The sequence below is a fragment of the Ambystoma mexicanum genome, chromosome 4p (assembly GCF_040938575.1).
Source record: "Ambystoma mexicanum isolate Mex_15411 chromosome 4p, UKY_AmexF1_1, whole genome shotgun sequence".
NCBI lineage: Eukaryota > Metazoa > Chordata > Amphibia > Caudata > Ambystomatidae > Ambystoma > Ambystoma mexicanum.
Genome location: NC_090927.1, coordinates 108,370,110 through 108,442,198, shown reverse-complemented (window position 1 = coordinate 108,442,198; position 72,089 = coordinate 108,370,110).

Below are 72,089 nucleotides of genomic sequence, written 5' to 3'. Positions count from 1 at the left end.
TGATACCCGTCCTGCTCAGCAGGCTCAGGCTTTCCTACAGGGTTATAAGCTCCAGACAAAGGATGCATTTCCGTAGGCGGTCGTACTGAGCATTGCGGAAGCACATCTGAGCTCCAGCTGGATGCATTTCCATTTTGATTTGAACTTCCCCAGCACTGCATTTTATAGGAAGGCTGTGAATTCTGAATGGGATTAGAGGTCTCTAGTTTGTTTTCTCTTGTTTTCACTATATCGGGCTCGACGGAGGCTTGGCTCGTGAACTGCTCGTCGATGCCCACCTCTGAGTTGTTTTCTGAGGATACCTCGCTGAGAATGGAGGAGAAGGAAGGTCGACGAGAGACCAGGCCACTGAGGGACGCTTCATGACCTGAGGTGCTAGTAAGAAACCTAAATACATGGGGTCGCTTCAGCCTACGGATACGCAGCCTTCCCTTTTTAGGACGCGCAACAGAGCAAGGGAGTCTTCTAGGCGGTGGAGCCAAAGAGAATACCTTGCCAGAAGGAGCAGAGTATGAATTGTGGATTGGTGTGGTGGATACTTCGCTAGATGCAGAGCTTGTTGGCTGATATTCTGGAACGTCACACTTCTGAGCAAAGGTGGGTATCTGGCATGCATTCTGTGCTTTTGACCCCTCATCGTTAATGCCTGAAAAATGTGCTCCCTTGGTAGCAGCCCTGAAGCGTTCGATTTTGATGGCATAGTGGTTGCATATACTGCAGTGTTCATCTCTGCACAGCAGTTGCCGGACGGTACTTCTCCTCAGTACTTCACTGGTGGTTTCCTGAATGCGGCGGCTCGAACCCCTGTTCCAAAGAGAATAGACGGATTAGCAGGCAACAGCAATACCCAAAAGAGCGCCAGAAACTAGGATTCCGATCCTTTCACATACTCGCTACCATTTAAGTGGGGAATACAGTTATTGGACTTCCACTTAAAACACTGGGTCTCATTACAAGTTAGACAGTAACAGTAAAAAAGGCTGTATTTACGAATATGGCCTGTTTTACTACTGTGCCTTGCACGCAGACAATATGCCACGTCATGCATTTAAATACTACAGATAACATCTACTATAGTTAGCATTCCCCAAGTGGCAGAGGTACACATTTAAAAATCTCTCAAAAGTGTTTTAATAATCTTTTCCCCCTGCTAGCGCTTCCCTTTATTGCAGTAAAGAAATGTCCTGTATGAGATGGGGCGGTGGGAAGGTGGGCGTCTATGATGTACACATTCGAGTTTTGAGAATGGGGGCGTGTATCTCAGGACCTTTGTCAAGCAATGCACAGAATGTCCAGGACTGACGCCTTTTGTGCATTTACATGACATGTTTTATTTAACAGCATGAACTGCTACTGTAAATAATCAATTTCTGTCCTCAAAAGGAGGGAGAAAAGGAATTAAAAAAAAAACAGAAAATTAAAGCTTGGGAAATGGATTTCAAAAACAGACAATTTAAGCATGTACATTTTTAGAAATATTGTATGCAGCATTTCAAGGAAACCTCATCTGTTGCTACCGACCTGGTGCTTTTGAATAATTTGATGGTTTCAAAAAATACCACATGGTCATGGTAATCACTGCATACCCACATTTCATTTGGTAATTATCCTTACTTGTAATGAGGGCCACTGTCATGTGTATCTACTTAAACAGATGCTAATGAAATCTGCTTAATCAGATTAATACTGAAAGGGCCATGCCAGGGCATCAGGGAGGGTGGTGCCAAATAGGGTTTCAGGACAAGCATGGTGCTGGGGGCATCAGAAACCACTGTGGCATTCAGGGGTAGTTGCAGACTGGCCATATCTACCATCTGTTAAAAAATACACTGCTTTTTAAGGTTGCCTGATTTTTACAGACAATTTATTTTGAACAAAATTGACAGTACGCGTCTGAGATTACTCACCTGCTAAAGAAGGGAACTTTGCTTAAGGGATTTTAGTGGGCTGATTACATGAAGGTGTTCTGGTGCAATTCTGAAACCTCAGGGACACATCGAGATGATGTATTGCTAATGAGTGGAAGGAGGGGGCATTGAAGCCCCCCTCCCCATATTCCTATGCTTCGCGGGTAGGCCCAGTCATGGCTGCTTTGGGTCCAGGGCCCTGGCCCCGAGGCACCCGTGAGGGAACACCTTCAGGAACCACAAACCTTTTCGTTGGGAACTATCTCTGGGTGCCACGAGATCCACGTAAGCACCCTGCCCATCAACACTGGGGGCAGCCAAGACTCCATTTTGCAAACTGCAGACTCCATTTTGTAACCTGCTATATTGAAAATATAATCAATGCCGACCTATAATTGTTGAAGTTCATGTAACACGGCTCATCATATGACACCAGTTAGCGAAATGTATGTCTTTATGTACTCACACACTGCTACCTTGCTCCTGACAAAATGAAATACAACCAAATGAACGCGAATTAGAAGTTAGCCTGTGAATAAATGGATTGTCCTTTTTGAAGAAAAGACACTTAGCCATATGAGAATAAAAGCCATATCTTTAATGTGTGTAAAGTAAGTGTGAAAACTGCCAGACACATGAAGAAGACTGAATGCCAATCGTACTCTTGAGAGAAACTAAGCTGTCGTGTAGTGCAAGACTAGATTTCAAAGGAGGCCCCAGTTCATCCTATCACCTTGACCCCCATGAAGAATGATTGATGATAGGACACCTAAACCTTGAACCCCATTATGTAACGCCCCTTCATCCTGATATGTGTTTTCCTGTAACTCGGTCATGTTAGCCATATGCTTTGAAGTTCCCCATGTTAATGAAGAATGGACACCCCTGCTCACCAATTGACCCCTTAACCTACACCCCTTGCCTAGTATATCTTCAATGTGTGTTGGCAAGAAAACAGTTCCTCTAGTGACAGGAAATAATTCACGATGAACAAGCTTGTCTCAGACCCATGTTTCCTCAAGTGTAATGATACATGCCTTACCACCGGACAAACAAAGTAAAGCTCTGAATGGATGGGAATGAATGGCCACAAGGGCAAATGTTACAGATAGGGTGTCTACACGTCACTTTCAGGATGCCAAGACACTGAGCCCAGCTGAACGTTTGACCCGAGCATCATGTCATCTCATCACGTGCCTGAGGACCAATCCACCGTCTCTGACACTACAGCACCTATAGGTGCCAACCCCGACTGATTTTGTGCCCCGTAGGCCTTCCCCCTTTTTGAATGACAAAACTTGTATAAAAGAGTATTGTAACATGTTTCCTGCAGAGCGCTCTCGGCATGAGCAGAGTAGATTCTGTTTGCCCTAATTTAGGTAAAACCTTTAACCGCACTCTCACTTGGTCTTAGTCTCATTCCCTTCTGGGCTTTGTTTTAATTGACTCTGTTGGGTAATTGCCGGCAGGGCTGGGGGCCTCTCACCTTCACTAGGATAGACCCCTCTCTGTCCATGGCACTATTGCCAAGGTTGGCAAAGACAATCTGGAAAAAATATGTTTAAAACCTCTTCTCAGACCTCCTAGAACAGGAATAGGGCACAGATCTGATGCTAGACTGCACTCGCTGGGATTTACTCTAAACTCTAGTAAGACAGGCAGTTCACCCCTGATGTCCTCAGTCAGATCCACCTGTTCCAAACTAAAGAACATATCGTTTCCAAGGTCAGTGGAAGCAAGCACACATTATCCAAAGGTGCCCACATCCAATTTCATAAAGACTTGGCCCACTCCATCATCCAAAAACATAAAGAAATGTGATTCATCACTGCCTGGGCATGGGGAAAACAAGTTACATTATAATTAATATTCATAAGATTAATAATAATGACTATAAAACACCAGTGATGAGGCTTTCCATTCCATTTTGTCTCCTGTTCACTTTCAAGGGTGAACAACAACAGCATCAACCCAAGATGAGGACCAGAGTGGAAACAATCCGGTCTCTCAAGCAGCCCACAAACAATGAAGTGGATTGTAAATACTAAACCAAAAACGAGGGATGGTCTGAGCGACACCCATGATCCCAATGACGCAGAAAGACTCTAAGACACTCTAACGACCGGAGGGAGAGGTTACAGGAGTCGTAGGTGGGTCAATGACAGCAAAGCTTGATTTCTTTTGAGGCGGTCCAGAATTCCGTGTTGCCTGGCACTCATTGGCGGGCCTGTGCTGTTGGGGTTCTAACTTCAGGGAGGGTTTCTGTCATAAATCCTTCTCAGAGAGCCATGTGTTCGTCAAGGACATCAATTCACCAAAACACCAGGGGTAGTGGAAGGACATCACACTCCTGATGACCTCGCAGGGAGTGACAATGAACTACCTTTGACACAGTTTGTCAAAGGAAGTAATGTCACATCACATAGGACCGTGAAGACATCACAAGCAGTGACATCACTAAATGTGAAGAACCCCTGTAATAAGTGTAAGATTAATACAATTTAAAAAATGTAAACAGATTAAAGTCTGCTTCAATTGCCAACCATACATTAACAGGGGTACCAGTAACGTATGCTATGGGGAACAGTCATGCACAACCATCGGCAGAGCCATCATAGACTAGGGACATTGCCTTCATATGCCAGTCCAGCCTCACATAAAGCAGTTATGGCCACCCTATACCAGCTATGATCTCACAGATGCAGCCAAACTTTAATATACAAAATATAGCATTGCATGTCCAGTTACAGCCCTAAAATAACAAGTGCGGTTTCATATACTCAGGTGCAGCCATTGTATGCTAGATTAAACCTCATATGCCAGGTATAGTCATCTTATGCAACCTGACATGTCCGATAAAGGTCATCATATGCCAGCTGCAGCCGCACAACTACTGCATCTAATGCCAAGTAAAGCTTCACATGACAGGTACATTCATCATGAGAAAGATGCAGGCTTGCATGTCCAGGCCTTTCCATTGCATGCCAAGTGCAGCCTAAAATGCTCATTTACCAGCATATCACGCCAGGTGAGGTCTCCTAGGTCCAGTGTAGTTCCCTCCTTTGCCCAGGTGCAATTATTTTCAGTGCATCTTCTTACAAGGTCAGTCCTGTACTAACCACAAGCATAGGATGACCATGTTAATTAAAAAAATGGCAGTAATTCATGGTCACCAAATTGTTTCCGTTTCCTCTCTCTCACAGTAGTAGGAGTGCTCATTAATGACACACATCTCCTTCAGTCAAATGGACCGTAATCATAATAGTTTCAATCAATTGAGTGCTGAACGAGGGTATAGTCACTATAACCTGACACGGAAAGGTCATTATTACAGGCCCGGCTCCAGGAATATTTATCTGGGTGGGCCAGGTTTGTGATCATGGGGACCAAACTTTTCTCAGATTTGTTATTCGACAAAAAATGTCTTCCTGGATCTGAAAAATCCATTTGCCATTAATTTGCCCTAAACTCTTTAGTCTGTTAGTCTGCCTTATAAGGGGAAGAAGCCTGGATTCAAAACCAGGTTGTTGGGGCCAGGGTTGACATATTTACCCACAAGACTACTTGAATGTCTGATAAAGATGGTTGTTGGGATTGCACTCCCTGGCATATTTAAGCCAAATGGATTCTTGGGCAAGGCTGACAGATGGTCCCGGGTAGGTGGGGCCTGGGTGTGGAGCTTATTGTGGGTTTAGTTAATAGCTGTCATGAGTGCAACAAATGTTACATGTTTTTTAAGTTGTTTTTTTCTGCTATTGAAGCTGTATGTTTACGGGTATGACTCTAGCTGGAAACAGCCTGTTCACCTCACCAGGGTTTGCTGGCATGAGGTGATTTGCCCACGTTCACTTAATTTATTCAAATGGTAAACCTGCTCTGGCCTTCCACCTGCTCATCCCTTCCTAAATCACAAGCTCCACAGAACCCCTTCCACAGTCTTCTGCTCTCTTCTTCCATTTGCTCTTTTGTTTCCTTGCATAAGCTCCCTCACTACTTTGACCTTCCATTGGCTACTCACTTCATGTTCCATATGCTCCCCTATCTCCATATGGAAAACATTTGCCAAAAATGAAAAAATGAAAGATGTATACTGCACTTAACAAGAGTCTGAGAGATGAATCCCAATTATTCATGCTCTAAGAAATATGTTTTGTACCTTTTTTCAACAGATAGAAAAAAACAGTACAGAGCAAAAGAGAAGCAGAGAGAATAGTGTGGCAATGTCACCCCCTGTCACCTTCCATCAGTTCCCCCTGACTGCCATTCCAATTTACAATCATTCCCACTTACCCCACCTTTCCCCCGTGATATCTTCTTGGCCTGGCTGGGGAGAATCGAGGATGATGCCACCTCCTCCTCTGCAGGGGCTAAGCAACGAGGACGCCAGTCCTTATTCCATCTAACATAGTGTGTGCTCAATAAAACCTCCCTCTATACTGTGGCTACTCCAGGAGGCCACGTAGGAGAAGCTTGTGGACCAGCATTTTTGTTGTGAAAGACAGCCTCCTCCTCCTCGATAAATATCAAAGCAAGGAATAGGATATTTAGTTTCTTACAAATTACATTTTGAAGCACAACATTGTATTTTTGTTGCAATTTTGCAGCTAATTTTAAATGAGTTGAGGGTGTGTGGGAGTGCTAGCATGCAGGTGAGAGTGGGATCAGGAGGTAGACAGTGGAGTTTGAAGGGTGTCCGGCCTCCTGGCATCAATCACGGTTGGATGCGGCAGGGAGGAAGGGCTGCCGCTCCCCTGCCACTCCCTATATATCATTGTCTGGTACATACTGTTTCCATACTGTTTATGATATGCAATTGAGTATTATTACTTCTTATTTGACATGTTTACTTTGCTATTTCGAATGTCACAATTTTGATCAATAAATGTGGCCTTATATTTTCCAAAGAAAGATATGTGTATGTCTCCTTGGCTGGCCCTGACCCCTGCCCTGCCCTTCTATTAACCTCTTAAGTGCCATTGAGGTTCCCCCCCAGTGCCAACGGGTTTTTTTTAAAATCGCGGTATTCACCGGCCAAACCCGCCAACATTTCCCCCCTCATTAACCCCTTAAGTGCCACCGACGAACCGGCTCGTCGGTGGCAACCTGGAGTGGTTTTTACCGACGAGCCGGCTCGTCGCTGGCATTTAAAGGGTTAAACCATACTGCAAACTGTATCACTTCTAGGGGCTCCTAATTTTTTCAGGAAACACACAGTGAGATTAAATGATTTTCCCAGGATTACACACTTTGGTAAAATGGTAAAGCCAGAATGTCAGCATAGCCTGAAATGTAGGTACTTGACCACACATCTTCCCAGCTAAAGTTGGTACAAATATGTATTGAAGTTTTGTTTTAAATACCTAAAATATCACAGTTCTGGGTCTTTGCACACAAGTCACCTTTTGTACAGACAGATTTTGAAATGGTACTTATACCCTGCTTAGCAGAGCTGTTACTCTGTGTATAAAAGAAACTTTAAGTGATGGGGATAATTTATAGGAAAACATTTGTTATTGTCATGAATTGCAAACTTTTATACCAATGATTGCAAGCCATGAAAATAAAAAGGTTGTTTATTTTGTAAGTTTCTGTGTTCGATTTTTCTCTTTACTTTTCTTTTTCCATTTATTTGGTTTCTTTTTCTTACTGTGCTAACGTTTTTGTAAAGGTTTGTAATAAGCCATAAACAATAACAAATAATACTCACTTTTATACAGATTACTTTCAAAATGCACAAGTCACATGATAAACCAAGCCGACAATGTGTTCATCATTGTAGAATCGGGTTGATGAAAAAGGGTATTGGGGCAATTTTGTTTTGAATCCTAAATTGCATAGAGGGGAATGCTACTGTTTGCACCTTCTTTGCAAAAGGGCCCCTACAGGCAATTTGAATTGTTTCCACAAAGTACTGGAAAAGTAAATAGCAAAACATAGGCAAAATCGCTTTTTCACCTCACTTTTGCACTATGTGTCTGGAAAAGTATAAATCTCTCCCACAATTAACGATTTGTAATCTGCTTGCTTTTACCAATAAAGTTACAATCATAAGTGGTAATTTTCCAAGTCCTGTGGGGTGGAAAAAGTGGCAGTAAAATGATTTTTGATTGTAAATTTATTTTCACTCTTCTGATTGGAAGCCTACAAGCTCCAGAATGCTAATTAATCAGAACTTCCCCATCAGAAGATCCCATACAGACACAAAGTAAAATGAAATGCATAACAAAGTCATAGTTTCACACAGCTTGTTCTGTACCCCCATCAATCCTAATCACCCAACAGCCGCACTTAAATAGCCTATTAAAAGCGTATATAATTTAAAGAAAAAAGTACCGTTTCCTATCACTAATCACTTCCTATTTTAAATAATCTGCGTCACTGGGAGGACCTGTGCAGCCCTGACTGACTTTGAGGGGCGAAAGGCAGAGCAAGGGTGCCCCACTGACATTTGTCCATTGTCCGACTTTCAAATCCACCTCTGATTGCACTCTGCAGGAAATATTTCAATACCCTTATTCTTTACATTTAACAGATGTGCACCTTATACGTTTCCAGAAACATATTAATAAATACTCTTTTCTTGTGTTATTTTCAAGATTTCATGGTCAATCTTCTGAGAGCCAAATGTGTATTGGGGGAAGTGGGAACAATCCACCCGTCCCGCACTCCCCCCCCCCACACCCCTCTGTCACTGGTGGGATCCCACAGTAAATAACTTCAATTTCTGGCACTGCCTAAACACCTAGCAGTCATATCATACTTTTCAAACAAGACCCACAATACACATGATGTATTCAGTTTGCATACAGACACTGTTAATTGTTACTCCAATAGTATGATGTTTTTAAGGCAGTACTCATCTGCCCATTTCATGAAAGGTTCTGGCCAGGCAGCCTAGGCTTCCACACAGACAAAGATGCATACTATTTAGGTCAGAACCCCACTGGTAAGTATGTATGAGAAGATGATCTGAAGTTGGTCCATACTTGCCATCATAGCCTTGATATGTTCAGGTAGGTTCTTGTTGGACCAACTCAGTGAGGTGCAGTTTGAGTCCCTAGGCATTGCAAACAAGGCTCCCACATCAGTGCATATATACTTTCACTTAGGGAGAGATAAACTGAAACCAACACACATTGCCAAAGCCAACAGTTAGGGCTTTTGAATACACATGGCAAAGGCATTTGCCAGGCACTGCCATAACGGTATCACCTGGCAATAAGGTGGGAACATCTAGAAAAAGGTGTGAGTACCTAGGCATATAATGTCATTGGGCCTCATTACACGGAAGGCGGTAAGGGTTAACGGTCACCGGTAAGGGTAGCGGTGACCGTTAACCCTTACCGCCTTACTACGAGGTCCCTTTGCGGGACCAGACCTTGACGGCTGGTGTAGACCAGCCGTTAAAGGTGGGACCCGCAAAGGGACCTTGGTGCTAGTTACGGTAGCGCAATCTGCGGTACCGTAATTAGCTCCTTCCCCATTCCCATTATGCCCTATGGGGCAAAAATGGGAATGGGGAAGGGTCATGGAGAAAGGGGGAATTACCGCCCCGCCAACCTTGGAATGGGGTGGTAATTCCCCTTTCCTCCATGCTGGTACCGGTATGGTACCGGCGGCAACCATGGTGCTAAAAGCACCATGGTTTACCGCCTACCGTGTAATGAGGCCCAATGTGTGGAAAATGCCTGTGTAATACTTATACACATGTCAAACCGGTTGACTTTGTGATTACTTGTTTTAGGATTCCAGTGCAAGGAACAGAAGTGAGGCGCCATGTTGCTTTTAAATCTACTGGCTGAAAACACACCATGTTAAGAGATGTTTTATTACAACAGGAGCTCATTTACAAAGGCATTTAAGTCATTGAACACTCAGAAGAATGTTTAGATATAACACAAGCAGGCCCAATACAGCACAAAGTTTGATGTTGCTTTGTGACACAGCTAGCTCAAAGAGAACCCAAGAGGGTATGTTTCCGCAGGGAGGGGGCAGGTAGATGGTGGGAATACAATAGAGGTTAACATGACAATGGATGGGTAAATGACCAAACACGTCCATTGAATGCGTATCCCTCCTAACATCCTTTCTCCATCCTATCTGTGGTCCAATGAAATTGTTCTGGCTTGCACCTAATAGCCTAATTCTGCGCCTTTCATCAAATCACTTTGATTTTACTACCCTGTCCCCTCCAGAATTACATTGTTCTTACTACCAACCTTATTGTTTCACTTATACTCAAGTAGTTCATGCAGCAGAATATATCCTTTGAATGTAATTTGTAAGGGCTCTCAGTCTGATTAACCACTGCCATTGCTTCGGTCAGGCTTCCATACCGTTATTTATGAATCAGCCTTGGCCTCCCTGCCACTAAGGTGAGCAGCTCTGCCCAAACTGCTGCACCACAAAAGCAAACAAATCCTGACTGAGCCGCCATCAGTGCAGCTCCGCAGAATGCTAACTGCAAAATTCCCCCAACCTGTTTTTACCCTCTTAGTCTCCCCCTCACCCCCTGGGTCCCAGTGGCGGTTCATGTTTATTTTTTTTTTATTTTTTATTGTGTACATTCAACCTTTTGATGAAAAAAAGAAAAAAAGGAAGAGAACCTCACACCACTGACAAGACCTCCTTTCTAGCAGGGCTGGGCTGACCCACCAGGAGACTGGGAGTTTCCCCGGTAGGCCTCAGGCCAGAGGGCCTCTTTTCTTGGGGGAAGGATTAATGGGGACTCAAAATTAAACTATCGCTCGCCATTCGGGGGTATGTATCCATACAGGCCAGCCTGGGTGTGGCCGTTCCCTGCATGATTTGTTTGCCTGCCAGGCCTGCCCCTGCCCATGGATTTTGGGGCTTGCGCTCTCATTGCACTAGGGCGCGTGCGCATTGAAACGCACATGCCGTACTATGCTCTGTGCTGTCGAGTCGCATGTGCAGGTGCAGGTGTGGTTACGCCTGTGATTGAACGTGCCACTGCCACCGGAGAGACACTTCCGACACAGTCCGAGTGCTGTGCTGGTACCGGGCCCATGCTGTGCCCGTGTTCAAGGTGTGCTGGGACAGATTCAAGAAAGACAACCAACCAACCAGGTGAGGCGGTCCGCACTGCCTCCATCAGCAGACAGAAGCAGATGACCCAAGTGAGGCTGTGGCTGGGGCTGAGAGCAGCTGAAGGCAGTAGCCAGACCTGGAAGGTAAGGGATTATTTGTACGTCTGTGCCCCTCTCCCATTCTGCTGAGTGTTTCTGACCCTCACTCTCACCCTATGCAATAAACCTTTTCCAATGTGCTGTAATATTTTCTAGCCATCATACTACGATGTTTCCTTGTGTTGCTATCCTGCATGAAAGTGCTGAACTTTTCTCTTACTATGGTGCCATGGACTGTACTATTCTCCACCTCTGCTGCAATGTGTTCCCCCTGTGCTGCATTAATTTACCCACCAGGGTCGTGTAATATGTTCTCCATACGCTCTAACCATAAGCTTCCCCTTCCTGTGCTTTAATGTTCCCTGCCTGAGCTATACTGTAAAACAGCACCTTGTTTACCTAATATCCGCTCCTTGTGCAGTGATGCCCCGGCCCCAAACTGAATGTGGATGGTTATTGGGGTGTAGCGGGAATACTGGCAACCCGTAGACCTATTAAAATGCACTTCAGCTCTGCTTTTTTTTATTTTTTATTAATTTTTATTATTTTATTAAAACCAAACAACAATACAAACCAAACATGCAGTGCAATTTGTGACAATTCAATTAAGCACGTTTAAAATATAAACACTGCTCTCCCGATCCCACCCCCCTTTATGAGCCTGTTTGTTCTTCGCATCCAATATCTGCTTCGCGTGGCAGGGTTTTGCCGCCCTCGGATTCTGTTGGATCCAATACTACTCTAAACATTTCAGCTATCAATAATTTCCATGCCATGAGGGAGCCCATTTCTTCTTCCCCACCCGTGCTACTAGTATCTTGCCACACCATTGTTTCAGCCTCTGCCAATTTCTGTAGGTCTTTCCTCCACTCGTGGCTTATGGCACTTCTTCCATCCCATAGCGATCCTCCATTTCGCAAGCACATATGCCAAAGCTTTCAATTTCCCAACATGTTTAAGATTTCGTGATCTGGGACCCCCCCAGCAAGCAAGCCCAGGCCGTGTCTATTACGAGCGTGACCCTCTTCCCCGCTAGCTTTTGTGCCACTTCACCCCAGAAGCATTCAATTACCGGGCACGACCAAAACATGTGTATCATGTCGGCATTCTCCTCATCACACTTAGAACACGCCTGGCGCCCAACATTTCAGACTTTGATATTCTCAGAGGGGTCATGTATGCCCTGTGCGTTATATATAGCTGTATTTGTTTGAACCTGGCATTCCTCGACACCTTCTTGTGATATCCCAAAGCACGTTCTCATATCCCATCTTTCATTTGGACTCCCATCTCCGTTTCCCATTCCAATCTCAAATGTACCAATTCCTTTCCGACCTTAGTCATCAACATCTCATACAATCTAGAGATCTCATGCCCACCCTCCGATATATCATATATTGTCCCAACAGTAGCATCTGGTTCCTCAGTCAAAATAGTTTCAGGCCACATGCTTCGAATCTTCTGCAGTATTCCATGATATGTGACTTATTGTCCCCAAGTCCTTCAAAATCTGTAATAGTCCCATCTTGCCAAATGTCCCCCAATGTAACCAATCCCACTGATTCCCAGTAGGTCCTAATAATTACCCTCAACTGCTTATCTCCCTTTGCCAGTGCAACCAACGGCATCTGCGGGGCACACGGAAAAGGGTCCCCCATCATCCTGCAAGCTCGACGCCACATATTCCACCCCAACGACATCATTCCAGGGCGCTCCCTCATTTCTGAGCCAACCAACCAGATCATTTCTCGCAAGTAAAAAGGAGTACAGTTCCGCCCGAACAAACCTATGTTCAGGGGTCTCTTCATCAGAGAGCCACTTAGCCACATATTGCAGTTGAGCCGCTACATAGTAAGCCTCAAAATTTGGCAGTTTAATACCACCTTTTTCGTAGCAGTTCTGTAACTTCCATAATGCCACTCTATTCCGGGTACCATGCCACAAGAAGTCCCTGCACATACTGTTCAGCTTAACAAAGAACTTCTTCGGTATCATATATGGGATATTGCTAAAATAATGTAAAAGCCTAGGTAGAACCACCATCTTAAGCATTGCACTTCGTCCCATCATTGCTAGGGGCAACTTCTCCCAAAACCTCATGCATTTCCCAATTTTCACAATGGCTATTTCAGTGTTACACTTATGTTCCTCCTCTGCCGTGTGATACACGTCTATCCCAAGGTAGCGGAAGGAGCTCACTGCCCACTGTATCTGTAGCACCGGCAATCTTTCTGCGGGGAGTCCCACATAGCCACCCAGTGGGAATATGCTAGATTTCTGGGGGTTCACCGCTATGCCGGACAGCCTGGCATACCTCTCCAACACTTCCAAAATGTATTGGAGATTTTCTTAAATTTTCTGAAATCGACAAGGGCCTGTAGGAGCCACAACTGTGTCCTGGTTTATTGGGCTTGGGGAGCGGTATTATGATCGCCTCCCTGAGCGATTCCGGCAACCGTCCCACTTCAAACGCCTCATTAAGCACTTCTAACATGGGGGGGAGCACTTCCACCCCATATACTTTATATAATTCGCTAGGGAACCCGTCTGCTCCTGGAGTTTTGCTAGTGGGTAACTGCCTCACAACCTCTTTCAGTTCCTCCAAAGTAATTGGTGCATCCAGCTCTTCCCTCTCTTCTTCACTTATCTTGGGCAGACCTATATCTTCTAGCGTTTCATTTATCTCCTCTTGGCTACCTCCCTCTACATCCTCATACAGCACCTTGTAATATTCCGCAAATTCCCTGTTTACACCTTCTTGGGTATCTACTGTCTTGCCATCTTCTTTGGTTACAATCCGAATCGGGGGTCTAGGGTTTTCGCTCTTGTACAACCACGCTAGAAGCCGGCCCGTTTTATCTCCTCCTGCATGCTGCCTCTCTATGTACTTTTTGTAATTGAGGTTACAAAGCCTATCCCAGTATTCCGCACACTGCTGCTGTAATTTGAGAACTAACTCCATATCAGCCCCGCCACCTACAAATTCTCTTTCCAGCTCGATCTCTGCTTTTCGCAGATCAGCTAGAACTCCACCCTGCAATCCCTTCGACTTAGCTATGGAAACCCCACGCATCACCACCTTAAAAGCTTCCCATTAAGTACCTGCAGACTTCACACTACCAGTATTCACCTCAAAATAATTAATAATCTCATCCATTATGTCCTCTCTAAAGACTGGATCTTTGAGCGCTTCTGCCCGGAGGCGCCATGTCGGTATCCGCACCCTCGGGGGGCAATATTGCCATCCGGGGACCAGGGGCGAGTGATCCAAGAGGACTCTCGATTTATATTCTATATGGGTACTCTCTGTGACCACGTCCGGAGTGGCAAAGACATAATCAAGCCTCGTATGCAGTTGTTGCAGAGCCGAATAGTGTGAGTATTGTCTCTCATCAGGGTGTTTTGCTCTCCACACGTCTACCAAGCCAAAGTCCGCTAGTAGCGTCTGCAATGCTTTAGCCGCTGGGGTGGGCCTATCAATCCTATCAACCGACCTGTCTACCCTAGGATTCATTACACAATTAAAATCCCCGCCCCAGATCACCGCACTACCCACACATGCACTGAGTTTGATACACAATGTTCTGAAGTATGCCGTCGTGTTTTGGTTAGGGGCGTACGTATTCACAATGCATATTTCTTTGTTCTCTATCAGCCCTCTCAATATGACCATCCTCCCGTCCGCCTCCACCACTTTCTCGATTAGCTTAAATGGAACATGCAGTGCCACCCAGACAAGCACTCCCCTAGCGTAGGCAGAGTATGACGAATCCGCCACAATCCCTCTCCATTTTCTCCCCACCAACTCCACTTTCTCTCGCGTCAGATGCGTTTCCTGTAGTAGTGCGACATCTATCTTCTGCCTCCTCAAATACAGCATGACCTTATTCCGCTTCAAATAACTGTTAAGTCCTCTAACATTCCACGTTATTATCTTAAGATCCCCCATGGCTCATCAATAGTTCCTCCCCTCCCTTCCAATCAGCCCTCCCAACCACACAAAACAGATTCCTGACTCTAATTCTTCCGCAAAGGCTCATATTTACACTTGAACTCCCCATAACTATATACATCCCAAACTCCCTGCCTCGCTCCCTTCCCCCAAACTCCCTTCCCTCCCTCCCTCCCTCCCTCCCGCCACCCTTCCCTTCCCCAACTTCACTCCCCCAAACAATTGCCCAGCTCCATCCCTGGATCTCAGGCACCCCCGCATCTAGCTCTTTCTGGCTCGCGCCTGTACTCGAAGCTCCGCAGGGCGAGGTCACCCTGATGGCCAACCTACTACTCCTACAACTATAAATCGGGGGGTAGGGTGCTGCCGCCCTGCCGCTCCTACTGAGCTTAAAGTTGACTACACATTGCTACACAATTTGCGTGTGTATACACACTGCTATATTCAAGTCCCTCAAGTACGTTACATTGGCGGCAACTAATCAAAAAGTCAGCATCATTTTGCCACACCCATCAATCTCAGGTCTTAAATAATAACCCCTAGGGTGCCCATCTTACTCCGTGACATAGTGTGTACAATGTCCCAGTCACTCATCGTGTTCCTCTCGTGCCGCTTCCGCATCTCCTTCCGGGCAACCCTGCAAATCCAGCCATGTCGTTGCGTCCTCCGGAGCGTCAAAAAAGAACATTTTACTCTTGTGCACCACCTTCAGTCTAGCTGGGTACAGAAGCATATATTTAATGCCAGCCGCGCGTAGTCTCCTTTTGATGGCCACGTAGCTGTACCGTTGTCTCTGGACCAGCATAGTGTAATCCGGATACGCCGTGATGGCGCTTGAAGCTCTTTCAATTGTCCCACCTTTACGGAAGTACTCCAGTATCTTTTCGCAATCTTTATAGTTCAATATTTTGGCGATTATGGCACGGGGAGGGGCTCCACTGCAAATCCTTGCGAGAGTTTTTCGGCTCCGATTCCCTGTAAAAGTAGGTTCTCAACATAGTCCGCCGGGTCCCGTCCCTCCTCTCCCTCTGGCAGGCCCACCATGCAGATTTTATTCCTTCTCACTCTCCCCTCCGCTTCCTCCGCGCGAGACTCCAAATTGGCTACCTGTTGTTTGAGCACGTGGATCTCCTTTGCATTGCTAGAGCTGGTGTCCGTGTTGGTCTTCACCGCACTTTCCAGATTGCTTGTCCGTTCTGCGAAACCCCTGACATCTTGTCTCAGCAGGGAGACCTCTTTGCCTACCGCATCTATTTTAGCCTCCAAGGAAGAGCGTAGGTCCGACATTGCTATCCCCCATGAGTCTTTCAATTCTGTGATAGCCGCTAATATGTGATGGTTTTCCGTTGTTGCCGCACTCGCCGCTGGTGTCACAGAGCTTATTGGCGTCGTGGCAGCGGGAGATTGTTGTGTTCTAGCGAAAGTGTCCAATGTGGCTTGCTTATTCTTGCTTTTGCTAGCGATCCCTCGCACCGCCATTCTGTGGCCTGTGTCTTGCGCTCAAGGTTGCCAGAACTCCGGTGTGACAGTCCGGCTTCCCAGTGTCGATTTTGCGCCGCTGCGTATTCCCAGTCGTGGGGTGATTAGCGTAGAGTAGCCCTTACTCAGAGTGGGTTTTGCCCTCCCACATATTCGCAGTCCAGGGCCGGCATCCGGCGCACTTGGGTGCCGCAGTATCTTAGTATCCCAGGGGACACAGCACCCAGCTATTCCTCACCAGTATTATGGCCATAAAAGCGTTAAGTCCCCTTGCCCACCATGGGCATTCATTATTTCCTGATCATGTGAATAAGCAGCTTCTCCCCTCTGCTGCCCGACACACTACTCACGGACGAGCACTGCTCTTTGTTCACATGAGCCTCTTCAGCTCCTCGTTTAGAAATGCAGCCATGCCTCATCAGCTTTTTTTCCCCTGTGGCCAGAGGCAGTGCGGCAACGCAAATGCAGCACAATGTCTTTCTCATATTCCCTTCTCAAGTCTGCGTCGCCAGCCACTGTGTGTTCGTGGCATTGGCGCTTCCAGCGCTCCGCTCCGGGCACATCAAAGACATTCATAGAGCCCTGGGCGGCTCCCGCTGCCACAATGTAGCCGCCGGGGGACTCCGCTCACGGCCCCTTTTCTCTACAAGCACCGCATGCATGTGTGTATTCCTTGAGGGCGGCAGGCACCGCGGCGCGAACGCGTCCCGTCTTGCAGCCGGTCCCTCTATGTGCGATCACCATCTTCCTCAGCCGACGCTCGGGTCTGCAAGCTCGGATCCTTTGTTCGCCGCCAATTTGTGTGGCCGTCTGACGGAGCGGCCGCACATGAATAAAGTGTCTTACGCGTCAATGAAGTCACCATTCCTGTTGCGATGCGCAGGCAGTGTGGAGCACACGTTCCGCCGTCTCTGCCTTCGTTTATAGGTGCCGTACACAGTATTTAGCATGTGTTTAATCGAATCAATAACGGATCCTTAGGAGCGGCGTTGCGGGACACGTCCTATTGCATAGCTAGCTGGCCACGCCCCCGCACTTCAGCTCTGCTATGCAAGACCAAACTAAACTGCTAATCCAGTACTGCCACTCACACCCACTTCTACAAATGTACCTTACCATGACCTAAAGAAGCCCCTACCTATGTCATTATAGAGGCTCACGCACTGTTCTGCTAATGCACCTCTTCCCAGTCCTGACCTCCCACATCACCGCAATTCCAGTACTTTAGAGCCATACACTGCTCTACCAGTGTGCCTCAGCATTGACCGCCATTGACGTCTGCTGTTCCATTACAGCAACTAATGCAAAGCTCGTCTGACTGTCACTACTACTCCACCCTTACCAGCAGTAACCCCTTTGCTTCTGTTACAGCTATTCACAGAATTGTGCTAATGGACCTCAATCCTAGCCAGCAGCAACCCCTGTTCCATAACAGTGGCTCACATAAAGCTCTACCAATGAACCTCAATCCTGGCTAGCTGCAACACCTCCTGTTGTTCCATTACAGTCAGTGGCTCCTTCACACACAGCTCTACCAGTGTAACTCAACACTGGCTAGAAGCAACCCCCATTCTTCCATCACACTCACTCCCACAAAGCTCTGCCAATGGACCTCAATCCTAGCCAGCCGCTGTCTGATCTTTCATGCATGTGGTAGGTGGTGAGGTCTTCATTCACCTGGAGTTGACCCTGATAACCAGGTCTAAGGTTATGCTGTTTCTGGACAGGGAGGAGTTGTGTGCCAACCCCTTATCTTATCCAGTTGTATTTTGGGTGCCTTAACATGGCATCTCTGCTTCTGGGCCCCTCTGTCTCTGTGAGAACAATAACACATTCCAGTGTTTCTAGACTTTCTCTGGCTGCGGAGGGAGGCTGCAGGGCATGCAGATGATGGCTCGGCCCCGCAGGTGGCACTTAGCAAGGTGCTTACCCCCTTGTGCTGTAACATTCTCAGTGGGGGTAGTGTGCTATCCCAGTGCTGTACTCTTCCAGCCACGTGTTGTAATATTCTCACTGTCTGCTGCACCATCCACTTCCTGCTTTAACATTGGCCTGGTACAATCGCTCCCCATGGTGTGCACCTTTCTTCCTGCACTTTAACACCCCATCCTGTGTGCTGTAATATATAATTTTGGTGTGTTTTCCCCAGAACACCTGCACTAAATCTCTCCTTGCTCAGCAATCGTCGGCTGGTAGATTATGCCCTGCCCACCCCCTTGCTCCACGCACTCTCTGTCCTCCCCTCCACCTCCCCAATTCTCCGGACTCTGATAGTAATTTCATATCTGCCTGGCTGATTCATGGGGGCCTGCCTGCCTGTGCAGTTGTCTTCTTGCTGCGCTGAGCACCCCATCCCCACAGCTTGGTCATGCCGTGCAATCCTCCAGCCCGCCACTGCTCGATGGTTCCCCTGGTGTGTAAAACCCCAGCCCCATGCTGTAATATTTCTTCCACATAAGAAAAATCCCCCTCCATATTATGTAATCCCTTAGCCCTGCATAAAGCCAGCCCAGTGCTGTAGCATGACCTACCCATGACAAATGTATTTGCGCCAAAATCGTCCAGCCCTGTGCTGTAATATTTCACCCTCTGCTTTAACAATCACATTTGCCATCACACCCCCATCCCGTATCTGCTATAATATTCACTACACGCTCTCTTTTCCTCATCTCTGTGCTGTTTTTTTATTAGTTTGGGCTTCTAGATAGCGCTTGCACCAGTTATAAACCAAAACTATTGCATTAGAGTATAGATGGAGAGAAATTGGCTATGAGGGACACCCACCGTGTAAGTGTTGTTTGGTTATTTGCCCACCCATTGACTGCCAATGATAATCCCTATGGCTATTCCCACCCAGTTCCTGTTCCTCCCCGCCAAAAACACCTCCTCCAGAGAACTCTTTGACTTTGCTTTAATCAAGCCTTACCATCAAACCTTGCACTCAAAGTGCCTGCCAGTGTTTTGTCGAAGCAGCCTTCTGAGAGTTAATGACTTAATTGGAGTTGAAAACCACTTCTGGTGTAATAAAAATGTCTTCACCAGGTCTGCTTTTAGCCACTCGATTTATAAGCACTATGCATGCCCTTCACTTAAAGGCATGGTCTAGTAAAAAATGTTATTGTCCCTACGGGTCGGCTATGTTTTTTTAAGCCTAAGTGGCTCGATTTTAGAAAACTTTCATATGGACCTTACCCGAGTTTTCGTCCATTAAACGCACGCGAAAACAGGCACCAGGGAGCCGCCATTTTGTGATAATCCTATCACTTGCCGCATTGCCCTGGCTGACCTTCTTCTGCGGCACTAAATCAAATCCCCCGCCCCTGAGCCTGACATTATCAAAACATTCATATTCCCCGCCTCTCTCCATGACGTTACTGTGCTGCGTAGGAAAACGCGCCCAGTCGTCTTCTAGGCGACTCCACAAAGAACCCGGAAACCAACACAGACCATCTCACAACACAGCGCGCCACAATTCGGAATATGAAACTGTACTTCAAAATCAAACAGCAACACGGTACATTTGGTAAAGTACATTTATTTGACATTAAATGTTTAGAGAATATTCAGCAATTGCCATATGAACTCCGAAAGCCATTTATTTTCTTTTATCTGTATCCGCATATCCGTATAAGTTTATATTGAGTCACGCGCTGTTCCTTTATGGTACACAGGGTGTTGGTTTTCGTTAAAAGAAGCACTTTGGAAGCACGGTGAACCGCAAGGCTGTTCCATCAACTAGGAACTAGTCCATCGTAAAGGTTGATATGTTGCTTCTAGCCACTAGTACAGCGTAAGGGCATGTGGGCCCTTGGCGATCGTCCCATAAAATTATCAGTGTGCTCCAGTTGTTCACATGAAGCTGCAGGTGTCTGTTGAAAAAACCATCTGCCGGTGTCTCAAACCGATGACGGTAGCAAAACGGGATCAAATACCTGTTATGAAAACAAAAAAATTATTTTATTTATTACCGCCGATCAGAAACTATTTGCTTGCAAGGATAGTTCAATGGAGTATGTTCGGCTCTAAAATCAATGCGAAAAGTAATGAAATAAATCGAGGCCAACACACAATGAGAAAAGACAGTTTGTCTACATGCATGTGGAATGATATGATATATGATATGGCATTTGTAACGCGCCTATACACAAGTGTTTCAAGGCGCGACGAGGCAGGGGGGGGAACAAGGGCAGACAGACAACGATCCTACTAGGCCAGGTGTCTTTCAGATCACGCAAGGGGAAGGGGAAAGGGGGGTAAAAGTGCTGTACATGGTTAGTAGAATACAATATAAATAATAGGGCCAGCTGGTGGCAAGTGCAAGGTAAATGCCGGGAGAAGGGGCTGAAGGATACAGAGACAGTCCCGTAGTGCAGGTAGGCAGTGCAGGAAAAAGTGGCTGGGCCAAGGACCGAGATCGGTGAGACCCGTGGACCTGCATGCCCATCTGCCCACTACGAACACGTTTTCCTTGTTTTTCCTAGCTCTTCATTCATTCATTTATTCATGCATCCATTCATTAATTCTTCATTCCGGTATAAAAGCGTCTAAAGATTTACTCACATTATATTTGAAATTTCCATTGTGTCTCTGCGTAATGCCGTCTGTAAATCCGACCGTGCTCTTGACAACGATTTTTCGTATACTGAACTAAAATGAAACTCGGTCTAGTTTCTGAATTTTCTGCCTTCTCGTCTCTTACGTTATTGCGCACCCCCTTCAAATAAAGTTCTTTCAGCATGGTCCCTGTCTCAAGGTCAAAAAACAATAGACCCTTATACTTCCAGTGCGACTTGTGGGCCTCTTCTGGGCGCGAGCTGAAAATCAAAGCTGCTGTCCTTCGCATTTTTTATTTGCAACATCCCGTAGTAAAGGCATCTGTGTGAACTTGAAGTTTAGAATCCCTCTATGTAGTGCGCCACAATGTGCAAATGCAAACTGGCTTCTCTCCTAAATGCCACGGCCCGCTTGGCGCGTTCTAAGGCCCCCAATTTTGTCCCCGTTGTCTGCGAGCTTTGCAGCCCCAAAGGATCATAACTATGGAGACATTTAATTTTTGGCGGAAGGTCAGGGAAAGTATAAAGTACCACAGGAGTTGAGTTAAAAGTGAGATTTATTGTTTGTTTGTTTGTTTTATTTGCAATACGCAAGCCTCCCCTCCGTTAACAGTGCGCAACAGTGCGCAGCATTTACATTTACATGAGATGAGACATGAGAAAAATATATACATACACATATAAGGTGAATAGAGAGAATTCAAAGATGACACCCAGCTTGTTCGCTACCCATGATGGTGAAGGTAGGGGTTAGGGTTACAGGTACACTGTACAATAACATTTATTAACAAAAAGACAATCGTATTGCAATTATTTAAACCGGGATTTGTACTTCACAACCAGCTGTGCTTCGGGTGGACATGGCACAGTTGCAATGTTCGGTGGCAATGGATCACTGCTCTGCACAGAAACGTCCAAAATGCCATATCTGTGCTTCTCTAACACAGCAACAATAAGGCCTTTCACAAAGTCGAACTGCATTTCATCATAGACTGGTTTGATCACCCATTGCTTACTTCGTTTTGAAAACACCTTAGTGTAGCGAGGCATCCTTACTTTACCCCTAGTCCTAGATTGTTCACGTCCGACATTGCTGTTATGGGCCAAGACCGCTAGTAGAGTGCGATGTTTCATGCCCCGAAAGCTAAAATGCAAGCGCTTTGGCCTGTACTTTAGGCACATATTGTGGAAAACCTCCAAATCTCCTGTGTGACAGAATTCTGTCAGTCCTCTCAAATCTCTTGATAGAGTTTTGTCGAAAACAATCTTCTCAATGGCTTTGTGTGTAGGTGAAGATGGAATCAACCACTTCTTCTTCCGTGCCTCCTCTGGGGACAAAGGGCCATGTCCACATTGGTGGAAATGTAGGTTTTCTGACCAGCGGTGAACGTTGGTACAGTGGTGCATCAGTGACCGCCATTTTTCAAGTAGTATTTCCACTGACCCTTCACAAGTTTTTGAGCTCCACCAAAGATGGTTGGTGATAGACTGGGACCACTGCAAAATACTTTCAAAACCTTTTTTTTTTCCTGCAGCCGAGATTTTCTTACTGATTGATTTAGCAAGATGCCATACGTCAAATTGATGATTAATAAGCGGGAACTGCTCTCTCATTGTCTTGGCAATTGAAACGTGTCTGTCCGTGGCTATGAGGTCGATGTGCATTCCCCTAGATTGTAGATATTCCACTGATTTTATAAATCCTAGTTTCTCCATGGCTACTGAGGATGTACATTGTGTTACCTGCACGACCACCGAACTCACAATCTTCTTACTATCCATGTCCTGAAAGTGGTAGGTGCAGTACTTGGCAGAAAATCCAGGGCTGTCGCACTGTCCATCGCCGGCTAGCCTGAAATGTTTCCCTTCGAATGTACTTACTAGAGACAATTGTTCAATTTTCCAAGCATCACTAATGGCCGGAAACAGATACTCACGTTGGTATATGTAGTACAGTGATTTAGAAATGAAATGGAGTCCCACAAACAGAAAGAAAGCCTCTAACTTTCTAAAACTGAAGCCACTAAAAAGTGATGCAGCTGCACACAGTAGATTGCCTGCTGGCATTTTCCCCAGCATCGTTTGTGCAGACCATGAGAACCTATGATTTAATCGACAGGCGGCATTTATTTTGACGTTACTGCCTTTTATTTGACGAGGCACATTAATCAATGGCTTCCCACATACTTTCCCTCTAACTGAACGCCCCCATTTCAGCATACTTATAATATCCATCAAACAACTGTCGAATACAATGTATTTGCTCTCTTTCATTAGACTGTCATCCTGCGTCAACGTTGTTTCGGCCTGTGACGTTGCGGACATTTCAACACATTGGAAAGTAATATCGCTGCTATCAAGTTCTGATGCGTCTATGGATGCTGCGGCTGGTTCATTCTCTGTCATTTCGACATCTGCTACTTCAACATTGATGGGTAGAACACAACAATGTCGACATGTTTTTGGGTGGCAATTTTTTGGCGGGTGTAGATTGTGTGAATTGATCTGCAACTACTTCAGAGCTATCTTCAATACATTCAATATCATCTTCTTGTGGTGGTGCGGTCGCACTGTAGCAATGGTCCAATGCAACTTTGCTGTATTCTCCAAACACAGTTAATTCATGTTCTGGCCATTGGACATGAGCATCTCGAGTCTGAACACGCCTCGCCTCAATTAATAGTTCCTCCATAGTGTACATGGTCTGGCAAGCAACATCTCTCATTCGCTTCACTGTCTGTGTATGTATAGTTCTGACACCCACGGGTAACTAGAGGAGAGATTGGAAAAGGGATGTTCAGTTTAAACACAAGATAAAGTGTAGTCCAATTGACTGGAAAAAACATAAAATAGTCCCCAGCACAAACATTTTTTTAAAGTTATGAACTGTTTGTAACTAACCTTTTTTTGGTTTTTTTTCTTTGCAACTTTTTTGACTCGACCTTCAACATCTGCACGCTGTAGCTCTGATTCGTTTCCGCATGTCCTCCCTTGCTCTTGCGCTGCAACGACTATATTTTCTGTATCCGCATAGACAGCACGGAATGAGGCTCCATCGTCTCCCTGAAACATAGTACTTTCATTACTATGTATCAAAATATTGTTAGCATAAAACACACGTGAGGACGAACACACAGGTACATCTCAATAGCCAAACACGATTTAAACATTGTGTGCAACAATCAAACGACAAGTATTCGACCTGTGATGATCTATTTCGATGGAACTGTCAGTATCCATACCTCTGGCTCTGCATGGACTGCCAAGAATGGTTGTATTGGAGAGGAGGCATCAGCATCTCCCTGAAACACAGTACTTGCATTACTATGGTTTTCAATATTGGAAACATAACACACACTTGGGGTCGACGGCAGAGGTACATATAAAGAGATAACCACAAATGAGGCATTGTCTAAAACAATCAAGGAAAATATAAATATGCAGATTTCATCGACTTATTTCTCTGATTCCTTTACATCTGCATCATCAAAATGGGATGTTGTGATTGTAGTGGAAGCTCCGTCGTCTCCCTGAAACACAGTACTTGCATAAGTATGGTTTTCAATATTGGAAACATTACACACACTTGGGGTCGAACGCACAGGTACATATAAAGAGATAACCACAAATGATGCATTGTCTAAAAGAATCAAGGAAAATCTAAATATGATCACATTTCATCGAGTTATTTCTCCGATTTATTTACATCTGCATCATCTAAATGGGATGTTGTGATTGTAGTGGAAGCTCTGTCATCTCCCTGAAACACAGCACTTGCGTTAATAGGGAAGAAAGTATAGCAAATGGAATCACGTTATATGATCACGCATGATGGAGCTGTCAGTATCCATACCTCGTGCTGCTGATGAATATCTATGGATGTTGCAAATGTAGTGCGCACTTCCGAAAGCTGTTGCGCAGATTCGTATACGCATGGTCCCGCTTACACTTCCCCTGGAATTACTTGAATGTCAGGCTCCGCATCAAGTACAAGGGTTGACGCTCCATCAACTGCCTGAAACATAGTACTTGCATTAGTGAGGATTACAATAGTGAAAACATAACACACACCTGGGGTCGACAGCACAGGTACATATCAACGGCTAACCACGAATGAAACATTGTGTAGAACAATCAAACGACAAGAATTCCAGCTCTGATGATGACGCTCGATGGAGCTGTCAGTATCCATACCTCCTGCTGGTGAAGAACATCTAGAAATGTTGTAGATGTGGCGGACGCTTCACCATCTCCCTGAAAGACAGTACTTGCATTAGTATGGATAACACTAATTATAACTGAAAACAAACACCAGTGGACGATAACTAAGGTGTATATCAATTGTAAATAACTAACCAAACATTCGATAAAATAATTACACGATAGAATAAAACTATTACTTGACATGCATAAAACAAGTCTGTAGCGGATTAGCCTAGTAAGATTACCTGATACGCGCTAGAAGTGGTTGATAACTGCGGCCACGTCAAGGATGTAGAATGTTCTTGCTTCAGATTCAAGGGATAGTCAAGAAGTTGTAAAGGTAAATTAATGATTGATAATGAAATGCCAATATTAAAAATAGCCATGTAAGGCGACAGAATACTTGAAAAATGCTCAATACAGCACAGTTCCCTGTTCCCATATATATACATTTCGTTTGTGGGTTATGAAATCGAAAAAGAATATATTGATAAATGTCATTATTCAAAAAGCTATACACTCATATCAATATCGAAATTATTACAAGGGATAGAACACCTACAATATCAATTAATCCATTCGGCTACCTACACACTACCGCAAGGCCTAAAGCTAAATCCGGACACTTGACTCACCGGTGGCGGAATGTGGACGAATAGAGTGGGAATAGCGTTTTCGAGCAATTTCCGTGTCGTTCGCCGTTTATTCTTCTTTGTTACCCAAGATGTTGTGTACATGTCCAAGGAAAAACGCCGGCTGCAGATGCGGTATCGATCAGCCCTCTTGTCCTGTAAGACTTGTTGGACTCTTCTTTCCAGCTCATCCAGTGGATATCCGCAATGTCTGACCCATTCTCTTATTCGATCAACAGTTTTCGGGAATACATGCATTGTAGTGCCTTCAGATTTCGCATGGGTCTTCGAAGGGCAACCGCTAATCGAACAGGCAGGCATTGTTGATAAATCTGAAAAGTAAATATCGACATTATTATACAATCTTCATGAATAAAGATTTGATACAAAAGTAAATGAATCATACAATGATCAATGCAAGGTTTGTTTTGGTCGCAGGAACTATACCAGTTCATTATGTGCAGCTTAGTATTTGCATAAGTTGCAGAAATGTATAAATTATGTGACTAAAATCTGAACATGTGACTCGTCCCTTGGATGTTCTGTCTTGCACGAGAAGGAAACATGCTTACATTATAGACTGGACCCCCGAAGGATGCAATTCGATGACAATAGACAAAGATGAAAATAAATAGATCTATTGATAGCATAGCAATGGAAACTCAAGTCAATAGCAATGAGACCAATGAACATAGCACTATTGTGTACTCTACTCGCAAATAGATAGAAATTTAAAATCTGCAAAATATGACTAGGATACATGGCCTTACCTTGACCAACAAACAGTTGGATTCAGCAAGCAGAGCAGTATGTTGCAGGAGAATAGGTGGGTGGCCACAGGTAGCACACTGATGGGTTTGCTCTAAGCGGTCACAGAAGTTCACGGATAGCAGGACGACGAGCAGATTAGCGTAGATCTCAGTGGTTGCCAGGTAGCACGTTCAGGAGTTGACTTGCAAAGCACAAAGATGTTCTCATGAGACATATCAAGTGGTTTATAAAGTATTAGAAACAGGGGTGTGTTTGTGAATGAATGACGTATGTATGTCGTGGTTTTAGGGGGGCGGCCTGCTTCAAGGGGAGGCCTGGCTGGAGACACGGGGTCTGAGGAGGCCATGTGAGCGATGGCCCCTGGGGTGGGATACCTTTTGAAGTGTACATGCTGTTTGGCACCTTGGCCGTTTGCGCCCGTGACAGCCCCCCATGCCAGCGCTCATCCCCGGGTGCGAACCGCCTTTGATAGAGGGGGTGGGATGAATGGGCCTGGGGCATGCAGATAAGGCACAGGAAGACTGCTGAATGGAGACACACTTATGTGGATTGCAGGGGGGCGGCCTGCTTCATGGGGAGGCCTGGCTGGAGACACGGGGTCTGAGGAGGCCATGTGAGCGATGGCCCCTGGGCGTGGGATACCTTTTGAAGTGTACATGCTGTTTGGCACCTTGGCCGTTTGCGCCCGTGACAGCCCCCCATGCCAGCGCTCATCCCCGGGTGCGAACCTCCTTTGATAGAGGGGGTGGGATGGATGGCCCTGGGACGTGCAGATAAGACACAGGAAGACTACTGAATGGAGACACACTTATGTGGATTGCAGGGGGCGGCCTGCTTCAAGGGGAGGCCTGGCTGGAGACACAGGGTCTGAGGAGGCCATGTGAGCGATGGCCCCTTGGCGTGGGATACCTTTTGAAGTGTACATGCTGTTTGGCACCTTGGCCGTTTGCGCCCGTGACAGCCCCCCATGCCAGCGCTCATCCCCGGGTGCGAACCGCCTTTGATAAAGGGGGTGGGATGGATGGGCCTGGGGCGTGCAGATAAGGCACAGGAAGACTGCTGAATGGAGACACACTTATGTGGATTGCAGGGGGGCGGCCTGCTTCAAGGGGAGGCCTGGCTGGAGACACGGGGTCTGAAGAGGCCATGTGACCGATGGCCCCTTGGCGTGGGATACCTTTTGAAGTGTACATGTAGTTTGGCACCTTGGCCTTTCGCGCCCCTGACAGCGCGCATCCACTGGCGCGAACCGCCTTTGATGGAGGGTGGGTGGGATGGAGGGGCCTGGGGCGTGCAAATAAGGCACAGGAAGACTGCTGAATGGAGACACACTTATGTGGATTGCAGGGGGGTGGCCTGCTTCAAGGGGAGGCCTGGCTGGAGACACGGGGTCTGAGGAGGCCATGTGACCGATGGCCCCTTGGCGTGGGATACCTTTTGAAGTGTACATGTTGTTTGGCACCTTGGCCGTTCGCGCCCCAGACAACCCCACATGCCAGCGCTCATCCACGGGTGCGAACTGCCTTTGATAGTATATCGTTGCTTATCAATAACAAATGCCACATACCGGAGATTCTTGTGAGCACAGATCCACACTTCAACCGGTGTATTATAGTGGTCAAGACCCTTAACCTAAGGCCTGTATAATCCAATGGTAATTGTTAGTATAGATATATGGGTGACTTTTATAGAGACATAACCTACTGAAAGACTTTGAACAAATGTTATTTAGTGCATGCATTATCGAGAACATGTTATGTTAGCTTAGATAGATAGTGACCACCCTGCTTCACAGGGTCCAGACCTTCACCCATTCGGAGCACAGACGTCTGACGTCCATCCTTGAATGGAGACACACTTGATTCATTTAAAAAATCGAAATAACCGTTGTTAAAATATATGTGGTGTTTTATTTTGTATCTTATTTTCATGACACAAAAATACAACACTTTAAAGATTATACAGGTCAGGTTGCAGCACAGCGAGAGAAAATCCCCTGTACTGACCGCTGTCACTCGGGAACGTTTCTCTAATGGCACGAACGGCACAGGCGGGTATCACTCTTCGAACGCGGTGTCCAAGCCTCCCGTGGAGCCACCATGTAAAGGAACGATAGGCCACCAGCCTGTACCACCTGTGAAAAGGAATGAAACAAACTGTTTTTCAATGACCAAGATAAGTTTAATAAACGTTTGTTGTCAATGACAATTCTTGTAACTAATGGCATTCTGCACGGACAAATGCTATCTAGACAATGCACACTATTGAACAACTTTCATGCGTTACTATGATATGAATATATAATTTTGGATATAGTAGATGCACATGAAATAGGAGTGGCATGACAAGCAGAGTATACTTACTCGTTACTCGGATTACGAGGACGAACAGTTGCGCGAAGTTCGTGCATAAGCATCATCATTATTCTCAACACGGCCCGTGTGAGGCAGGCTGCCCTGAAGTCTGGCAGCTCGGTGATGCATTGCGGTCGTGGCTCGCCTTCCGAAATGTAGGCCAGGCATCCCGAGTTTTCTCGGCAGCAGCAGTTCTCGTCCTCGGTTGGCATTAGCTCGCACCGATTGCATGTGCACCAGGTGGAGACGCCGTCAATGCGACTAGGCCCAGGCTCTTCATCTGTTGAATCGTCCTCCCAACTGCCGTCAGAATACCCATCGTTTTTGCGTGCTTCCCTTTCCAGTAGTTCCTCCTCGGTATACTCGGGCTCGTACATGTAGGGCATTATTGTAGCCATTGTGTGGTAAACAAAGTAAAATAATTTACAGAGATGGTACAGGTGTTCACACGGGCTACAAGCGGCGAAGGTAGCTGACCAGAGCACAGAAACGAGTCACAGAATACTCAAAGTAACACACAGAGAGGAATGGAATCGAAAATCTGCTGCTGTGTGTTGGGAAACGGTCTGTTTATACTTATTGAGGAAAAGAGGCGTCCTGCCATTTCCATGGCGACACGTCATTAGTTGAGGCGCAGCGATTGTTGACACGAGATGTGCTTTGGCGTTGGGAAATGGGCGGTACCAGTCTGCTGATGACAGGCTCAGGGGCGGGGGATTTGATTTAGTGCCGCAGAAGCAGGTCAGCCAGGGCGATGCGGCAAGTGATAGGATTATCACAAAATTGTGGCTCCCTGGTGCCTGTTTTCGCGTGCGTTTAATGGACGAAAACTCAGGTAAGGTCCATAGGAAAGTTTTCTAAAATCGAGCCACTTAGGCTTAAAAAAACATGGCCGACCCGTAGGGACAATAACATTTTTTACTAGACCATGCCTTTAAGTCCTGTTAAAAATAAACATTGGTAAAGCCAACAGTTTTGGCTTGTGTATAAGTATTAGGCATTTGCCAGGCAATGCTAATAGGTGCCCAGGTACTCACACCGTTTTGCACCTGCTACCATTAATGGCCCGTTAATACCAATACGGTGGTGCTTGCAAAGTGCTCTTGCCATGCCTACACCAACTGTTGGCATTGCCAATGCTTGTTTTCAATATGAGGGAATCGACCAGCCCTATCTTGCAATAGTGCCCCTTGGTGCAGTCATATTTTCCTGTGCACTAATATTCCTCGCTCGTACAGTGAAATATGGAGCCATGTTGATCAAATTTCCCAGGGCCTCTTTTGGTTCCCAGTCTGGCCCTGCTTTCTAGGTGGGGCACGGGCTGGTTTGGGGGGGCCTGCCCCCCCCTGTTCTCCATGCTGGAGCCGGGCCTGCATTATTACCATTATTTCCTGATTTGTGTTAAATCTCAGTGTGACAAACTGGATTCTGCTCTGCAGTAGTGCAAGGATGAGTTGTGGCTAAAATGCCCACTCAGCCCTCACACTTCTACAAACCAAGAGCCAACAATCATGAAGGTACAACAGGCCATTTTAAGAGATATATCTCCATCGCCGTTTGTGGTAGCATGGGCCGAGAGAAGGATATTCTCTCAAGAAGGGGTGTGAATGGGGCTCAGTAGCAACCCAGACAGCAAAGTATAATAGCCCATAATAAAGGGAATGTCCAATCAAGGTTCTATAAAAATGTATATACTATAATTAAACACACCATCTGCAACACTAACTAAATAGAAAACACTACACAAGCCCACCCATGTAGAAAGAACACAGAACATGCAAGATAGCAAGAGGCAGCACTTTAGGTAGTGAGATTGGGAGAAAAGGCAACAAAACCACAATGTTCTTGTAAGTGTTGGGGGGCAGTGCAGAAGTCCCAGGCTCCTCTGCGATTTACAACGAGACGGTTATAGATAGAGATGTTGTAGGAGAACTGGGAAACTGAAGGGGGGGAGGATCACACACAAAAGATGGACTGTAGTGGAAATATAGCGAATTCTGGGATTAATATCGCAGGTGTTATGAGTTTTCATTTTAGCTGTTAGACACCATCTTGAATTTGAGGCCTAGTGCTACAGCTATGCCAGTACGCCTAATCCTGTCTCAAGTGTTAGGAGGGTGCGTGTGCCTCTTCTCCTCGTAGCCCTGGCAGCCCTGCAGGAGGTTGATTCACTGAAGATACACACACAGCTCTCCATTGTGTCTTATTGTTAGTGCATGTAACACAGAAGGAATGTGCTCTGCAAGTATAAGGGAGGGCCGTACTTGATCTTTGTTGAGTTATCTCACGAGAAGGAGGGTGAGGGCTTTAGGCCATCGCTGGTCCAGATCCATATGTTATATCAGGCAGGGAGCCCTGAGTTCAAGCCCCAAGCATCTGGGTGCACTGACAAACCCAACAACCTTGGCCACGAGTTGAGCGGTATCCTGACAGGGATACCGGCCAACTTTATTTGCGTTAGCGCCCACCCATCCGACGGTATTACCGCTGGATCACGAGTTGGGCGCTAAACATAACTCCCCATTCCCCATTGGATTAATTGGATTCAATGGGGAATTTCTGGTGCAATTACCATGCAGTAATACCGCCGACGATATTTGTGCATAAAATTGGCATTTTTCCAATGTGTTTACCCCCAGCTTGGTAAACACGCCCGACTCGAGATTGGGCAGAGCGATAAATGTGGTGGTAACAGGGCTTGCAGAAGGGGAAATACTTTTTCAGGGGATGGACCTGAAGCATGCAGGAGTGGCAGTGGTCCATTTAGAGGATGGTGTATATGAAATACTGGTACAAGAAAGGCTGCCCATGCATTATTCTGCCCAGGCTGCAGAACTCATAGCGGTTATTGAAGCGCTTCTAGCAACCCAGGGGTGCCGAGTGACTATTTACTCTGACTCGGCCTATATAACGACAACGGTGCATTCTGGGTTTGCGAGGTGGAAAAGGAGAGGGTTTAGGAGGGCTGACGGGTCTCCTGTTCAACATGCAGCATTGCTAGACAAACTGATTCACATACTTTCCCAGCCCTCCATGACAGCGGTGGTTAAATGCACTGCACATACGAATGATACTGACGATGTTTCCCTCCGTAACGCTGCCGCGAAGTTGGTGGCTAAACAGGCTGTGTATCTCCCAGGGCCTAACATTTCTGAGTATCCAGTAATAGCGCAGGGACAAGAGCAACTGCCAGCCCCGTATACTTCACTTCCAATAGCACAATTTAATGCGCTGCAAGGACGTGCCCCACAGGAGGAGACAGAGTTATCGCAGAAAAGAGGGCGTACACAATCCCCCACAGATTTATTATGGTGGCAAGGGAGTACCAGTAAATTGGTTGTGCCGCACAAATTGTTGTTCGTCGCCTTTGACCAGTTGCATCATCCATCTCATGTGTCGAAATAGCATATCGCTGAAGGTATACAGGAGGACTGGTTTGTCCCCAATTTACGGGAAGTTCTTATCAAAATGGTGATAAATTGCTTCACGTGTCAAACATACAGTACTGGCCATACCCTGAGAACAATACGTGGTGCATTGCCTCGCCCCACTGGACCGTTCCGGGTGCTTCACATAGACTACACTGATATGGGAGAGCCGTGTAATGGGAGTAGGTATATGATTGTTGTTGTGTGTCCCTTTTCTCTGTGGGTTGAGGTGGGTCCTTGTGCACATCCAGATGCTAAATGCGCTGCTGAATTGTTATTGAGAGTTATTTCCTTGTTGGGGTGTGTGCGATGTGTTGCAGTCTTTAATTAACTTTTTTTTTAATGTTATTTTATTGATTTTATAACCATCGCTAAAAAGACACCATTCATGTGTATACAGCTCAGAGTCAATGGTGTGAGAAACAGGAAGGAAAGATACACAACAAAAACATTTATTTTCCCCTTGCTTGGTTTCTCATAGTCAATATGGAGCTTCGCTATAAGGGCAGCTCTTCTATACAAACATGAACCAAAATGATACCAAAAAAGGTGTCTTATGCACCAGCAAATCCCGATTCCTTTTTAACCCTTCTCCCTCCCCCTCACACCAAACAGATCTAGGTAACATCTTGAGTCATTTAAACCATTCTCTTTGACTTAGGCACATTTTCAGCATTGCTCAGCCGTTATAATAGGGCATTTTTCAGCTCACCGCCTTTTCAAGGTCATTGTGTTTCAGAAGTGGTCATGGCATTACCACCAATGTTGGACACCCTCTCACCCTCTCCCACCCCACCTGATTTGTTACATTCCTATGTTCAGCATACTATTCCAAGAAGGGAAGCCAGACAAGGACAAACCAATAATCGGAACAGGTTCATATGGATACCATTTATGGCCTGTATCCAGCCCAGAATTTCCTTCCAGAATGTCTGCACACTTGCACAACTCCACTACTGGTGCCAATAATCACTTACTTCACCGCAACCCCTCCCAACAATACAGTGCTACCGCTGATAATATTTATGACTTTGCAGGGTCAGGTGCCATCTCATCAGTAGCCTTCCACTGTGCATCTTGTACTGCATGGATATTGATGTATTCCAAACCATCCTGTACATCACTGCCCATGTATCTGGCTGATCCTGCAGCCCTGCTCTGTTTCCCACTTAATCTGAGTGCTTGGTTGTGTCAAATGGCCTTTGGTAAGCAATGCACTATATAATTGAGCTATCAGCCCTCTAGAGTCACGGCGATCGCTCAAAATGTGCTCAAAGTCTCTGAGCGGCCTTCGGAGAGAGTCACCCCACCGCAAGTCTTGCAAAACACTCCTTAACTGCAGATAGTGCAGTGGCGATATTGTGGTACCGTGCTGTGCCTCCTCTAGTTCTGCTTTTGATATGCATATACCTTCTTTCCACATCTGCCCTGCTCTCACCAAACCTCCATCATATTAGGGCTGAAAAAGACTTACATCTATTAGCCGATCTCTGATGGGGGGGCCCATATGCAACTGAGGGGGGATGGCCAGGATGTCACCCCGTCATGATGTGTGAGGGGCACCAAAGAGACCACAGTACTGTCACGACTGGGTGTTCTCAAATTTTACGTGGCATGTTCTGACATGGGACCCAGAGCCATTCGACCAAGGTTACCGGCACAAACAGCTAATTTTAAAGGCCGACCCACTGCTTCTCTGTGTTTGCCCACAAGTGGTCCATCAGGATGTGAAGTTGTGATGCCCTATAGTATTAAAAAAAAACATGCCCCCCTTATCATTTGGTGTTATCAAGGTCGTGTACGACACCCGGGGCTTCAGGCCGACCCACAAGTATGCAAGTAGAGCGTGCTTTACTACTACATGGAATGCTTCTGGGATGAGCACTGGGACTGGGAGTGATTTGAAGAGAAATAAAAATCTGGGAAGAATATTCATTTTAATCAATGTGAATCTAGCCGTCCATTTTGGACCACCTCTCCAAATCTGATTTGATGGCGTTGTAGTTTGCTTGGAGAAAACTTGCCAGGTCTTTCGTTATCATCACGCCCAAATACTTTATTCCCTCTGCCTGCATTTGGAAGCCCCCCTCCGCCACAAATTGTCTTGGAGGGGCTGAGTTTGCCCGAAAACCTGATAGTGTCCCACATTCCACAACTGTGGCAAAAAGGGTGGGCACCAACTCGAGCAGTTGAGAGATATAGCTAGGATGTCTTCAGCTAATAGTGCCAACTTATGTTCACGTCCAGATTTTACGAACCCTCGTATCTGGGCATTCGTTCTAATTGCTTGTGCCAATTGCTCTAGCACCAGGGCGAATACAAGGGGGGACAGAGAGCAGCATTGTCATGTTCCTCACATCAAATTGAAAAACTCTGATGCGACACAATTAACTAAAACTTCAGCAGTAGCGTTTCGGTATAATGCCCGCGCTCATGATACCCATTGTTGACCCAGACCAGCCCACTGCATAACTGCGTACAGAAAAGGGCCATTGACTCTGTTGAATGCTTTCTCTGCATCGATAGACATTGAGATGGTCCAGTCCTCTCTATCGTTAATGGAGGCAATAAGGTCTAAAATTTTACGGACGTTGTCCGCACCCTGTCTACCCATCATGTAACCTGCCTGATCCGTGTGAACCAATTGCGGTTATATTTGTATAGCTGCTACTAATATCATGCCTTCGTTTACTGCTCCAATCAATACGTAGTCTATTCGAGAGTAGGTGAGGTGTGGGGGGAATAAAAGGTAAATGCTCTCTCTCACGGGTGCACCTTGTGCCATGTGTCAATTAAGTGATTAGCTCTTAGTAGGCCCGAAAACCCCTCCCTTTTCAAGTAGAATGGGGGATGTGCGCCCTCTCTCATTGAATCCCAATCCATTCCAGGGTCAGATATATTAAAATCGCCCCCGCATACTAAAGTGCCTTCTTTCCAACTATCCAGAAAATCAATGAGACTCGCTAAACTGTAACTGACTTTGGTTTGGTGCATAGGTAGAGCAGAGGGTAACCTCCTGAGACCTCACCTTTCCCTTTAATACAAGCTATCTTGCCTCCTGATCTCTGTGTATTTGTGCTATTTGAAGACCTAGGGATTTTGTACATATGATTCCCACTCCACCCCTCTTGTGACCACCCAAGGCCTATAGTGTTACTCCTATTTCCCTGCTTACCACCTTGATTTCTTTCCCCCTGCGCGAATTATGTTTCCTGCACAAATAATACGCCCAGTTTAGAAAGCTCAAATTCCCTTGCCAACATAGAGCCCTTTTGCAGTGAGGTTAAGCCTTTGACATTGAGTGACCCAAACTTTATCCCGTCAGGTAATTCCATATTGGTTTTCTAATTGTTGCATTTTGACCCTCAACAGTTGGCATGCCCCTTAATCGCCATCACCGTTAGCAGAAAGCAACTGTGATTCGCTTGTGCGTTTTGGCCGATTCTGTCTGACTTCAGTAGTGTCCAGGTGCATTTTGTTACCTTTCTGATGTGTGATCCCTCCCTGCCCTCCCTATGAAAAATGCTGTTATTGGCACTTCTCCTGAACTGAGACGCCCTTAAATAAGAAGGGCCACTCTCCAGCAATAAAACATAATTGTTACCTAATGGCGGAAGCGCTCTGTGCCCCAACTCCAGATTGCCAGTATCCAAACCTGCATGGCCAGTCAAATATTGTGGACCCACAATTGCTCATTGCAATCTTTAAATCTATTTTACCCGGGTTGGTAAATCAAGCAAAATCTTTATGACTGAGTGACATATAAGCACAAATGAAGATACAACTTTTATCTGTTCCTCAGGGGCCTGGGTCTGAAGGTGTGTTGTACCGCTTGTACTTCCTGGTGCCTTGAGCTCGACCTCTTTGCGGCATGGGGGGCATAGCTTTATGCCCAGGACCCCTGGGTATTTGTGTTTTGCCTCTGTCTGATCCTTGCGCGCCAGCGTGGATGCTCTCCGAAACTGCTCGGGCCTCTTCCTCCGAAAGTGACTCGGTGGCCCTCCCCCTCATGTTCGAAGCTCAATGAAAAAGGAAACCCCCATTGGTAGCGAATGTCCTGCTCGCTTTGGTCCAGGTCCAAGAACCTGGCTTCACTATTCATTACTGCGAGGTCACCCGACAATTGGTTATTTTCCAAGGCCTTGATCCGATCTTCTGCTTTGACCATTCCAGTCTGCAAGTCAGTGACTTTCTCAGTCAAGCTGGATTGTATTGATCACATTTTTCCTAGGTGGAGCCGAATGTCCGCCTTAGTCGAGCTGTCGCGGTCATCACCCAGTATTTCTGGCAAGCTCGGCCCTTGCTCCTGCTCCATTGTTGCTGAGTCGTAGTGGAACTTGCGTAACCTGAGGGCTGTGCGTGGATCCAGGGCATGGGCAAGCAAAAGGCATTGTTGTCACTTGTATGCCTGTTGACCTCTGCGATAGTCACACTAATAACGCACTTCTTGAATTACTCACTCTGCTCTTGTGACACAACAATGGTTTCTATGGTCAATGCTCCTTTTCCATCACCTCCGAGACACTTTTACCCTTCCAGGTAGTTTCACTGATCTCGGTGCCTCCTGTGTTCAACCTATGCGCTATTAACGTTTTTGCATCTGCAACCTTGATAGTAGATTGTGCCGTGCTACAGTGCTACCAGCTTTTCTCTGGGATATTGTATGAGCTGCGGGTAACTTAGCTGCTTTGGAGCGTGTTCGCTCACTGTGTCTAATAGTTAGTGTGAGTTATGTAAATATTAATAATGTGCATTGTCCTTTGTTAAACAGCTCTTATCTAAACAGCATTAATCAGGGACTTCGCGGGCTTGTGTGCACAGTCCTATGGGGCCCAGCGAAGGGATGACATGCAGCAATGTAAATATCAACCTTTTCTCCCGGCTCATCATTGCAGCGTTAGAATCCCCTTCTCTTTCACTAGGATGTACCTTCCTATGCGCTGTCCGCGCTGCCCGTGAAGGTAGCCAGATTAAGTTTGTTGTGATCGGGTGCTGGGTGTCGGCGAGTACATGCTTCAATTACCGGCGGTGGGATCCATTTCTCCTTTTCTTTCCAGCTATCCATCAATGAGCCAAATCTCTGCTTATGCATGCTCTCAAAGTCGGCCCTGCTCACTACGAACACCGGCTGGCTAAAGTCTATTCATCTCTTGTCTCCCCTTCTCCCATTGGGCTTTGATGGATCGGGGGTTCCTGCGACGTTCAAACTATGTCTGCCATGTTTTCAGTTTCCTGTGTCTGGATCCGTGCAATGCTCCAATTCATCTTGTGTTCACAGCGAATGAGGGCATGATTTCTCCCACCATTCAACCACAATGTGCTTCATGGGATCAGGATCCAGCAAATGTATTAAAACTGCCATGGGATGCAAGAATTATGGAACACTCTGCCATTTCTTGTTGCCTGGAGAGGGAGACGACGGCTCAAGCAGCATTCACATCTGCGCCCCTGGTGGTCTCCCTTTAATGAACCTTTCAAAGAAATAACAACGTTATTGGGCATCAAGCATCGGATGTGCACAATTTACCACCCGCAGGCCAACTGCATTCTTGAAAAAATCAATGGATTATTGAAGGCTAAACTATCTAAGTAGTTTGCTACCCTTAAGAGAAATTGGGTGTACTGTATTTCTCTTGCTTTATTCAGTTTGTGTACACAGCCCTGTAAGGATCATCACTTATCATTACATGAGATGGTAACAGGTTGGCACATGCATACGCCATTGTCTCCTGTAAGGAAGGCCTCTGATGCTCACAGGACAGCATCTGTTCCAGCTGAGGAATTTAAGGACTTCTTAACTGTTTTGACTGAAACCATCAAATGTATTTCTCAACAGATAGCGCCACGGCGATCTGAAGACACAACCAGCGTTGCACCTACTTCAACATCAGAGCCTCTCCAATTGTTTCTGGGTGATTCTGTCTTTGTTAGAAACTTTGTCCGCAGTTGGAGTGAACCTAGATACAAGGGTCTTTTTACTGTTGTGTGTGCCTCTCCGTTTGCAGTGAATGGCCGGGAGCTGCGATATTGGATACTCCTTTTACATGCTCGAACGGCTCCGAATGCAGCACTCCCCAAAAACAAACCTGACAGTGCTACATGAATACTGCCTGATACTAGTGAGCGGGTGTTTGTAAAGCAATTCACTGAATGTGCATACGTATATGAATTACAGGCTGAGTTTTGACATTGCTCATTTTAATTAAATGCAGGGTTGATTTTATGTATTAGCACTTTTTCTTCCTTTTTTGTTTAATGATGAAGGTACAATTACTTATTGATGCATTTATTCTTCATGGGCAACGTGAGGATGTGAAGCCACCTAATCGTACTGTGCTTTTCTCTGCCTATATATCTGATGCACTTTACATTGAAAATATTTTGTATTTTTATGTTTGATTTTGGAATGTATTTGGCATGTCATTTTGTATGGTTAGAGCATATTAAAGGGGGCGTTATTCAAGGGAGGTGAACCATAGGCGGGTGTATATATCAGAATGGGGATGATAACACAATACTGGAAACTGACACCAATACACCTACAAATAGGGATGTGCTAGCACGAAAAAAAAGGAATACAAGTATATTATCAGATGCAAAGTTATATGTGCCATATGCAAGCATATAAAAGCATTTTAGAAGGCAAACTAGAATGCAAAAATATGATGAACATAAAGGTTTATGTTTTGACATGATAGGGGACGTGCACCATCCAGAGATGAGTAACAGCTGATACGTGGACACGAGCTTGGTGGGGAAACAGAAGGTAAATGGGAGTTGTTATATTTGCTCCTTAATACCACACACGTCGGGTGCCCCCAAGGTACTAATATCGCAAGAGGTTCCGCTCTTGAATGCTCAATGTCTTGCCCATCTAGCACTATGTAGGTTGCAAAGCATGTTCCAAGCGCACAGCATACACCTCGTGATGATGGATCGAGATGAATAGCAGTGTGCCCGTAATGCCAAAACTCCACTGTGCCTACAAAGACCATGCATGCAGTTGGAAGGAGTGAAGTTTGTGGCCAATCGGCGGAAAGTGTAGGGGAGGCATGGTATCACAAGTATGACACTGACACAATATATACAATTTGTAAAACCTTTATTGAAGTTGTTGGGGCTGGAAAAACTCATACTTTGCCCTATAACTAAGATGGGAATAGTCTCACCCATCAAATAATAAATAACGCAGTCCCAGCGGAGTCTGTCAAATCAAAATGAGCTATGCTAACAAAACCTAATGCCTGCCCTATCTCTTGTACAAAAAGTGTATGAAGGAGAAATGTATGCAAAGGGAAAATCACTGTTCAAAAGAATAATTGTGGTTGAACCAGCTCTCCTCCCCACGTTAGACCTCACGGATTAAGGCTGTCCCTGTAAGCAGGTTTTCAACACAATAAACAGTTCCAAAACTTGAATCGATGCCCGCCTGGACTTCCACATTAACGTCTCTTTTCCTGACTTCCAGGCCCCCCTTTTCGGGCTCACACTTTTCACTACAAAATCCCCATCTGTCGGGCTCAGACCTCTCATGACAAAGTTCAACAAAAACTTGCAAGGGGCTCCCTTCCCCAGGCTTATTACACTCTGGGGTTCCCTCTGTCGGGGTCGGACCACTTTTGGATGTCGAAGACGTTCGAATGTGCGTGGCTTTCTTTACAGACCACCGCAGGACCACTTCGACTCAAAGTTCACAGTTTAACTTTCACTCTCCCCTTCTCTAGGAGTTAATCTTGCTGACTTCACTTTTGCTGTTCATTTGCTTTATTGCTTCCAACAATGTACCTTTCACAGAGACCTTCGAGTGGGCTACTTCCTTTCGCCAAACCACTCTGTTACTTCAAAGTTCATTCACATGTCTGCCTTTCTTCGCGTCTCATTCACTTGCATGCAGCCTTATCTTGCAATATAATGTTGCTACTTCAAACTTTAACACACACTGGTCTCTCAGGTCACTTGCCAACTCACTGGCTGTGTGCGTCTCTTTCTTGGTTTTATGATTTCCAATTCACGAGTCAAGGTTTGTAACACAGGCTTGGCCTTGCCTCCCCAACTCTGCCGTCCACCCGGGCGGGTCACTGGCATCCTTGGAACACAATGCAGCCTTCTGACGTGGGATCTGTCCTTCTCCATGTGTCTTTTGCTGCTTGTCGGAGACAAAGCCCTACACTAGGTAACTCTTAAGGGTTTTCGACCCGCTGCTCTCATCCCTTGGTCCATCGCTCTGCACCAGTAGGTTTGCCTTCGTCCCAGAAGCTCTGCTTGTACTCGTGTTCCGCCTTGCTCAGAATGTGTCTCTAGGTTCTGCCTTTTATTCTTGTGAGGAGATTTGATTGGTATCAGGTGTATGCACTTAGAATCAAGTTCCTGACTTTGCCTGACCCGATTAGCGGGACATGTCCAGTACGATGTGTGACAATTAATGTTGTTACTCTCAGTCACCCTCTTCCTCAGCCCAGTGTTGTGTAAAAAAGGGGGGGGGTGGGAGTTGGGACCTCAGAGAATCCTAAATAATAGGATGGGTTGGATAAACAAAATAGGGGGGGGAATACCGCGTCTTACCATCGGCTGCCTCATCCCCACTCCCCGAAGACCCCTCACCCAGGTGATCCCCCCACTGGCCCACCCCCAGGGTCTGGATCCAAAGGCGATGGCTGTGCCCTGGCCACCTGAGAGAGAGATTCCTGGGGACTAGTCGGTGAGACACCCTCTGGTTTCTCACAGAAAAGACTGTAATGAGCTGTATAGCAGCAGGACTCGTAGGAAATAGAAAATAATTGATTCAGAGGCTAAACAGAGCATGTCAAGAGTACTGTGTAAAGCACGTGGCAAAGCTTAAATGGATTGAAGCAAAGGAGAAGCCAGTGAAAGTGCAGAAACAAGAAGAATAACAACTGTGTTTCTATAATGCTGGGGATGTCCCTTTGGGTACAAATGATAAGTACAATTTGACAATACACGTTCCAGACCTCATGGATATGTACTGGGCCTGTGGCCAGCTGGAGTTCCTGCACCTCCCACCACCATGGAGGGGCATATGCTCGCTGACCATGCTCTACTCAGCTCTTCTCATGGTCCCTGAAGCGCCCCTAACCATGAGACCAGGGAGCTTGGGTGCCCCCACGTCACTGCCAGAAGCAACTGCCTCTGCATCGCCACTCGAGCCTCCTGTCTTGCAGATCTTGCCAGAGAAAAAGGAGGTCTATCTATCGAACAACTCCTCTCAATTGCTTCAAGAAATGCCAGATCAATATAGACTGAACAATAAAAAAGAGAATTGTTTCGCTTCTGTGTTTCTGCCAGGAGTGCAAGCAGCGGCCAATGCTAAATGGCTGCAAAATGTCAGGTGGGAACTCATACAGCTGGTGAACGATACTGAACAAGGATTTAATGCAATCAAGGTTGAACTGAGAGCCATCCGGTTAATGATGTTGCAGAACCGGTATGTGCTCGATCTGCTTACAGCCATGGAGCGGGAAGTTTGTAAAAGAAAATAAGAGAATCCTGTTGTATTTACGTACCACCAAACAATGCCGCAAATGGGTCTTTCACACAGATAATAGAGGCCATATGCACCCTCAGAGAACATATGCAGACAGAAGCAGGGATTCATAAGAGTGATTGGTTCGATGATATCTTCTCATGGGCACCATCGTGGATGGGAGCAGTCGTGAATATACTAGTCCAAGTGGTGGTGTTTGTGCTGGTGATTTTCTGCACTTGCCAGTTGGGACTTCAATGCTGTGCTAAAGCAATTCCTAATAGTGTGATGATGATGGTTTGAATTGGGGAAAGCAGTGCACCTCACGGTACAATAAATGGGCAGGTACAAACAGAGGATCAAAATATGCCCCGTATCGTGAGATTAGAGCAGATAATTGATCCCCCTGGAACAGTTACTACAGCACCACCCGACCCTGAAAGCTATGAGGAACACTGGGTTGACCTAGAAGGAGATGGGGGTTGTATATCTAACCTGCACTCCGGAGCAGTACGCTCAAGCAGTAGAAAGTTTGCGTTCAGTTTGTAGGGTGTGGGTACGCAAGAAAGGAACTTGAAGGTGTACCAAGGGTCCTCCAAAACTCTTAATAAATAATTACCACAGGTAGTCCAAAAAGGAGCTCACACCGGGCAAGAAGTAACGCTTTTAATTACAGCTAGCAAGCACAAATCAAACAGAACAGTGGACTAGAACTGATTGGTGAGAGCTGACAAACTGGCATACAGGGAACATCACTTTTATACCAGCAAAACAATGTTTATAATGTTAGAAACTGTTGCACTTCAAGCTTCAGGTTTTTTCTGTTCTCACAAATACTAATGGTTAAGATACGTCATTTACTTATAGTTAAACATACGTTAGTCAAATATTATTGGCGCATACAGATCTGCCCTCACTTGGTTCATTTCCTCCCCATGTGGCGCTGCATTGTTTTCCCACTCCGCCTGCAAACAGTTTGCAATTAATAAAAAACAGCCTGCCATTGGTCAGCACCAGAGTGAACAGAACACAAGACACCCTGAATTAGTGGGAAGGGAGACATTCACACGGCACCTGCAAGATAGCGACCCTCAGAAACTTTGTAGTGTACTCTGTGAGGGCTGGCTACATCCCAGGGACGTCGGAACTTACCGCTTGATTGCTTCTTCAAGACACGCAGCTTCAATCCACCTCCCCATTCCCATGTCCACTGTCTAAAAGGTAATTAAGACAATCATGGTGTTATGTGTATGTATTGGGCCACGTTCCCCATTCCCCTTAGCAACCGTGAGACTGGTGTGCCGGTCTTGATCACGTCACCCAGTGCTTGTCTCAGCGACTCAGGTCTGCTGTAGAGAAATAGCTTGGGTCCAGTCCCTCCCCCCTTCCTTGGATGTAGTGCACGGGATATACGTATGATGCAGGCCTTCAGGACAAAGCCCGGCTTGTAGTCCTTTGTAATGTGCGTTTACCTGTGGCTTCCCTTCCCTTATGCTGGTACCTATGGGTGCCCTCATGCCGTTGTTGTACATGAGATATCCCTCTCCAGGTTAATGGAAAGAGAGCGAGAGTGAGTGAGTGAGTGAGAGAGAGAGACAGAGAGACAGAGAGAGAGAAAGACAGCCACGAGAGTTCCCCCATATTTTCTCACCACTATGAGGTTTCTCTGTGTGTGCCAGTTATTCTCTCCATTGGTAGGTGCGCCACCTTTTCTGGCGCTGAATCAACACCTTCATTACAGAGGTATGAGGAGGCTGAGAGGTTGCCACGGGTGTTTGTTAATATATAATGAAAGAAAGGGGGGACTGTTGAGGGACGGGGCAGAAGTCCCAGGCCCCTCTGCAATTTAGGACGAGGCGATTGTAGACAGAGATGTTGTAGGGGAACTGGGACAATGAAAGGGGGAGGGGGTCACACACAGAAGTTGGACTGTAGTGGAAATATAGTGAATTTTGTTAGTACTATCGCAGGTGTTATGAGTTTTCATTTAAGATGTTAGACACCATCTTGAAATGGAGGCGTAGTGCTATAGCTATGCCATTACGCCTAATCCTGTCCTGAGTGTTAGGAGTGTGCGTGTGCATCTTCTCCTTGTAACCCTGGCATCCCTGCAGAAGGTTGATTCACTAAAGACACACACGCAGCTCTCCATTGTGGCTTATCGTTAGTGCATATAACCCAGAAGGAATCTGTCCTGCAAGGATAAGGGAGGGACGGACTTGATCTTTGAAGAGTTATCTCCCGAGAAGGAGGGTGAGGGCTTTAGGCTGTCACCAGTTCAGATCCATAAGTTATATCAGTCAGGGACCCTCCACCCCCTGAGTACAGGCTCCAATCCTCTGAGTGCACTGACCAGCCCAAGACCCCTAGCGATGAACTATAAACGGGCCAATCGATCATCATCAGTACATGTGAGTTGTGCTGCGAGGTGCTAGGGGCGAAGGCGATACATTTAAACTACTTGTGGGAAAAATGTGGAGGCGTCGGCGTGTCTTGTATGGAAGCGGGGGTTCACATAGTTCTGTGAAGATTATTACGACCTCGAAAGTATCTGCCTCGCTCATGTCCTTGTACCAGGTGCACTGTAGAGCTATGAAATAACCAATTAGAGTCTTTGTACCCGATGACAGAAGAAGAAGATCCCCACGTGAAAGAAGATGGACAGAAGATGCTGGGGCGAATCACCTGCATCCCATATGGAGCAAGGAGCAGGCTATATGTGTATAGGGTCACACCAACCATCTACACGGATGTGTACCCAATGTAATGTGTGTCACTTGTGACGATGTGTACCTTTATAACCCAATGTTTATGTTGTTTTGGTTAGAGCACTCCGTGGCAGCAGAGTTCATTGTTGGAGATTATTCTCCTTGCAAGGGGTGTGCTGGGCCTTTTTCCCTAGTGGGTTGTATTTTTTCTGGTGTGTGTGTTGTGGGTTCGCTCAACATAAGGCATATGTTCTTGAAGTGAAAAAGGTATTAAAGTGACCAAGCCAGTCTCTATGGCCCAGAACTGGACCAAGGGGGCAGTGAATAGTCAATAGTACCTTTTTGCAGTTTTTGGTGGTTCGCCAGGCCTTGTCAAAGGGGGGGAGGGGCTGTCCCAACAAAGGGAGGACTAGCGCGCGCAAGTAAGGAGCCCTGCTATGCCACCAGGGACTTTTTCATTATTAAGCAAAGGCCTCTATGAAGGCCAGGACAGCCCAATAACCCACCAGTGAGGTTGTTTTTTTAAATAAATGCCTCCAGACAGGTGTTACAAATGCCACTTAATTTAAATTACTCGCAAGAATGTCTGGTAGAAAAAAAGAGATAACAGACCCTTATGGACTGCCAAAGCCCCATACCAAAAATGCAGTAGGAAGGGGGCGGTACTTGCTAGCCCCAATGAAGCCTCCTGAAACTCCACTTTGTCACCCCCCTTAAGAAAGGTAAGTAATTGGTAAGGTAAGTTGGCACATTCTGGGAAGGGGAGGGTGTGTTAGTGTGTGCGAGAATGGCGTGATGTGGGTTAGTTGGTTGAGGACAAGAGGTGGTGAAGGACGTTCGAGAGACCAGAGGAGGCTATTGGTGCTAGGAGGTCTGTAGAATGTGTGTGTGTGGGAGAAAGGATTGTGTGGAGTAGCGATTGAATAGGAGGTAGCAGGAGTAGATATAATGGTAGTCGGGGTAGCAAGTGAGGGAGAGGTAGTAAGTAGTAGTAGGCATAGTGGGTATGAAGGGTACGTTGGAAATGCAATCGGCTTTAGAACAGTAGTTGGTAGTAGAGGGCGATAGTGAGCGTTTGTGAATAAAAGCATCAGTACACAGACAGTAGTAGGAGGAAGAAAAGGTAGTATAGGGATAGTCTTAATAACAGAGTAAAAATAGTAGCAGGGGGAGAGCAGTCAGAGTAACAAGGAGTGGGAGAATAGGTGTAGTGGTAGGAGCAGAGAGAGAGAGAGAGAGGGATTGCAAGATAATAGAAGAAAAGCGAGAGGCAAGCAAGTAGAATAGGTGGAATTAGGGCAGAAAAGATAACAGCGGTGCTAGGTGTAGAAGTAGATGGAAGTCACTGCATGAGTAAGAAGATAAGTAAGATCAAAGGATGGAGGTGGAAAGGCTGAGTGAGAGATCAGAGGGATAGTAATGCGGTGTGAGGAGTCCATCTGGGACCCAGTGTAGTGAAGGCCAGGTAAGAACATGCGTGAGAGAAAAGAGACTGACACTGGGTGGAAGAAGGCATCATCCCTAACTCCCTAGAACAGTAAGGGGGACAGTTCAGGGGCAGTTAGAAAATCCAGGGGAGATAGCCAACGCTTTAGGGAAAACACCAATAGTATTAGTCAGAACAACAGACTGATAGGTGTTCCCGTTGGTGAACTACTAACACCTTGTGATGGACTCCTGGGCTAGGGAGGGGGTAAACTGGCGGGAAATAGTAGAGAGGGTGGCCCTAGCGCCAGACTTCCCAAGAACCAGTAGGCCCCGTAAATCTCCCACCACACCCACAACCAATCTGTTGTAAGAATTAAAATAAAGACCAATGGAACATTACCGGAGGGTCCGAGTGGGTATTCGTTGCAGCCACCCCATCACACATACCAGACTTCTTGGTTCTGTGAGAGCGATTTTAAGATCGGGAGAGTGCAAATGTCAGCACCGGAAGGGGGTCATGGTGGGTCGATTTTGTTGAATAGTTCTTGAAAACACGTCTTGAAGCAGTTCAACAGCGGAAACACTAGGATCCCAGATGTCTTCACTCCCAGGGGATCAGGGGCAAGTTGAGTCCTTTTCTCATGCTCTCAAACACGGGGGAAACTGGCACACAACTGCAGGGATCCTTCAACATGGTGAAGTTATGGGTACCTCTGTAGCTAGCAGAGAGGCAGGTATTGCTTCAACAGCAGTTCACTCTTCTTATGCTGCTGTGGGTTCCACTCTAGGGACTCTAGGACAAGGTGGGTCCTTGTTTCTCTGGCTCCCAAACACAGGGGAGGCTGGAACACAACTGCAAGAGTCCTTTGACATAGTGAGGTCCTGGGTACTTCTGTGGTGGTCAGAGAAGCAGGTCTTGTTCTAGCAGCAGTTCTCCCCGACTGGTCCCTGGGGCTGGATAGGGGACAGAACTCACCTCTGCCTTAGAACACCTGCCTTCAGCTCACAACTGGAAGACCCTGGAAAGCACTGCTCTCCCAGCAGGGTCCACATGGAATCTTGGTCAAGGGTTGGAGTCCAAAAGATGATTCAAACGTGATTTAAAGAAGTTTTCGGAGACTCCTTACTTTAAAGGCAAAAGCCAACAGGGGAGTGCACTAAATCTAGCCTGACTCTATGGCTGTTCTTGAAAGAAGTGGACTTTTCCCTTCTGACATCACACCCAAAATGTTTTACTTTAGAGAAAGTGGAGATGACGGGGGAGAGAGAGAGGCACGGAGAAGCAAGATGATGGAAGTCTTCCTGCACTTTACAGAGCCTTCATGTCTATTCTAGCCCCTTCCCCTTCCCTTCTCACTAGGATCAAAGGCCTTTAGAAATGCAGCACTCTGGTGTAAGGCTAATCCCTTCGAAGGGGTGTGCTGCTTTGATGCCTGGGCCGAGGACAGCTGCCTGTTGTGTTACTGTTTCTGGCACAGGGTTTTACTTGCCCTCACAAGGAGCACAAAGAAGAAGCATGGCCATTCAGTTCCATGTCCAGTCATGGCTGGCTCAGCCTGTCTGCGCCCAAATACACATCACCTTTCACAGCTGAGCTGACTCAAAGGAATTGATACGTGTGATATTAAATTGGATTAGGCTGCAATGATCATACGTAGTGCCATGCACCATGCCTTAACTCAGGCATAGCTTTATTTTGGAGGTTACCCTGTCACCAATGCGACAAAGGAACTTCTGCCCTGCAGGAGTACAAAGATGAGTAGAGGATAAAACGCCCACTCAGCCCGAGCACTTCTACAAATCAAAACACAAAAGCAATCATAAAAGTAAAACAGGGACAAACCCAAACAGTGAAGTATAACAGTCCAAAATAAAGGCCTGTCCAATCAAGCATCTATAAAAATATATACTGTAATCAAATACACTGTGTACAATAATAACGAACTAGAAAACACTGTAAAAACCCATCCCTATAGAAAGAAAACAGAATATGCAAAAATAGAAACGATGCAGCACTCTGGGTAATTAGACGGGGTAGAAAAGGCAACAAAAAATGACTGCGTACAAAAGATTTGTTCCAGAGGTTGCAAAAGGGGTTAAAATTACAGTCTTTAGGGAGCAAAGATGGACCAGAGAAGCAGATACTTGTCAATAATACCTTTGCAAAGGCATTGGTGGTTCGACAGCGATGAACCAGGCTTCTCTACGTCGATCGCGGGTTATATGTAGTTTGAAGATGCAGCAGTCGCAGTGATCTAGCGGCAAGCTGGTGTTGAGTGTGGGTCAAACGGAAGGTGGCTGTGGTCTTGAAGAGTCTATTTGATCTATGCGGATCGGCTGGTCCCCAGGTTCAGTCAGCCATCGAGGTTCGACAGTGGTGATTTGGTAACAGGTTGGGCAGGAGGGTCGATTCGATGTGAAGACTCTCAGGTTTCTGTTCGGTAGACACCCTGGTCAGGTCGATTGACTTGCAGAAGTGGCGATGAAGACGTGGGTGCTTCGAACAGTGATTCGAGAAATGCAAGGCAGAAGTACTTTGTTGGTCCGAGCCGAGGCAACAACATGTGCGCTGTGTGGCAGTGAACAGAGATGAAGAAGCAATTGATGGGACGAAGAACAATGAACGCCAAAGGCAGCATTGAAGGGTCCTGATAGTTTGATATGATGTGGCATTTATAACGCGCCTGTACACAAGTGTTTCTAGGCGTGACAAGACAAGGAGGGTGAAACAAAGGGAGAACAAAATAATGATCTTACTAGGCCTTGTGTCATTCAGATCACGCAAGTGTCAGGAAGAGGGAAGTGGAGAAGTGCCAGGGGTAGGGGGATATGTAGTTAACTCACAAGTGCAGCCAGCGGGTGGGTCATAAGTGCAGAGAGAAGGGACTGTAGGGTTGCAGATACAGACCCTTAAGTGCTGGGGAGCACAGAGGGTGACCAGGTGACCAGTGCGCAGAGCAGTCAGGTGCATCAGCAGGGGAGAGGAAGAGAGAAAGCGGAAGCGAAAATGAAGGTCTTGAGTTGCTTCCGGAACCAGAGGTGGTTCTGCTCAAGTTTGAGAGAGGCAGTTAAGCTGTTCTAGGTGGAGGCCCCAGCAGAGGAGGTAGACCTGCCCCCAACTCTCTGTTTGGAGAAGCGTCTGACCCTCAGAGAGTTGGAGGTGGATGAGCGGAGAGCTCGAGAAGGGATATATTTTCGAAGAGAACGTTGGAGGTAGAACGGTCCCAGGCCCCGGAAAGCCTTGTGGACGATGCATAGGGTCTTGAACTTGATCCTTGCAGCCATGGGGAGCCAGTGAAGAGATTTCAGAGCTGGAGAGATACGATCCCTGGGCTTGAGGCCAAGGACAAGTCTTGCAGTCTTAGTCCTGTTCTGGATAGGTAAAGGTTGAAGAGTAGAGGCAGGAAGATTTAGGAAGAGGCTGTTGCAATAGTCCAGCCTAGAGAGCACTAGAGCTCTGGAGACAGTGAGCTTCTGGAGTAAAGTGAGAAAAGGGAGAATACCTCTGAGGAGGTGCTGCTGATAGTTTGCCTTCTTAGAGAGGGTGGAGTCGAAGATGACACCAAGGTTGTTAGCCTCACAGGAAGGAGCAGTAAGGGGGCCCAAAGTGGGCAGCCAGAGAGAGAGGAAAGGAGGGAGCGGGTGTCCCAATGAGGAGGATCTCAGTCTTACTGGCATTAAGGCAGAGATCATTGGCGGCACACCACTCCTGAATTGCGGGGGGAGCCAGAAGGAGAGCTGAGTGTCATCCGCATAACATTGAAAATAGGAGCAGAAAGTAGCGATGCAGTGGGCAAGAGATGCCAAGTAGTCGTTGAAGAACCAGGGAGAGAGGTTAGACCCCTGGGGAACACCACATGTAGATAGAGAGATAGAAGAGAGGAAAGACCCCAGTTGGACCTCGGAGGGTTGGTTGGCAAGAAAAGAGGTCAACCAGGCCAGGGCCTGATCAGTAATACCAAGGAGGCCATTAAGCAGGATGGCATGGTTGACTGTGTCAAAAGCAGAGGATAGATTGAGGAGAATTAGTGAGATTTGCTCAGTGTTGATTGCTCAGTGTTGATCATGCAGGCATCTCAGCTGTTCTGGCTTCTAGGTGCTACAAGTCCCACTCTAGGGTCTCAAGAGTCTCAAGAGCCAAGGTTAGTCCTTTCCTGTCCTTTCCTGGGGTTCCAAATATGGGGAAGGCTGGACACAGACCTTCAGGGGTCCTGCAGCAAGGTGAGGTCCCAGGCAATATGGTAGAGATGTGGTTTTGGTCCAGCAGCACAGGTCCCCCACAATGATCCCTGGAGATGGCTAGGGGACAGAGCTTTTCCTCTGATTTGGAACACCTGCCTTCATCGCACAACTGGAGGACTATGGGAAGAACTGCTCTCCCAGAAGGGTCCAATGAAATCTTCTTTTAGGATTGGAGTCCAAAGGATGATTCAGAAAGTGGTGTGAGACCCTTGCTTTTAAAAGCAAAAGCCACAGGTGAGTTGATTGGACTAAAGCTAGCCTGTTTTTGGGGTCCACTCCGTGCTCTTGAAATGAGTGGACGTTGACCTTCTGACGTTACACCCAAAGTGCTTTGTGTTACAGGAGGTGGAGGGGACAGGAAAGAGAAAGAGAGGCAGAAAGAACCAAGATGGCAGAATCTTCCCCAACTATACAGATTTCTCTCTGGCTACACTAATCCCGCCACTTCCCTGCTTAATGCAATCAAAGGCATTTAGAAATTCAGCACCCTGGTCAATCCCTTTATTAATGGGTGTGTCCTTTGATTCCTTTTCCAGGACCAGCTTCCTGTGGAGCGGCTGTCTGTGGGGAAAGGTTGTGACCTTCCCTTAGAATGGAACACAGAGAGACAATCCCCCAAAGGCTACAGTCCTTCTAGTGGGTAGGGTGAACCTTGTCTGGGTTGAATACACATAACCCTTCCACAGCTGAACTGGGCCCACAGGGCTGACACATGTGTGCCATCAAATTGAATGTGGCTGCTATGATTATAAATAGTGCCATGCCTCCTTAACTCAGGCACAGGATTATTTTAAAGTTTAAGCTGCCAGCATTACCGGCTATTTATGATCCCCATAGTTTCGTACGGGGCATATTTTACATGCAGCCCCTGCGCCACAAAGGCTTTGCTGTCACTGCAGCGGTGAAATTGGCAGCTGTGGCCTCTCAACCTGCTCTGTGCCACTGGTACAGCAGCCACTGCAAATCAGGATACTGATGCAGCAGGGCACAGGTACACACTGTGCTTTTGGCATGGAGTTTATGAAAAGGAAACCTGATCAGCAAATTACCCTTTTAGATATGTAATTACTCACATAATTTAATTATTTAATAAACATTAAAACACGCCAGAGCTTTCACACCCTTGCCAGATGGCAATTCATCACAATCAGACATCCATTTATTTAGCGTAAGTTGTAATTTTCAGATGTGTTTTTGATTCTCAGAATAGCCATTCCTAATTAACGACTTCCTTGCATCTGCCAAATGGCTTTCTCCATTTCACCAAAAATACGAATCCAACAACTCCATCAGCCAATGCCTTGCAGCCATAAAAAAATGCATGACCCAAAACAATGCATGCTTCCACCCCAGCAGGACCGGGGTCATGGTCTTTGGCACCCAACACATTCACCACTTTCCTTTTACATGGCCCACTGACATAGGAAGCAGCCCCCTGCACCTACTTCAGAAGAACAGAGCGTGGGAGCCCTAATAGACAGTGGCCTATCCCATAAACCACAAATGAAAGACCTCACCAAAAGAGAGAACTACCACCCTCACATCCACACAAAAACTACTCCTCTACAAAAAGTACTACCAGGATCATGGTCCTAAATTCTGTATCAGATTCCTGGTTCCCCCATGCCACCTGCTTCACCCTGTCCCCATGCCTTCACAAAGCTCATAAAGTATTATTCACACTCCTGGTTCCCTTAATGTACATAAAGTATTGTTGTAACCTATAACATGCACTCTTGTAACAAATAAGTTGAAAAATCTTCTTGTATACTACGCTGTGACACCCCCGGGTTTGGGCGTATTGCCAAATGTAAAAAATAAAAATAAATAGATAAATACTTGGAACTACACCAAAAGATCATCACCAATGCATGAGTACTCTCCAAACTAGAATACTGCAATTCTCTCTGTATGGGCCTGTCCTCAGAAAACCTAGAATCACTCCAAATGATCCAAAATAAGACTTCAAATGAGTACTAAACACCAAACCTTACCACCATATAACTCCAGCTCTAAAAGCACCCAACTAGTTATCCATCACATCTAAAATAGAACTCAAAATCCTAATCATTACCCATAAAACCATCCACTCTTCTAGCCCCTCATGGCCACAATCGTACCTCAAGCTTGCCATCCCACGCAAATACCTGCAGTTATCAAATAAGACTAAACTAACCCTTACATTTCGGCGCAAACATCACAGAGAGAAATCATTCGCTGCCCCCCACCCTATGGAAAAAAAACAATCAGACTACATTTCACAAGAACCCAAATTCAACACCTTCCAAAAACTATCCAAAGACTGGTGCACTGCCATCCTTCAATCACAGACTTAACACACCAGCTGCTTCCCTCTTCGTACACCTTACACTTCACCCACGTGATGCCACTCCCTCCTTCATCTGGACACTGGCCCTCATTACGACCCTGGCGGAAAGTGACTGACCGGACCGCCACAGCGTAAATAGCGTTTCCGCCATTGCACGAAGGAGCAAAGTGCGGCCCATTCCGACCCATCGGGCACGAGCACCACGGCATGGCGGAAGTGCAAAGTCCGCGATGGCGGAAATGACCCCAAAACGGCCCACACCGCCGCCGTACGGCGCCCTAGGTGCAATACCGCCACCCATCTCAGTGAGCGCCAACCGGAAAGTACGGTGACCGTAAATATACGGAAACGGAAGTAAAAACATGGGCCCGGAACGGGAAACATCCCGCCGTACACCTATAAAACCACAAAATCCACACAACCACTAAAAACACTACCCTGAGACACACCCCAACCCGTCATCCACCCTAGCGAAACCAAGAAAAATGGGAAAAGTAGCGAAGAAAGCGTGCGACCGCAAGCGGCAGGTCCACTTCTCCCGTGAGGAACTCACCGTGCTAACAGAGACCCTCCAGGAGAATGCTGCCGTCATCTTCTCCACGCAAATGACCAGGACGGCACTTGCGAACAAGAAGGCCATATGGGCCCTGGTGGCACAGCGTGTAAGTGCGGTGGGGACCGCACCCCGCAACCCACAGCAATGCAGAAAGCGATGGGACGACCTGCGGATACGCGTCCGTAGCATACTTTCTGCCAACCGCAACATTGCCACAGCCACCGGGGGAGGTCCTGAATCACCCATCAAGTTGACCCCCTGGGAAGAAATCTGTGCCTCCACCATTGGAATGGAGAGCATAGAGGGAGTCGGAGGGATGGAGAAAGGAGTGCAGACATCCGAAGAATCAGGTAGGTGGCCCAAATAAAACAATGCTAAATCCACAATTTCCAATCATGTGAAGTACCATGTGTCCCCATAGTGCAACAGAAACACATGTCCAGGAGAACGTCCACACACATTGGCCTGATAGCGCACTTTAAAACTCACAATAAATACATAAATAATTAAAAACCCCTAAAACACCCACTACACGTGCAGCAGGCACACCCTAACTGCAGGCTGCCAAACAACTGCACCCTCACTCCTCACACAAATGAAAGCACCTCCAAGGCCCCGACCCAAATCACCCTCAGGTACCACCCCAATGCATGTGATACAATGCCATTCCAATTCCCACAGACCCATTAATAACCCTCGCCCTCCTTTACTCCACCACAGGGTCCGATCCAAACGAAGAGCATCAGGACACCCCTACCAGCACACCTGCAAAGAGGGCCAAGACCAACGGCCAAAGACCCTCCACCTCAGCTGCACGGATCAAGACACGGCAGCAGCACAAATCAGGTGGCAGCACAGAGGAGGGAACATCAACAAGCACCCCAGCAGCCAGCATGCCCACAACACCACCACCACAGGTCCCCCCAATGGATGCCACAGAAGGCACTGCCTCTGGTGGCAGCAGCACCATAGGTGACACCCCATTGATGGCAGCATGCTCCGACACAGAAAACGGGGATGTCGAAGTCAGATCCATCCATGACCTGTCCCAATCCCCCTGTCTGTCCCATCCCGTACACCATGAGGATACCACGCAGGGGCACCCACAAGACGACGACTGGCCATCCCCCACAAGCCCTGTGGCAAGGCAACATGAGGTCACCAGCCCCTCTGTGACACCACCGCAAATGGCCATGGCCCAGCAGAGGCAACAGTCCCTCGACCAGTTAATCGTGCAACAGCAGCAACTGGCCACGCTCCTCAAGGACCATGCCGATGAATGTGGGGGCACTAAGGCAGACATAGAAACATCAACTGAGACACTTAGGGCAGAAATGGAGAGAAGTACAGAGACACTAAGGGCACAAATGGAGAGTAGCACCGAGAGCCTGAGAGTGCATATGGAGAGTAGCACCGAGAGCCTGAGAGTCCAAATGGAGAGAAGCACCGAGAGCCTGAGGGGGGAACTGCATGCGACGTCCAAAGACGTATGTGCCGAACTTGCCGCAGTGCGCCGTGTGCTCACTGAGCTCTCACAAACCCTTAGGGACATGCATGGACGTGAGCAGGCAGAGACATCATCCGTTGCAAGTTCCGTCCAGGGCAGCCCCCAACGTAGATCTGGGAGGAACCTGCGCTCCACAGGCAGGGGTGCCCCTGATACCCGCAGAGGGGGCTTGCAATAGCGACTGCCCACTGACGATGAGCATCTTTGGACACTGGTGTTCGGGGGGGAGGTAGGAGGGTGGAGGGGGTGTTTTGGGCTCACTTGGGTGGCGGGTCGATAGGGTGTTCAACATGATATCACATATGCCATAAACAATGCACGATCAACCAATGAGATGTGTGGACAATGATCTTTGTGTACTAGGCCATCATAGGCGTACAGTCCATATTGTGCATGTACCAGACACACACAGTGCCACGAGTACCGTGTCCATGTATCAGCCACCAGGCGTGAGTGCTAGAAGCATGCATCAATGAGATGCTGACGAATGTCACGGCCCTCCGGTGCCTCGCAGACTCCTTGAGGTGCTGCCACATCCCCACCCTCATCATGACCATCTTCAGGTGCTTGCAGTTCTGCGTCAGGGGGCATGGGCACATTTCTACGTACGCACATGTTGTGGAGCATGACACATGCCATGACCATCTTTGCAACCTTCTCATGGCGGTACAGGAGTGCCCCGCCAGACCTGCTGAGGCAGCGGAAACGAGTCTTCAGTAGGCCGAATGCCTGTTCAATGACTACACGGGTACGTGAGTGGGCATGGTTGTAGTCCTCCTCATGCTGGTCCCGTGGGTTCCGGACTGGTGTGAGGAGCCATCTCTTCAGTGGATATCCAGCATCACCTGTATGTGGACGATAAACGTATGATGTGGAATGCCATTGCTACGTACGCACACACACCCCCCCCCCCTTCCTGCCAGGTCATTGCCGAATCACATACCCCACATCATCATGCATGAAATGAGACTCACCGAGTAGCCAGGATCTGTTCCCTGCGTGTCGCTCCATGTAGCGTGGTATTGTAGAGTTCCTCAAGACCATAGAATCATGGGTTGATCCAGGGAATCGGGCACAACAATGTGTAATGATCCTGTTGGAGTCACACACCATTTGTACATTCAGGGAATGGAATTGTTTTCGGTTGCGGTACTGGGCCTCCATGGCATGTGGGACGACCAATTCCACATGGGTGCAGTCGATGGCACCAATGCAACCCGGTATGCCGGCAAGTGCATGGAATCCCACTTTTGTGTTGGTAATTTCCTGCTCCGAGCGTGGTAGAGAGATGTAGTCGTCTGCGTGCTGCAGGAGGGCATCGAGCACTTGCAATAGTGTCCGTGAGAACAGTGGCTGAGAAATGCCATGCAACTGTCCGACTGTGTGCTGGTAGGTGCCTGTGGCCAGGAAATGGAGTACAGACACCACCTTCAGTAGGGGTGGGATGGCGGTTGGGCTATCTATCATGCTGACAAGGTCAGCCTGTGTCATGTCCACAATGGCGGCTATGGTGTCCCGGTCCAAACGGTAGAGGGTGTGGATCTGCTCAGCAGTGAGGTTGAACGGATGTGCTCGGAGGCGTGGGATTGCGGGCTGCCTGCGTGGAGGTAGTGGCTGTGCTGGCGGCCCTTGCTGGCCCTGCCTTGCCCTCCTCCTCCTCCTGCGTCTCCTCCGTGCGGCCGGTTGTAGTTGGTGTTCGTCTTCTTCTTGGAGTTGGAGTACTTGCAGTGCTATCAGGTCCCCCAGGGCCAACATCGCGAGTCCTGCCGGTAGCATTTCGGAGTGGGTGTGGTTGTGGGAGGAGACTGGGTGTGCAATTTATGTGTTTTCAGGCGGTATGGCCTCCACCTGTGGTGATTCATTCCACCTGTGCAAGCTGCTCTCCCCTTTGGCCGAGCACGTCCCGCACACAACGCTGCAATTCGAGTAATGGCATCTTGCTATTGCAATCATGTATTTGTACCCGATGGCCGTGTAACATTGGTTGATATGTACATTCGGCTATGGTCCCATTGTTTCACATACAATCTTTGCAGTCGCGAACAGACTTGTGAAGGGTCAGTGGAACGTAGTACTCGAGTAACGGTGGGCCCTCATGCATCACTGTACCGAGTTGCACTGACGGGCGGGGCGTCCCATTTGTGGGTGAAGGCAGTTGCCATTTTCACACACAGCCGCACTAGATGGATTAATTTGTGATTTCAAACGGCCACAGATGCCTTTTCGACGTGATGTTGCAAATGAGGAATTCGAAGGGCGGCGCTTTCGGTTTTCAGCTAGCGGCGAGGAGATGCCCACAGGTCTGACTGCAAATATAACGTTCTATTGTTCAATGTCCTTGAGACAGGGGCCATGGCGAGGATGCAATGATTGATATGAATAGTTTGGGATGCGCAATAGCGACGTGGGCGATGAGGCCGGACGTTCCCAAATACATGTTACTTCACAACACTGGAATTCCGGGCTGGGGCACTGTGGATTTTGCAGGCTGCATAACGCACAGACTCAATGGATATTTCTAATGTTATGTGAGTAAATATTCAGGCGTTTTTATACCGGGATGAGGGAATGATGAATGGATGCATGGGCAGATGATTTGATACAGAGTTTGCCATGTACAGGGCTTCTTGGAATCTGTCCGCCTCCCCTGCGCTATGTGATGCAGGGCTGCCATAGTGGGACCATCGTCTATCTGGCCTTGTTGAGCCCTCCCTGTCTCGACGCGCCTTCAGACACTTGTGTCCATGCACGTTAACATTCCCATCTGATGGATTCTGTTTTCACAGACGCATGCACAGGTACACTCGTTTGTGATGGTGTTTGCACCTCGATATAGATGGTTATGAGTCGCAAGTGGTTTTGGGGTGGTGATGATCCTTTGGAGTGGGCTAGCATGCATATGGCTGTGGATTTAGTGTGATCATTGAAGTGAGTTGTTCGAATGTAGTTCTGATGGCCATTCTGTTCTTTTTCTTTTCTTTTGGTTGACAGGTATCTCCTCCCCTTTTGCCACTGCCATCTGTATGCCACTCCTGCAGATGGCTTTTACTCCCGACACCTGCTGCTTCGTGTTAATCAGTGGAGCAGCATTACGATCTTATGGGACGATCGCCAATGGGCCACATGCCCTTACGCAGTACTAGTGGCTCGGAGCAACATTTCGGCCTTTCAGCTGGACTAGTGCCTCCCCATTGGGACGGCCCTGCGGTTCTGTGCGCTTCCATGTTGCCTTTTCGTACGTGAATGTGTACCATGATGGAACAGGGCGTCACACAAGTAGTAGCTGGTCATTTCTTGCGGATGCAGCCCACAATGGTGAAATGTGTTTTGGAGTTCATGGCCTAATGGCTGTATGGGCTTGGTGATTTTGTTGTGCATTAAATTTCTATTCTGATATGGGCCGTGTAGCGTTCTTCTTTGCAAGTGATGTGGCATATTCCTATTTGGGGAGCGGTGTATTGTGAGGAGATCTGCATTGGGTTCCAGCTTCGGAGTTTAGTTGCGTGGTACTGTGCTGGGCGCGTTTGCCTACGAAGCCCAGTGAGGTCAGGGATGGGGGCTGCCAATATGACTGTTTGAATGTTGTCATGCTCAGGGGCGGGGGATTGGGTTTTGTGTAACAGATGCCGGTCAGCCAGGTGGACTGGTGGAATGATGTGATTTTCGGAATATTGCTGGTCACAGGTGCCTGTGTTTGCGTGCGTTTCTTGGTGGGGGACTGTGGTCATGTCCATTGGAATGGCTTCTGTATTCGTGCCATCTGTGCCCTGCAGCTCCCATTGGCCCCTCTTGTGATTCTTTTGTTCGTTGGCATGCATGGGTGACTTGTACATTTCACTGGTTGCATTGTGACTTCATTGCACCTACGGGGAGTTGTACTTTGTGGGCAGGGAGCGGTGTACAGGCACTCAGTGGGGCCGTTTACGGTTGATTCGCGATGCCGTACTTCTCGCCATGGCGGAATGGTACTTTCCGCCGTGCTTGATGGCGTTAGGTACATGTCCGCTAGGGTCGGAATTCGCGTACCGTTGCGCCATGGTGGTATTTACGGTTTGGCATGGCGCGCGCGCGCGTACTTGGTGCAGTTAGCGTTGGCGTTCACTACGGTGTCGCTAATGGCATCGTACTTTGCGGTGACGGGTCATAGTCGCACCGAGCGCTATTCGATGGCGGTATTGCATTTCCGCCATCGTTTTTCGATTTCCGCCAGGGTCGTAATGAGGCCCACTGCCCTTTTCAAATATATAACCACTTCGACAACTCTGACTGCCCTGCTTCCACATTGGTTAACACTTTCCCGCCACCCCTTCTCTCCTTACGTCCATCTCCCTTTTACCACAATAGCACTTCCTGATATGCACTGTCAGACCCCATAGCACTTTTACCACTTACGTACACTGCAGTTACTTTGATTACAACCCTACCCTCCATCACTTTTCTTCCTGGCCACCCTCTCCCCCTCCCCACTCTGTCTCCTTAGCAATTCTGGAATTTGATCTTTGGTACAATGAAGGTATTTGCATCATAGCCCTAATTAAATAACAGTGCTTTTACAGCCTGGCTGCGACCAGATCACTTTGTCACCTTGAAGCACTTGTGCAATCTGGCACCTTTATATAAGACACCAATCAGATCAAATAAAAAGAAAGCAAAGAAAAGAAGGCTTCCCATTGCCACCGCTTCGGAAAGAAACATGTCAGGCTAAATTAAGGGACTGACACAGGCACACTAGGAATTTTTGGAACGATAATAATAAATTGACACAGCTACACAAGTCCTAGGTTTAAAATATATGACGTGTGTAGAGCTTAACTATTTTGATTTATATCCTAAGTAGGGTTTCAGAATGTATACAGGCAGAGAAGAAGGAATTCACAATTAATTGGTACACTAATGTCACATGTAATCAATCAATTGGTGAGTGTAATTAGGAAGTATACATTGTGTGTATTTGGGCATGTTACTAATGTATTGGTTTGTGTTATTGGGCATATATATTGCATGTATTTGGACATTTCTTTTACAGATTCTATGTTATTTGTATGTATGCAACAATACTATTATTGTTTACTGCCAGTAGTATTTGTCACACATAGTAGATGGATGTCTACTATTCCAAATGTACAAACTACAGTGCCATTGTTGCTAAAAATTCTCAATTGAGCTGCCTATCTGCAGATCCAAGATTATTTGGAAACTAACAAACTCCTGGGACTTAGACAATCGGGGTTCCCTCTGCGTCATGGAACTGAAACAGCCCTGATTGATCTTAAAACACAGATTGAGGACATTAAGGATAAGGGTAAAATTGTCCTTTTACTCCTACTTGATTTATCTGCGGCATTCGACCTAGTAAATCACCAAATCCTTTGCTGACACCTCAAACTAACGGCCCACTTCTCTGACAAAGCTACGGCCTGGATCAGCTCATTCCTGGACAACAGGTTTATGAGGGTCTTTTCCCCATCTGCAGCCGCTGAATCTTCACCTGTCACATGTGGGGTACCACAAGGATTGTGTGTTTCCCCCACACTTTATAATGTGTTTAGGAAGCCTCTCTTCGAAATTCTGGATTATCTGGGGGTCACCTACACTAATTATTCGGATGACGCCCAGATACTCATACCCATTATTGGCGATCACATAGCCGACTCACTTGCTGTTAACTCCATCTACCAAGTCATTCAAGCATGGATGGCGCAACACAAACTCTGTCTGAATGATGAAAAGACAGAGCTTCTCATCCTAGGCACCCACCAAAGACTCAATAAACTTGACCCCTCATTTAAATCCTTCATTATTGATGGCAACATCATTAAAGTCAATAAGGACACTAAAACCCCAGGCATTTATACTGACTACACCCTCTCCTTCTCCAGGCAAACTAACGCAGTCTCCTCCGCCGCAGCGTATACGTGCAAGCTCATCACAGCCTGCCGCCCTTTCTTATCACCAGCCAACTGTACCACATTAGCCAGGACCCTGCAATGCCCTCTATCGTGGCACCACCCAATACAACCTCAATAAGCTACAGATTGTACAAAACAATGCAATTAGAGCTGCATCAAACATCCCTAGGAATCAACGCATCTCTGACACCATACAGACGCCTCGCTGGCTATCAGTAACACAAAGAGTATCTCTAAAAACTCTAGCACTAACACATAAATGCCTAGCCAACCAAGCACCCAGCTACCTGGCCAATAGATTTACTATCCACACCTCTAACAGACCCGTCAGAAGTGCCCAGTCGAATTGCCTCTCTATGCCTCACTTCAACCTTCAGAGATCTGGGGGGATCAGTTTTCCAGTCCTGGCGGCGAAACTGTGGAACTCACTACCTAACCCTCTTATAGCGGAACCTTCCTTCCCAGCGTTCAGGCCAAAGCTTGGCTGTCTGCCCAAGACCACCCTCTGAGCCAGACTGCTCGCTAACCACCACTATGTTCTGGTCTACCAACTACTCCCTGGTGCAAATATGTAATTTTTTATGTCCATATCATTTCAAAACTGTTTTTATTGTATTGAGTCCTTGTTCTGTATATTTTCTGTTATGCTTACCATGTTTGTATCCTAAGTGATGCGCCAGGATGCCCTTGGGCCAGGTGCACTATATAAATAAATAAAATACAAATACAAATGGTGACTATTAAGTGGTCATTCCTTACCCTGAACTCTGTCAACCCATCCAAACTCATTCTTCAGTTCAGCAGCAGTAGCTTTAAAACAAAGAGCCTCGAAGCCATACATATCAGGATTGGCAGGGTGTGAAGCTGGAAGGGCGATGGATTATGGCTTGGTATGTTTTGTGAGGGTTTTCCTTGATGTGACAAAACTGTTGTTTCTGAGATAATTTTTCAGTTTGTTGATCATATCTAGATGATGCCAATGTTAGCCGTTAGGGAACATTATGCTCTCTGAGGTAGAGTGATGTGTCCCAGGATCACACAATATGGTCAAGTTGAGCAACCAGGATTTGTGTACGGGTGTCCTGGTTGTGCAGTTTCCAGTTTAGCCAGTACACCAGATGGCCTACCATCCCATCCTCATTTTCACACGGACATGCAATGTTTCCTGTTCTGGACTAATCTATGTTGTACAATGTTGACTTGAAACCATATAGGTATGGACGATATGGACCAAAAGTTATATCTCAATATTTTTGGGCTGAATGGCGATGTATATCTCAATATTGTTTATGTGGGTTAAATGCTCAGTTGTAAGCCGCCAACAACATGTTAGACGTCACAAACACCTTTATTTATAAGACATTGGTCAAAATAAATTTCAAAAACAGGGTTCCCCTTCCTGTTTGAGAATACACACAGCTGTAAGTATCAAAATGTAAATACATGTAAATAAAAAATTGTAGTATATGTAATAATGTATGTCAATGTTAACGATATTGTCTCATCCCATATCGATTTTGAAAATATAACGATATATCTCTAAAACTCTATATATTGCTCTATAAAGTGGTAAGAGTAAACCAGAGAATTAAGATCTGAAAACGCTGACATAGTATTCCAGCAATGGGAATGGGTTAAAGATGCATGTGTAGAATTCATTGACAAATGCAGGGAAGGGGAAAAGCTGTGTTAAAATCAGCAAACACCACTGATTTACCATTATTACTGATTTACTATTTGAGAAGTTGGCAAACTGAGTCAACTAGCTCATACTGACTGTAAGGGTGTAGAGGAACAAGATTAACCAGTAGGTCTTGCTGCATCATGTATAAGGCAGTCACTCTCAAGTCACCCAGCTACCTTGCAGAGTAACTCGCATCTCCGGCAGACAGCGCACCACCAGAAGCCGGGACACGTGCAGACTTGAAATCCACTGCTGCAAAAAGGAAAGGACCAGAAAACAAGCCTTCTCTGCCTACGCCTAAGACTAAGGAACCTCCTTCACATCAACATCAGGCTCACCCCCACGCTCCTATAATTCAGAAAAGAACTAAAGACCCACCTCTTCAATGAATCCCTCCTCCTCAACACCTAGGACATCACATTGCCCCTCGCGCCACCTGGCTCGTTAGACGCCCTCCGCCCCTATGCTCCCCGCCACCCGGTCCAGCTGACCCCTCCTCTGTTCCCCTCTGTATCCTACCCCCGCTGTATGTCTGTTCTGTTGTTACCTCTTAAAAGTGCTCTGTTATGCACCTGAACTGTTGTACACCTCTGTAAAGCGCTCCGTTATGTATATGTATTGTTGTATACCTCTGTAAAGCACTCTGTTGCTTCTCAAAGCTAGGTCGGCACTCAAATACAATAATAATACTAATAATAGTAATAATAGGTGTCATGGTTAGCCTATACAATGTTATTGTTCTTCCGAACGGTCTATCTAGCCCTATTGATATAAAGTGTTTCCCTGCCTCAACCTAAAGCTAAAGGAAAAGTCAGAATGTTCGTCTAAATTAAAAATTGCCGTCCTCCGTCAAACCCTGTCTCTATCCCTTACACTATAATCAAAGAGTTCTAATAAACATAAAGTTCTCACACCAGAAGAATGGCTCCCAACCCCTGGTGTATAATCAAGGTTCTCTTGAAATAAAGGTGTAACAAAGTTCTGACACCAAGAGAATGGCTCCCAACACCTGGTGTATATCCAAAGGTTTCTTGAAATAAATGTGTAACAAAGTTCTGACACCAGGAGAATGGCTCCCAACCCCTGGTGTATATCCAATGTTCTCTTCAAATAAAGGTGTAACAAAGTTCTGACACCAGGAGAATGGCTCCCAACCCCTGGTGTATATCCAAAGTTCTCTTGAAATAAAGGTGTAACAAAGTTCTCACACCAGGAGAATGGCTCACAACCCCTGGTGTATATACAAAGTTCTCTTGCAATAAAGGTGTAACAAAGTTCTGACACTAGGAGAATGGCTCCCAACCCCTGGTGTATATCCAAAGTTCTCTTGAAATAAAGGTTTAAGAAAGCTCTCACCCCAGGAGAATGGCTCCCAACCCCTGGTGTATATCCAAAGTTCTCTTTAAATAAAGGTGTAACAAAGTTCTCACGCCAGGAGAATGGCTCCCGACCCCTGTGTATATCCAAAGTTCTCTTGAAATAAAACTGTAACAAAGTTCTCACGCCAGGAGAATGGCTCCCAACCACTGGTGTATCCAAGGTTCTCTTGAAATAATGTTGTAACAAAGTTCTCACCCCAGGAGAATGGCTCCCAACCCCTGGTGTATATCCAAAGTTCTCTTGAAATAAAGGTGTAACAAAGTTCTCACGCCAAGAGAATGGCTCCCAACCCCTGGTGTATATCCAAAGTTCTCTTGAAATAAAGGTGTAACAAAGTTCTCACGCCAAGAGAATGGCTCCCAACCCCAGGTGTTTATCCAAAGTTCTCTTGAAATAAAGTTCTCACACCAGGAGAAAGGCTCCCTACCCCTGGTGTATATCCAAAGTTCTCTTGAAATAAAGGTGTAACCAAGTGTCATGTCCAATCTTCTATCCAACACAGGAGCTGCTGAGCCCCACATTCCCACTAAGATGTTGCGCTCTTAACTGAACTAAACAGGTAAGTTCGAGACATCCTGGGGGGAAAGTGGAGAAAATAACAAACTCAGACACTGGATCCTTGATCTTCATCCGGTCTCTGCATAGATGAGAAGTTATACAACATTCAATGCACTTCTTACTTAATAAAAACAATAATATTTAAATAACAACAAAACTCTTTACCTGAAATTCCTCTGTATATGCCTAGAGGACATTTTTGTAATTGAGTTATTTTGGCACTTCAATTAAACCCTACTCAAGATGCTGAATAAACGCCAGAACCCATTTTGGGTAAAAAAACACTTGAGTTCCAAAGGATTTAAACCTTATAACTGTTCAAAAAAGGGTTTGTAGTGAACTCTCCTTACTGGAATTCAATGTGTGGTTCAGTATGTGCCATTACTCAAACTTGAATTCAACTCAGTTGGAAATAAAGAATGTTCCATTTAACTAAGTATTATTCTCAACGATATGATGCCTTCCTGAATTGTTTTATAATTGAATTGATGACTTCCTTCTGCGGCTACAAATAAAGTTTTTGTGTCTGCGTCTACTCCAAACACTTCAAAACTTTTTCATTGAACCAAGTCTTTCTAAATTGCTCTTAACATGAAATGATGAATTCTTTCAGCAGTTAAAAATAAAGTTTTGAGTCTTTGTACTCTCCAAACAATTCAAAAGCGGTTTTCAACAGAATCAAAACAACTTGTGCTGACTCTACCTTCTGTCGCCGTGCACATTAGTTAAAAGAATAACAGGAAATGAAACTTCAGTCTCTCAGGAATCGCTGCGCCATCAGGAATCAAGATTTATAATAAAACGTGCCGCGATGGAAAAAACAAACGTGCGCTCGCTTACCTCGTTTCCTTGCAACACCGAAAAATGAAGCTCCAGACCTCACCTTCCTGTCACGAAGCACACGTATCTCCGCTGACCAGATCAGAACTCTTCAACAAAGAAAATGTTGCTGAGCGTGAAAACGTAATGACTTAAACACGGAAGGCACAGCACTCGACAAGGAAACCCCTAGAGGTAAGCAAAGATATTAAAACTGGATGACGCACACGCGCGCAACTTCCTCTCTCTCTCTTCAAAATTGTACGTGTGCGATCGCCTCCTACAGCCACATAATAGTCACGAAACGTTAACCCCTAACTACCCAGAGAATACATCTTAGAAAAAATAAAATTTGCCAAAACTGAAAGTTTACTGATACTGCGCAGCACAAAGATTTTAACTGCTTCAAAAGGTACTTAGCTTTATGGTTTTGATTCTTTGGAGATCTCATCACAAATTCTTCTTTACTTGCTGAAGTTCTTTACATAACTGTTGCTTCTTAACTCCATATGAAGTGTCTTCAGGAAACAAATGTCTTTCTAGCTGAATCTTAGGCCTCAGATTTAAGAGGAAACAAAAAACATGACCCACTCAGAAGGTTTCTAAAATGAAAGGCAGTTTAGAATGTTGGGATCTGATCATTGCTCTCCTGTCACCCAATCAAGATTCTAGTTTGGGCCCTCCATCTTGGCTTCGGCTCCCGCCTGCTTTCTGAGAACAGAGGTTAAGGCCCAAATCAATTCAAGAATAAAAATAACAAATAATTGAACATGACACCTTAAGTAATTAAAATAAAATGATGGGAATAAAATGATGGGGCTATTTATGATGTTTGTTTTCTATCTATTTACTCAGGGACCTGACCGTACCCCCTCCCCAAGCCCTCCCTCCAGGACCTGGCTTGAAAGGATTCTTCCTATGAAATCTAGAGACCAAAATAGGAGCATGGACATCACAAGCTATTTCCCAAGAACGTTCTTCAGGTCCAAACCCTTTCCAGTCAATTAAGTACTGTAACCTTCCATGACTTCTCTTAGAGTCAGATTGATCCTCAACTATCACTAGACTGGGAGGAACAGCTAATCTGGTACCAGAAAGGAAAGGTTTTAATCGACTAATGTGAAACGTTGGATGCACCTTAAGACTTGCAGGTAATTTCAGCCTAACAGCTAGAGGATTGATAACAGATTCCACAATAAAAGGTCCTACAAATCGTGGACTAAACTTGTTTCAGCCCTTAATTCTCAAATTCCTAGTAGATAACCAGACCTTATCCCCAACACAAAAATCTGGACCTGACCTACGCCTAGTGTCTGCAAATCTTTTATAACTTGCCTTACTCAACTGAAGTGCCTTTACTGCACGTACCAAATTCTCCTTCATGGCCTGCAATTTAATCTCCACTGCTGGACTACCAATCTCCCTCTCAACCTGTTCCCTTAGAAAACGAGGATGAAACCCTTGACTACAGAAAAAAGGTAACATGAAGTAGAATCCTTCATAGAATTATTGTAAGCAAACTCTGCTATCCAAATGAGATCCACCCAACTATCCCCAACTTGTAGATAGCACCTTAAATACTTTTCCAACTCTTGATTTACTCGTTCTACCTGCCCATTAGTCTCAGGATGATATCCAGATGTTAACCTTACACCAACTCCAAGACTCCTGCAAAAAGCTCTCCAAAATTTTGAAATAAACTGGGACCCTCTATTAGAAATCACCTGGCTAGGTAATCCATGCAGACGAACAATACCTTGAGAAAAATGTTGTGCTCATTTTTCTGCAGTAACCTCCCCTTTAATTGGGATACAATGACCCTCCTTAGTAAGTAAATCCACAACTATCAGAATTGCAGAACAACCCTGATCCTTCAGGAGATCTACTATGAAATCCATGGAGATTGTATGCCACGGATGAGGTGGAATTGGAAGAGGTTCTAAAAGACCGATGGCTTTTCCCACTTGAGATTTGGCTCTAGCACAGATCTCACAGGTTTTGACAAAATTCAAAATGTCAACTCTCCTAGTATTCCACCAAAACTCTCTCCTGACCAATTCTAGAATTTGCCTAAACCCTGGATGTCCTGAAAGTTTAGATTCATGACAATCGACCAAAACCTTTTCACGAAGCTTCTCAGAAGGAAGATATAATCTGGTGTCAAAATAAGGCAAACCATCATTGATTCTTCTAACCGGATCCTGTTTCACCCATTGATTCTTTGTTCAGGAGTCATGCAGTCTTGAATTTCCCTAGATAAACTTCCTTCTTCTGAAACTCCAGCCACAATGAAACATTCAGAAGGAATTAAAGGTTGTTGATTTATCTCCTTCTCTTGTTCACACCCTGGAAACTGGTGAGATAAAGCGTCTGCCTTTCCATTTAATCTTCCAGGTTTAAACGTGACAAAAAAATCATAATCAGAAAAGAACAATGACCATCTTAATTGTCTGGGTGTTAAAGTTTTAGCTGACTTTTAGAATAAAAGATTTCTATGGCCTGTCAAGACAGTCACTAAGTGTATTGCTCCCTTCAAATAGTGACGCCACTCCACAAAGGCAGATTTAATAGCCAGAAGCTCGCAATCCATAATGGTATAATTCACTTCTGCTGAAGAAAACTTCTTTGAGAAATAAGCAACTGGATGCAACTGTCCAGTGGTTTCATGTCTTTGCGATAAAACCGCTCCCATAGCCAGATTGGAAGCATCCACTTCAACAAAAAAGGGCTTGGAAGGATCAGGATGCAACAACACGGGTCTAGTAGACCTTCTGAACTCCAAACACATTTTTCTCCCTTTCTCAAAAGTTTTGTAATGGGAGTTATAATCTGAGTAAATCTGTCAAATCTTCTATAAAAATTAGCAAAGCCCAAGAAACTCTACACTTCCTTTACCTTAGACGGAGAAGGCCAATCCTTAACTGCCTGGATCTTCTTTGAGTCCATCTCAAGACCTCTAGGAGAAATCACAAAACCAAGGAATTCCACAGTGGTAGTATGAAATTGGCTCTTTTCCAATTTTGCAAACAGATGATTTTCTCTCAATTTCTTTAGCACTGATTTGACATGATTTTGATGTTGTTCCATGTTTTGTGAATAGATCAGAATGTCATCAATGTAGGCAACAACAAAAATGTCCAGAAACCTGCGAAGTACTTCACTAATAAAAAACTGGAACGATCCAGGAGCATTACACAATCCGAATGGCATCGCTAAATATTCGAACAGTCCATATCTAGTCTTGAAGGCTGTTTTCCACTCATCCCCTTCCTTAACTTGAACAAGATGGTAAGCGCCTCTAAGGTCTAATTTGGAGAAGTTTCTGCACCCTGGATCTGATCTAACATTACAGAAATAAAAGGGAGTGGGTATCTATTTTTAATGGTTACTTTATTGATGGCTCTGTAATCAATACAAGTTCTAAGGGTGCCCTCCTTTTTAGGTACAAAAAATAACAGAGATGCTACTGGGGACTGCGAATGTCTGATGAAGCCCTTTGCTAGGTTTTCCTCTAGATAGTCTTTAAGGTAATCATTCTCCTTTTCAGTAAGAGCATAAACCCTACTACAAGGTAAATTGGCACCTGGTTCCAGTTCAATCTTACACCACCACCACTTCATCAAAGACATCACTACATTCTTTGTAACAATCAGGTAACTCTCCCATAACTACTCCAATAATGTGATAATGTAAAAGAGCCCCTACCTCCCCTAAACTCCTCACACTTATTTCGTCTGGAATCTGCAAATTTTCAAGTGACTGGAATTCAAAACAATGTTCTTTACAAAAACTGGAATTTAATTCAATTATCCGTCTTCCCCAATAAATCGAAGGATTATGATGTGTAAGCCAAGGCATACCTAAAATAATCTTAAATCGTGGTGCATCAATAATCTCAAAAATTAACTCCTCTCCATGATTACCTGCCATGATCATCAACAACGGTGATGTTTCATGTGTAATAGGCCCAGAAGTTAATTCCGAACCATCCACAGAACTGACTTGCTGGAACAAAACCTTCTTCAACAAACAAATACCTAAACTCCTTACGACTCCCCAATTCATGAAATTCCCTGTGGCCCCCGAAACAATAACCACGGGACCACTACCCACCAATTTCTTCTAAAAAATCAAGGATACATTAATGGTTATATGTGGAACTGCCGCCTGAAGGGTATTGGCAACTTGATGATTCTTGCCATCAGAAGTGGAAATCTTCTTCGGGGTGTAAGGGCAATTTCCAAGAAAATGTCCACTCCTTCCACAATACAGAGATTGTTTGTCCTTCGCCTCTCCTTCTCCTCTTTAGAAAGAGGCCCTCTAACTCTTCCTGAACCCTCAGAATTCCTAGACCTAAAGTCCCTGTTCACAAACTCCAACTTTGGTCTATTTAATCGAGGGGTAGGTCTATTCTCCTGTCTATTTTCCCCCCTCCTACGCTCCAATCTTCTTTAATTTAAACGAAAATCTAACTGTACAACCAAATCCATCAAGGCCTCACAAGAAGTTGGTCTATTAACCACTCCTGCCAAAGCGTCCTTTAAATCATCCCTCAAGCCTCTGTAAAATAAGGATGCTCTCTTCTCTTCAGGCCAATGACTCTCCACTACTAAAGTTTTGAACTGAGTAATATAGCTTACTAACTCTCTATTACCCTGTTTTAATTCACATAATTCACCATCCACTTGTAAAGATTCCTGAAGTTTATCAAATAGTTGACTAAATTCCTCCTTAAATAACTTAAAATCATACAATGCTGAATCTCTTTGTTTTACCAACAATCCTGCCCAACTTGCAGCTTCCCCAGAAAGGTAAGAAATCATAAATGTAATCTTAAAGGTATCAATGACCCTCCTTAGTAAGTAAATCCACAACTATCAGAATTGCAGAACAACCCTGATCCTTCAGGAGATCTACTATGAAATCCATGGAGATTGTTATGCCACGGATGAGGTGGAATTGGAAGAGGTTCTAAAAGACCGATGGCTTTTCCCACTTGAGATTTGGCTCTAGCACAGATCTCACAGGTTTTGACAAAATTCAAAATGTCAACTCTCCTAGTATTCCACCAAAACTCTCTCCTGACCAATTCTAGAATTTGCCTAAACCCTGGATGTCCTGAAAGTTTAGATTCATGACAATCGACCAAAACCTTTTCACGAAGCTTCTCAGAAGGAAGATATAATCTGGTGTCAAAATAAGGCAAACCATCATTGATTCTTCTAACCGGATCCTGTTTCACCCATTGATTCTTTGTTCAGGAGTCATGCAGTCTTGAATTTCCCTAGATAAACTTCCTTCTTCTGAAACTCCAGCCACAATGAAACATTCAGAAGGAATTAAAGGTTGTTGATTTATCTCCTTCTCTTGTTCACACCCTGGAAACTGGTGAGATAAAGCGTCTGCCTTTCCATTTAATCTTCCAGGTTTAAACGTGACAAAAAAATCATAATCAGAAAAGAACAATGACCATCTTAATTGTCTGGGTGTTAAAGTTTTAGCTGACTTTTAGAATAAAAGATTTCTATGGCCTGTCAAGACAGTCACTAAGTGTATTGCTCCCTTCAAATAGTGACGCCACTCCACAAAGGCAGATTTAATAGCCAGAAGCTCGCAATCCATAATGGTATAATTCACTTCTGCTGAAGAAAACTTCTTTGAGAAATAAGCAACTGGATGCAACTGTCCAGTGGTTTCATGTCTTTGCGATAAAACCGCTCCCATAGCCAGATTGGAAGCATCCACTTCAACAAAAAAGGGCTTGGAAGGATCAGGATGCAACAACACGGGTCTAGTAGACCTTCTGAACTCCAAACACATTTTCTCCCTTTCTCAAAAGTTTTGTAATGGGAGTTATAATCTGAGAAAATCTGTCAAATCTTCTATAAAAATTAGCAAAGCCCAAGAAACTCTACACTTCCTTTACCTTAGACGGAGAAGGCCAATCCTTAACTGCCTGGATCTTCTTTGAGTCCATCTCAAGACCTCTAGGAGAAATCACAAAACCAAGGAATTCCACAGTGGTAGTATGAAATTGGCTCTTTTCCAATTTTGCAAACAGATGATTTTCTCTCAATTTCTTTAGCACTGATTTGACATGATTTTGATGTTGTTCCATGTTTTGTGAATAGATCAGAATGTCATCAATGTAGGCAACAACAAAAATGTCCAGAAACCTGCGAAGTACTTCACTAATAAAAAACTGGAACGAACCAGGAGCATTACACAATCCGAATGGCATCGCTAAATATTCGAACAGTCCATATCTAGTCTTGAAGGCTGTTTTCCACTCATCCCCTTCCTTAACTTGAACAAGATGGTAAGCGCCTCTAAGGTCTAATTTGGAGAAGTTTCTGCACCCTGGATCTGATCTAACATTACAGAAATAAAAGGGAGTGGGTATCTATTTTTAATGGTTACTTTATTGATGGCTCTGTAATCAATACAAGTTCTAAGGGTGCCCTCCTTTTTAGGTACAAAAAATAACAGAGATGCTACTGGGGACTGCGAATGTCTGATGAAGCCCTTTGCTAGGTTTTCCTCTAGATAGTCTTTAAGGTAATCATTCTCCTTTTCAGTAAGAGCATAAACCCTACTACAAGGTAAATTGGCACCTGGTTCCAGTTCAATCTTACACCACCACCACTTCATCAAAGACATCACTACATTCTTTGTAACAATCAGGTAACTCTCCCATAACTACTCCAATAATGTGATAATGTAAAAGAGCCCCTACCTCCCCTAAACTCCTCACACTTATTTCGTCTGGAATCTGCAAATTTTCAAGTGACTGGAATTCAAAACAATGTTCTTTACAAAAACTGGAATTTAATTCAATTATCCGTCTTCCCCAATAAATCGAAGGATTATGATGTGTAAGCCAAGGCATACCTAAAATAATCTTAAATCGTGGTGCATCAATAATCTCAAAAATTAACTCCTCTCCATGATTACCTGCCATGATCATCAACAACGGTGATGTTTCATGTGTAATAGGCCCAGAAGTTAATTCCGAACCATCCACAGAACTGACTTGCTCGAACAAAACCTTCTTCAACAAACA